The sequence below is a fragment of the Nuphar pumila genome, chromosome 12 (assembly GCF_984573655.1).
Source record: "Nuphar pumila chromosome 12, dmNupPumi1.hap1.1, whole genome shotgun sequence".
NCBI lineage: Eukaryota > Viridiplantae > Streptophyta > Magnoliopsida > Nymphaeales > Nymphaeaceae > Nuphar > Nuphar pumila.
This window is the reverse complement of record NC_143260.1, coordinates 14500744-14572832: the sequence shown is the minus strand read 5'-3', so window position 1 is coordinate 14572832 and position 72089 is coordinate 14500744. Positions and strand designations below refer to the sequence as shown.

Sequence of the window (72089 nt, the reverse complement as noted above, 5' to 3'; positions counted from 1 at the left end):
TAGATCTCTTATTTTCCTTATTTTGTATGGTTATCATCTTATTGTAGTCCTCATGAGAGTACTAGTTGTTGAACATCATACCTTGTGATTCAGATTTCCGCATGATCTTGTTGAACACGACACCATGTATACATCAACATATATATTTATTTCAAGCGTAGTTTTGTCTTCCTACCCCTCCACTTTGTAATCGTGGTATTTATATCTTTCTGCGGACCGTTTACTCATAAAACTTATTATAAAAGTACTTGTTGTAGTTGAAAGCCTCACGCAATTCGCACTACAAGATTAAAGTATGTTAAAAACCCACATGGGTTATGTTGTTAGAGTTTTTTTATTATAACTAACAGAACATTGTTTCACGTCACACACAATTTCACATTCCGTCAACAGAACATCGTGTCTTGTCACACAATTTCACATTCTGTCTTGTTGAAGATCATATCATCAATACCCTATCATTGTTTTCTGACAAAAAGGTTCCATATGTCTTTCTACACCGCATTCGTGTAGCCACCATATTTCTGTCATTTCGCCTGGTCAATCGATAACAAGAGTCATCACCAAAATACTTGTTCTCGAACTTCATCTCCAATCATTCACACTTTTACGCTTTATCTTGTTGAACATGGCATCATATAAACACCAACATCCATTTTGAAATTGGGTGTAGTTTTGTATTTTTACCCCACCAGTTTATAGACTTGCTATTTATCACTTTTTGCATACTAGCCATCAATAAAAGTACTCATTGGAAATGATCGCATCAAAATTAAAGTATCGTGAATACCCACATGCATTATATTGTTAAAGTGTCAAGTTATAGGTAATTGAACATCGTACCTTGTCAATGACAATTCCACATTCCATCGTGTACATCAAATCTTGTAATCCACATTTTCAAACTTGTTCTTGTTGGCAACAATGCCTTGTATACATCGAAATAGATATCCACTTGAGGGATAGTTTTGTCTTTTTACACTCACTATCGTGAAGTCCTTGTTGAAGACGATAGACACGCCTAGTTCGCTAATGATAATTAAAATTTGGTGAAAACCCACCAACATCGTTTAGTTAAAGTCACAAGGATAATAAGTAATTGATCATTGTATCTTGTCACACATTTTCATATTCCATCTGGTTGGAGATAGCACTACGAATGACTTGTTATTTTTTTATGTAACGATAGGTTTGTCTTTTTACACCACCACCATAAGGGTAGGTTTGACTTCCAACACCACCAACGTTCTTGTTGGTTAATATCATATTGTGTCATCAACATTTTCAAACTTGTTCTTGTAGATCACAACATCGTGTATACATCGACATAGAAATCAAATTCAGGGGTAGTTTTGTCTTTTTACCCCGACCATTGTATGGCCCTTGTTGGAGACGAGAGACCCGCTAGGTTCGCTAATGATAATTAATGTTTAGTGAAAACCCACAAACATTACATAGTTAAAGAAATAAGGACAATAACTAAATGAACATCGCATCTTGTCACTCACAGTTTCATATTCCATCTTGTTGAAGATGGCATTATGAGTGTCTTGTTGTTTTCTCACGTTAGGGTAGGTTTGTCTTTCTACGTCGTCATCGTGTTGCTCTCCTATTTTTCTTATTTCATATGGACAAGCTCTTATTTTAGCCATCACGAGAGTACTAATTGTTGAACATCTTATCTTTTAATTCACACTTCCACAACTCAATTCGGATTATCAAATTAAAATATGGTCAAAACCCACAAGTGTTATGTAGTTAGAGTCTCATTAATTACAACTAATAGAACAATATGTCTTGTCACACACAATCTCACATTTTGTCAACAGAACATCGTATCTTGTCACATACAATTTCACATTACGCCTTGTTCAAGATCACATCATGAATACCTTATCATTGTTTTCTCACAAAGCGGTACGTTTGGCTGTCTACCCCGCCTTCGTGCAACCACCTTATTTTTCTCATTTAACCTGGTCAATCACCAACTTCACCAAAATACTTGTTCACGAACATCATCACCTATCATTCACACTTTTACGCCTTATATTGTTGAACATGGCATCATGTAAACATCAACATCCTTTTAAAGTTCGGGGTTGGTTTTGTGTTTCTACCCCACCGATGTGTAGGCTTGTTATTTATTACTTTTCGCATGTTTTTCGCATATTAGCCATAAATAAAAGTACTCGTTGAAAACGATCGCAGCAAAATTAAAGTATGGAGAATACCCAAATGCATTATATTGTTCGAGTTTCAAGTAATAGTAACTGAACATCGTACCATGTCAATGACACGTTCACATTTCATCTTGTTGTACATGGGATTATGAATGCCCTTCTTATTGTTTTGTCATACAGGGATAGGTTTGTCTTTTTACCCTCCCATCGTGTACTTTTCTAATTTCTCTCATTTCATCTGATCAATCTCTAACAATATTCATCACCAACGTACGTGTTGCTCAACATATCGTGTCATGGAAATTTTCAAACTTTTTATTGTTAAAGTTTCAATGATTATAACTATCAGAACACTCTCGTGTCAAACACAATTTCATATTCCGTCAACAAAACATTGTCTTGGCACACATAATTTCATATTCCGTCTTCTTGAAAATGACATCATGAATGTCCAACCATTGTTTTCTAACACAACGCTACGGTTGCCTTTCTGCCCAGCCTTTCATATAAATACCTTATTTCTCTCGTTTCGCCTAGTCAATCACTAACAGCACCCATCACCAAAATACTTGTTCTCGAACATCAACTCCTATCATTTGCACTTTTACGCCTTATCTTGTTGAACATGGTGTCACCCAATAATTGATAACTAGTAATTGTCTTGTCATACCGGGATAGGTTAGACTTCTTACGCTGCCAACGTGTAGTTTTTCAATTTCTCTCGTTTCATCAGATCAATCTCTAACAATATCCATCAACCAACATATTTTTCCTTATCATTATATCATGTCATCCACATTCTTAAACTTGTTCTTATTGACCACAACACCATGTATACATCGAAATAGAAATCTACTTCAGGGGTAGTTTTGTTATTTTACCCTGACTATCGTTTAGTCCTTGTTTGAGATGAGAGACCCTCGAGGTTTCACTAATAATAATTAAAGTTTAGTGAAAACTCACAAACATTATATAGTTAAAGTGCTAAGGACAATAGCTAATTGAACATCCTATCTTGACACTCAGAGTTTCATATTCCATCTTGTTGAAGATTAGAATTAGGAATGTCTTGTTGTTTTCTCACATAAGGGTAGATTTGTCTTTCTACCTTGCCATCGTGTAGCTCTCTTATTTTTTTTATTTCATATGGTCAAGATCTTATTGTAGACAACACCAGAGAAATAGTCGTTGCACATCCTATCGAGTGATTCACACTTCCTCACAATCTTGTTCAATACGACAGCAAGTATACATCAACACATATGTATTTCACGGGTTGTTTTGTCTTCCCACCCCTCCACTGTGTAGTCGTGGTATTTATATCTTTTCGCAGACCCTTTTCTCGTGCAACTTATTATAAAAGTACTTTTGGAGTTGAAAGCCCCACTCAATTCGCACTACCAGAGTAAAGTATACTCAAAACCCACACGGGTAATGTTGTTAGAGTTTCATTGATTATAACTAACAGAACATTGTACCTTGTCATACATAATTTCAAATTTCGTCATCAGAACATCCTGACTTGTCACACACAATTTTACATTCCGCCTTGTTGAATATGACATCATGAATACCCTATCATTGTTTTCTCACAAAGGGGTATGTTTGTCTTTCTACTCCCCCTTAGTGTAGCCACCTTATTTCTCTCATTTCGGTCGGTCAACCACCAACAACAACCATCAAACATCATCTCTTATCATTGTTTCATTCACACTTGTACGTTTTATCGTGTTGAATATGACGTCAAATAAACATCAGCATCCTTTTTCAGTTCGGGGGTAGTTTTGTGTTTCTACCCCACCGATGTGTAGACTTGTTATTTATTACTTTTTGCATGTTTTTTCGCATACTAGCCATCAATAAAAGTACAGGTTGGAAACTATCACATCAAAATTAAAGTATGGTGAATACCCACATGGGTTGTGTTGTTAGAGTTTCATTTATTATAACTAACAGAACATTGTGTCTTGTTGAAGATGACATCATGAATAGCCTATCATTGCTTTCTCATATAAGGGCAGGTTTGCCTTTTTGCCCCACCTTCGTGTAGCCACCTTATTTCGCTCATTTCGCCGAATCAAGCACCAACAACAACCATCACCAAAATACATGTTCTCGTACATCATCCCCCATAACCACTTTATATTGTTAGAGTTTCAAGTTATAATGAACCTAATATCGTACCTTATCAATGATACTTCCATATTTCATCTTGTCATAAATGTCATTATGAATGCCTTTCTTATTTTTTGTCATACAAGGATAGGTTTGTCTTTTTACCCTGCCACCATGTACCTTTCCAATTTCTCTCATTTCATCGGGTCAATCTCTAACAATATTCATCACCAAACGTACGTCTTGCTTAACATCATGTCGTGTTATACACATTTTCAAACTTGTTCTTGTTGACCACAAACACCTTGTATACATCGACATAGATATCTACTTCAGGGGTGGTATTTTCTTTTAAACCCCACCATCATGAAGTCCATATTGGAGAAGATAGACCTGCTTGGTTCGCTAATAATAATTAGCGTTCGGTGAAAATACACAAACATTATATAGTTAGAGTAATAAGTAACTGAACACCGTATCTTGCCACTCACACTTTCATATTCCATCGGATTGAAGATGGCAATATGAATGGCTTCTTGTTGTTTTCTCATGTAAGGATAGGTTTGTCTTTTTACACCACCACCATAAGGGTAGTTTGTCAATGTTCTTGTTGCTTCATATCATATTGTGTTATCAATATTCTCACACTTGTTCTTGTTGACTACAACACCGTGTATACATCGACATAGATATCTACTTCAAAGGTATTTTGTTTTTTTACCCCCTAACATCTTGTAGTCTTTATTGGACACGAGAGACCAGATAAGTTTGCTAATGATGTGAAAACTCACAAACAACATATAGATAGAGTTTCAAGTATAATAAGTAACTTAACACCATATCTTATCATTCACACTTTTATATTGCATATTGTTGAAGATGGCATTATGAGAAGCTTGTTGTTTTCTTACGTAAGGGTAGGTTTGTCATTTGACCCCACCACCGTATAGTTCTATTTTTCTTATTTTATATGGTCACACAATTATCAAAGACATTTGCATTTCATCTTATCGTAAACTGCATTATTAATGCACGTTATTGTTTTTTCATACAGAGATAGGATTGTCATTTTACACGGATGCCGTGTAGCAGTCGCATTTCTCTCATTTCATTTATTTAATCTCTAACAAAATCCACGACCAATGTACTTCTTGCTCAACAATATATAGTATCATCCACATTTTCACACTTGTTCTTGTTGACCACAACAACATGCACATATCGACATAGATATCTCTTCCAGGGGTAGTTTTGCCATTTTACACCTACCATCATGTAGTGCTCGTTGGAGATGAGAGACAGACTAAATTCGTTAATGAAAATTAAAGCTTGGTGAAAATCCACAAACATATTATATAGTTAAAGTTTAAAAGATAATAAATAACTTATCGTATCTTGTCACTCACACTTTCATATTTCATCTTGTTGGTTCAAAGATGGCATTATGAATGTGTAGTTTTCAAACATAACGATTGGTTAGTCATTTTACCCCGCCATTTTGTAGCTCTCCTATTTTTCTTATTTTATATGATCAACCTCTTATTGTAGTTATCATGAGAGTACTAGTCGTTGAACATCATACCTTATGATTCACACTTCCACATGATCATGTTGAACACGACTCCAATGAATACAACAACATACATATCTAATTTCATGGGTAGTTTTGTCTTCCTATCCCACCACTCTGTACTCATGGTATTCATATCTTTCTGCAAACCCTTCTCTCAAGCAACATATTATAAAAGTACTTGTTCGAGTCAAAAGTCCCACACAATTGGCACCACCAAATTAAAGTATTTTAAAAACCCACATGTGTTATGTAATATGACTTTCACTAATTATAATTAACAAAACATTGTGTCCTGTCATACACAATTTCAAATTTCGTCAATAGAACATAGTGTCTTGTAACAGACAATTTCACATTCTGTCTTGCTGAAGATGATATCATGAATACCCTGTCATTGTTTTCTCGCAAAAGGTTAGGTTTATCTTTCTAGCCCGCATTAGTGTAGCCACCTTATTTGTCTCATTTCGCCCAGTCAATCACTAACACCAACCATCAAAAAATACTTGTTCTCGAACATCATCACCTCTCATTCACACTTTTACGCTTTATCTCGTTGAACATGGCGTCATGTAAACATCAGCATCGTTTTTCAGTTCGGAGGTAGTTTTGTATTTTCACCCCACCGGTGTATAGACTTGTTGTTTATCACTTTTTGTAGGTTTTTTCGCATACTAGTCATCAATAAGAGTACTCGTTGAAAACGATCGCATCAAAATTAAGGTATGGTGAATACCCACATGTGTTATATTGTTAAAGTTTCAGGGTATAAGTAACTTAACATGGTACCTTGTCAATGACACTTCCATATTTCATCTTGTGGTACATGGCATTATGAATGCCTTATTGTTTTGTCATACAAGGATAGGTTTGTATTTTTACCCTGCCACCGTGTACCTTTCTAATTTCCCTCAATTCATTCGGTCAATCTCTAACAATATCCATCACAAACGTAAGTGTTGGTTAACATCATATTGTGCCATCCACATTTTCAAACTTGTTCTTGTTGACCACAATGCCTTGTATACCTCAACATAGATATCTACCTCAAGGGTAGTTTTCTCCTTTTACCCCCACCATCGTGAAGTCCATGTTGGAAACGATAGACCTGCTTAGTTTGCTAATGATATTTAAAGTTTGGCAAAAACCCACAAACATCGTAAAGTTAGAGTTACAACAATAATAAGTAACTGAACATCGTATCTTGTCACTCCCACATTCATATTCCACCTGGTTGAAGATGGCACTATGAACGGCTTTATGTTGATCTCTCATATAAGGATAGATTCGTCTTTTTACACTACCACCATAAGGTTGGGTTTGTCAATGTCTAATTGCTTAAAATCATATTGTGTCATCAACATTTTCACAATTGTTCCTGTTGACGACAATTTTGGTCATGGTGAAATTGACATCATGAATACCTTATCAATGTTTTCTCACACAAGGGTAAGTTTGTCTTTCTACCCCGCCTCCGTGTAGCAAACTTATTTCTCTTATTTCACCTAGTCAATCACTAACAAGAGTGATCACCAAAAGATTTGTTCTCGAACATCATCCCCTATCATGTAGGTTTCCGATTTCTCGTACTGAACATTGTCACTCACAATTTCGTATTTCATCTTGTTAAAGATGGCATTATGAATGTCTTGTCGTTTTCTCACATAAGGGTAGGTTTGTCATTCTACCCTGCCATCGTTTAGCTCACCTATTCTTTTTATTTCATAAGGTCAAGCTCTTATTGTAGCCATGACCAGAGTACTAGCCGTTGAATATCTTATCTTGTGCTTCACACTTCTACACGATCTTGTTGAACACGAAAACATGTATGCATCAACAGACATATCTATTTCAAGGGTAGTTTTATCTTCATATACCTCCACTCTGTAGTCGTGGTATTTATATCTTTTCGCAGACCCTTTTCTCTTGTAACTTATTATAAAAGCACCTGTTGGAGTCGAAAGTCACACTCAATTCGCATTACCAAATTAAAGTATGCTCAAAACCCACATGGTTTATGTTGTTAGAGTTTCATTGATTAAAACTAACATAACATTGTGTCTTGTCACAAAATTTCAGATTTCGTCAACAGAATATCGTGTCTTGTCACATAATTTCACATTTTGGTCTTGTTGAAGATGACATCATGAATACCCTATTATTGTTTTCTCACACATGGATACCTTTGTTTTTCTATCACGCCTTCGAGTATCCACCTTATTTCTCTTGTTTCGCCTGATCAATCACTAACAGCAGCCATCACCATAATACTTGCCTTCGAACACCATCTCTTATCATTCACACTTTTACGCTTTATCTTGTTGAAAATGATGACACGCAATACTTGTTGCCTTGTTATTGTGTTGTCACATCTGGATATGTTTGTCTTCTTACCGAACCAACATGTAGCTTTCCAATTTCTCTAATTTCATCGGGTCAATCTCTAACAATATCCAACAACCACGTAATTGTTGTTTAACATTATATCGTGTCATCAACATTTTCAAACTGGTTCTTACTGACCACAACACCATGTATACATCGAAATAGAAATCTACTTTTGGTATAGTTTTATCTTTTTACGTAGACCATCGTGTAGTCCTTGTTGGAGACGAGAGACCCTAGAGGTTCGCTAATGATAATAAAAAATCGGTGAAAACCCACAAACATTATATAGTTAATGTGTTTCGCAATAATAACTAATTCAACATCCTATTTTGACACTCACAACTTCATATTCCATCATGTTGAAGATAGAATTATGAAAGCCTTATTGTTGTTTTCTCACGTAAGGGTAGGTTTGTCTTTATACCCCGCCAACGTGTCGATCTTTTGTTTTTCTTATTTCATATGGTCATCCGCTTATTGTAGTCATCATGAGAGTACTAGACGAACATCATACCTTGTGATTCATACTTCAATATGATCTTGTTGAATACGACACCATGTATACATCAGCAGAGATATCTATTTTAAGGGTAGCTTTGTCTTCCTACCCCTCCACTTTGTAGTCATGGTATTAATATCTTTTTGCAGACCCTTTTCTCATGAAACATATTACAAAAGTACTTGTTGAAGTCGAAAGTCCAACTCAATTCGCATTACCAGATTAAAGTATGCTCAAAACCCATATGGCTTACGTTGATAGAGTTGCATTGATTATAACAAACAGAACATTGTTTCTTGTTACACGCAATTTCACATTCCATTAACAGAACATCGTGTCTAGTCACACACAATTTAATATTTTGTCTTATTAAAGATAACATCATGAATACCCTAATATTGTTTTCTCACACAAGAGTAGGTTTGTCTTTCAACCCCGGCTTCGTGTAGCCACCTTATTTCTCTCATTTCACCCAATTAATCACTAACAACAGCCATCACCAAAATACGTGTTCTTGAACATCATCTCCTACCATTCACACTTTTACGCTTTATCTTGTTAACAATGGCGCCATATAAACATGAGCATCCTTTTTCAGTTCGGGGTGTAGTTTTATGTTTTTACCCCACCTGTGTATAGACTTGCTATTTACCACTTTTTGCATATTAGCCATCAATAAAAGTACTCGTAAAAAATGATCGCATCAAAATTAAAGTATAGTGAATACCCACATGGGTTATATTGCTAAAGTTTCAAGTAATAGGTAACTGAACATCGTACCTTGTCAATGACACTTCTATATTTCATCTTGTTTTACATGGGATTATGAATGTCTTTCTTATTGTTTTGTCATACAGGGATAGGTTTGTCTTTTTACCCGACCACCAGGTACTTTTCCAATTTCTCTCATTTCATCTGATAAATTTATAACAATATTCATCACCAACGTACGTGTTGCTGAACATCATATCGTGTCATCCAAATTCTAAAACTTGTTCTTGTAGACCACAATGTCTTGTATACATCAAAATAGATAGCTACTTGAGGGGTAGTTTTGTCTTTTTACCCTCACTATTGTGAAGTCTGTGTTGGAGACGATAGACCCGCTTAGTTCGCATATGATAATTAAAATTTGGTGAAAACCCACAAACAAGGTTTGGTTAGAGTTAGAAGGATAATAAGTAATTGAACATCGTATCTTATCACGCAATTTCATATTCCATCCGATTGAATATGTGACTAAGAATTACTTGTTATTTTTTCAAGTGATGGTAGGTTTGTCTTTTACACCACCACCATAAGGGTAGGATTGTCTTTCTACACCACCAATGTTCTTGTTCGTTAATATTATATTGTGTCATCAACATTTTCAAACTTGTTCTTGTCATCATGAAAGTACTTGTTCTCGAACATCATCTCCTATCATTCACACTTTTACGATTTATCTTGTTAAACATGGCGTCATATAAACATTAACATCCTTTTTGAGTTTGGGTGTAGTTTTGTGTTTTTACCCCACCGGTGTGTACACTTGCTATACATCACTTTTGCATACTAGCTATCAATAAAAGTACTCCGTGGAAACGATCACATCAAAATTAAAGTATGGTGAATACCCACATGCATTATATTGTTAAAGTTTCAAGTTATAGGTAACTGAACATCGTACCGTGTCAATGACACTTCCACATTTCATCTTGTCGTACATGGGATTATGAATGTCTTTCTTACTATTTTGTCATACATGGACAGGTTTGTCTTTTTACCCTGCCACCGTGTACTTTTCCAATTTATGTCATTTCATCTGATCAATTTACAACAATATTCATCACCAACGTACATGTTGCTTAACATCATATTGTGTCATCCACATTTTCAAACATCTTGTTGATCGCAATGCCTGGTATACATGAAAATAGATATCTACTTAAGGGGTAGTTTTGTCTTTTCACCCTCACTATTGTGAACTCCTTGTTGGAGACGATAGACTTGCTTAGTTCCCTAATGATAATTAAAATATGGAGAAAACCCACAAACATCGTTTAGTTAGATTTACAAGGATAATAAGTAATTGAACATCGTATCTTGTCACACATTTTCATATTCCATCTGGTTGAAGATGGCACTATGAATGACTTGTTTTTTCAAGTGATACTAGGTTTGTCTTTTACACCACCACCATAAGGGTAGGATTGTCTTTTTACACAACCAATGTTCTTGTTGGTTAATATTATATTATGTCAACATTTTCAAACTTGTTCTTGTTGACCACAACACCATGTATACATCGTCACAGAAATCATATTCAGGGGTAGTTTTGTCTTTTTACCCAGACCATCGTATAGTCATTGTCGAAGATGAGACTTCGACTAGGTTCGCTAATGATAATTAAAGTTTAGTTAAAACTTACAAACATTATATAGTTAAAGTTTCAAGGACAATAACTAAATGAACATCGTATCTTGTCACTCACAGTTTCATAATCCATCTTGTTGAAGATGACATTATGAATGTCTTGTTGTTTTCTCTCGTAAGGGTTACGCTTTTCTTTCTACCTTGCCATCGTGTAGCCACCTTATTTCTCTCATTTCGCCCGATCAATCACCATTAGCAGCCATCACCAAAATGCTTATTCTCGAACATCATCTCCTATCATTCACACTTTTAAGATTTACCTTGTTGAACATGGTGTCATGTAAACCAGCATCAATTTTCAGTTCTGGGGTAGTTTTCTGTTTTAATCGCACCTATGTGTGGACTTGCTATTTATTACTTTTCGCATGTTTTTCGCATACTAGACATCAATAAAAGTACTTGTTTGAAACAATCGCATCAAAATTAAAGTATGGTGAATACCCACATGGTTTATGTTGTTAGCATTTCATTGATTATAACTAAAAGAACATTGTGTCTCGTCACACAATTACACCACCACCATAAGGGTAGCTTTGTCTTCCTACACCACCAATGTTCTTGTTGGTTAATATCATATTGTGTCATCCACATTTTCAAACTTGTTCTTGTAGATCACAACTTCATGTATACATCGACACATAAATCAAATTCAGGGGTAGTGTTCTCTTTTAACCCCGACCATCGTATAGTCCTTGTTGGAGACGAGAGACCCACTAGGTTCGCTAATAATAATTAAAGTTTAGTGAAAACCCACAAATATTATATAGTTAAAGTTTTTAGGACAATAACTAAATGAACATCGTATCTTGTCACTCACAGTTTCAAATTCCATCTTGTTGAAGAAGGTATTATAGATGTCTTGTTGTTTTCTCACGTAAGGGTAGGTTCATCTTTCTACCCCGCCATCGTGTTGCTCTCCTATTTTACTTATTTCATATGGACAAACTCTTATTGTAGCCATCACGAGAGTACTACCTATTGAACATCTTATCTTCTGATTCACACTTCCACACCATCTTGTTGAACACGACACCATCTATGCATCAACATATATATTTATTTCAAAGGTAGTTTTGTCTTCCTACACCAAAACTCGGTAGTCGTGGTATTGTAAACTTTATTGGAGACGAGAGACCCACTAAGTTTGGTAATGATGTGAAAACTCACAAACATCATATAGATAGAGTTTCAAGGATAACAACTAACTTAACATCAAAACGTGTCATTCACACTTTTATATTTCATATTGTTGAAGATGACACTATGAGTGGCTTGTAGTTTTCTTACGTAAGGGTAGGTTTGTCATTTTACACCACCATTGTATAGCCCTCATATTTTTCTTATTTTATATGGTCACATAATTGACAATGACACTTGCATTTCATATTGTGTAAGGGTTGGTCAAAATCTTATTGAAGATAGCATTATGAATGTCTTGTTGTTTTATCATATAAGGGTAGGTTTGTCTTTCTACCCTGCCATCGTGTAACTTTCCTATTTTTTTTATTTCATATGATCAACCTCTTATTATAGCCATCACCAGAGTACTGGTCGTTGAACATCGTATCTTGTGATTCACACTTCCACACGATCTTGTTGAACACGACACCATGTACGCATCAACATATATATTTATTTTTGGGGTTGTTTTGTCTTCCTATACCTCAACTCAGTAGTCGTGTTATTTATACCTTTTCGCAGACAATTTCAAATTTCATCCACAGAACATCGTGTCTTGTCACACACAATTTCACATTCCGCCTTGTTGAAGATGACACCATGAATACCCTATTATTGTTTTCTCACACAGGGGTACGTTTGTCTTTCTAGCCTACCTTCGTGTGGCCACCTTATTTCTCTCGTTTCGCACAGTTAATCACTAACAGCAGCCATCACCAAAATACTTGTTGTCGAACATCATCTCCTATCATTCACACTTTTACGCTTTATCTTGTTGAACATGACGTCACCCAATACTTGTAGCCTTGTTATTACGTTGTCATACCAGGATACGTTTGTCTTCTTACCCTGCTAACATGTAGCTTTCCAATTTCTCTAATTTCATCGGGTCAATCTATAACAATATCCAACAACCACGTATTTGTTGTTTAACATTATATCGTGTCATCCATATTTTCAAACTGGTTCTTACTGACCACAACACCATGTATACATCAAAATAGAAATCTACTTTTGGGATAGTTTTGTCTTTTTGCCCAAACCATCGTGTAGTCCATGTTAGAGACGACACACCCTCGAGGTTCGCTAATGATAATTAAAGTTTGGTGAAAACCCACAAATACTATATAGTTAATGTTTTAAGGATAATAAATAATTGAACATCCTATCTTAGAGACTCACAACTTCATGTTCCATCTTGTTGAAGATAGAATTATGAATCTTTTATTGTTGTTTTCTCATGTAAGGGTGGGTTTGTTTTTATACCCCACCATCGTGTAGATCTCTTATTTTCCTTATTTTGTATGGTTATCATCTTATTGTAGTCCTCATGAGAGTACTAGTTGTTGAACATCATACCTTGTGATTCAGATTTCCGCATGATCTTGTTGAACACGACACCATGTATACATCAACATATATATTTATTTCAAGCGTAGTTTTGTCTTCCTACCCCTCCACTTTGCAATCGTGGTATTTATATCTTTCTGCGGACCGTTTACTCATAAAACTTATTATAAAAGTACTTGTTGTAGTTGAAAGCCTCACTCAATTCGCACTACCAGATTAAAGTATGTTCAAAACCCACATGGGTTATGTTGTTAGAGTTTTTTTATTATAACTAACAGAACATTGTTTCACGTCACACACAATTTCACATTCCGGCAACAGAACATCGTGTCTTGTCACACAATTTCACATTCCGTCAATAGAACATCGTGTCTTGTCACACACAATTTCACATTTTGTCTTGTTGAAGATCATAGCATCAATACCCTATTATTGTTTTCTCACATAAGGGTACGCTTGTCTTTTACATCGCATTCGTATAGCCACTTTATTTCTCTTATTTCGCATGGTCAATCGCTAAGAGCAGCCATCACCAAAATACTTGTTCTCGAACTTCATCTCCAATCATTCACACTTTTACGCTTTATCTTATTGAACATGGCATCATATAAACATCAACATCCTTTTTGAATTTGGGCGTAGTTTTGTGTCTTTACCCCACCAGTTTATAGACTTGCTATTTATCACTTTTTGCATACTAGCCATAAATAAAAGTACTCGTTGGAAATGATCGCATTAAAATTAAAGTATCGTGAATACCCACATGCATTATATTGTTAAAGTGTCAAGTTATAGGTAACTAAACATCGTACCTTGTCAATGACAATTCCAAATTTCATCTTGTTGTACATGAGATTATGAATGCCTTCCTTAATGTTTTGTCATACACGGATAGGTTTGTGTTTTTACCCTGCCATCGTGTACTTTTCCAATTTCTTTGATTTCATGTGATCAATCTCTAACAATATCCATCACCAACATACGTGTTGCTTAACATCAAATCTTGTAATCCACATTTTCAAACTTGTTCTTGTTGGCAACAATGCCTTGTATACATCGAAATAGATATCCACTTGAGGGATAGTTTTGTCTTCTTACACTCACTATCGTGAAGTCCTTGTTGAAGACAATAGACACGCCTAGTTCGCTAATGATAATTAAAATTTGGTGAAAACCCACAAACATCGTTTAGTTAAAGTCACAAGGATAATAAGTAATTGATCATCGTATCTTGTCACACATTTTCATATTCCATCTGGATGGAGATAGCACTACGAATGACTTGTTATTTTTTTATGTAATGATAGGTTTGTCTTTTTACACCACCACCATAAGGGTAGGTTTGTCTTCCTACACCACCAATGTTCTTGTTGGTTAATATCATAATGTGTCATCCACATTTTCAAACTTGTTCTTGTTGACCACAACATCGTGTATACATCGACATAGAAATCAAATTCAGGGGTAGTTTTGTCTTATTACCCTGACCATCGTATAGCCCTTGTTGGAAATGAGAGACCCGCTAGGATCGCTAATGATAATTAAAGTTTAGTGAAAACCCACAAACATTATATAGTTAAAGAATTAAGGACAATAAAAAAATGAACATTGCATCTTGTCACTCACAGTTTCATATTCCATCTTGTTGAAGATGGCATTATGAATGTCTTGTTGTTTTCTCACGTTAGGGTATGTTTGTCTTTCTACGCTGTCATCGTGTTGCTCTCCTATTTTTCTTATTTCATATAGACAAGCTCTTATTTTAGCCATCACGAGAGTACTAATTGTTGAACATCTTATCTTTTCATTCACACTTCCACACCATCGTGTTCAACACGACACCATCTATGCATCAAAACAAATATTTATTTCACGGGTAGTTTTGTCTTCCTACCCAAAAACATTGTAGTCGTGGTATTTATATCTTTTCGCAAACCCTTTCCTCATGTAACTTATAATAAAAGTACTTATATCTTTACCTCGTTGGACATGGCATCATGTAAATATCAGCAACGTTTTTCAGTTCGGGGGTAGTTTTGTATTTTTACCCCACCGGTGTATAGACTTGTTGTTTATCACTTTTTGCATGTTTTTTCGCATACTAGTCATCAATAAGAGTACTCGTTAGAAACGATCGCATCAAAATTAAGGTATGGTGAATACCCACATGCGTTATATTGTTAAAGTTTCAGGTTATAAGTAACTTAACATGGTACCTTGTCAATGACACTTCCATATTTCATCTTGTGGTACATGGCATTATGAATGCCTTATTGTTTTGTCATACAAGGATAGGTTTGTGTTTTTACCCTGCCATCGTTTACCTTTCTAATTTCCCTCAATTCATTCGGTCAATCTCTAACAATATCCATCACAAACGTAAGTGTTGGTTAACATCATATATCATGCAATCCACATTTTTAAACTTATTCTTGTTGACCAAAATGCCTTGTATACCTCGACATAGATATCTACTTCAAGGGTAGTTTTCTGTTTTTACCCTCACCCTCGTGAAGTCCTTGTTGGAGACAATAGACCTGCTTTGTTCGCAAATGATAATTAAAGTTTGAAGAAAACCCACAAACATCATACAGTTAGAGTTACAACGATAATAAGTAACTGAACATCGTATCTTGTCACTCACACTTTCATATTGCACCTGGTTGAACATGGCACTATGAATGGCTTTATGTTGATTTCTCATATAAGGATAGATTCGTGTTTTTACACTACCACCATAAAGTTGGGTTCGTCAATGTCTTGTTGCTTAAAATCATATTGTGTCATCAACATTTTCACAATTGTTCCTGTTGACGACAATTTCGTTCCTGGTGAAATTGACATCATGAATACCTTATCATTGTTTTCTCACACATGGGTAAGTTTGTCTTTCTACCCTGCCTCCGTGTAGCCAACTTATTTCTCTTATTTCACCTAGTCAATCACTAACTAGAGCGATCACCAAAAGATTTGTTTTTGAACATCATCCCCTATCATGTAGGTTTCCGATTTCTCGTACTAAACATTGTCACTCACAGTTTCATATTTCAACTTGTTGAAGATGGCATTATGAATGTCTTGTTGTTTTCTCACATAAGGGTAGGTTTGTCATTCTACCCTGCCATCGTTTAGCTCACCTATTTTTTTATTTCATAAGGTCAAGCACTTATTGTAGCCATGACCAGAGTACTAGCCGTTGAACATCTTATCTTGTGATTCACACTTCTACACGATCTTGCTGAACACAAAAACATGTATGCATCAACAAACATATCTATTTCAAGGGTAGTTTTATCTTCTTATACCTCCACTCTGTACTCGTGGTATTTATATCTTTTCGCAGACCCTTTTCTCTTGCAACTTATTATAAAAGTACTTGTTGGAGTCGAAAGTCACACTCAATTCGCATTACCAAATTAAAGTATGATCAAAACCCACATGGTTTATGTTGTTAGAGTTTCATTGATTAAAACTAACAGAACATTGTGTCTTGTCACAAAATTTCAGATTTCGTCAACAGAATATCGTGTCTTGTCACACAATTTCACATTCCGTCTTGTTGAAGATGACATCATGAATACCCTATTACTATTTTCTCACACAAGGGTACCTTTGTTTTTCTATCACGCCTTCGAGTAGCCACCTTATTTCTCTTGTTTCGCCCGATCAAACACTAACAACACCCAACACCATAATACTTGTTTTCGAACATCATCTCCTATCATTCACACTTTTACGCTTTATCTTGTTGAAAATGACGACACCCAATACCTGTTGCCTTGTTATTGTGTTGTCACATCGGGATATGTTTGTCTTCTTACCGAGCCAACATGTAGCTTTCCAATTTCTCTAATTTCATCGGGTCAATCTCTAACAATATCCAACAACCACGTAATTGTTGTTTAACATTATATCATGTCATCAACATTTTCAAACTGGTTCTTATCGACCACAACACCATGTATACATCGAAATATAAATCTACTTTTGGGATAGTTTTATCTTTTTACGCAGACCATCGTGTAAACCTTGTTGGAGACGAGAGACCCTAGAGGTTCGCTAATGATAATTAAAATTCGGTGAAAACCCACAAACATTATATAGTTAATGCGTTTAGCATTGACACTCACAACTTCATATTCCATCATGTTGAAGATAGAATTATGAAAGTCTTATTGTTGTTTTCTCACATAAGGGTAGGTTTGTCTTTATACCCTGCCATCGTGTCGATCTTTTATTTTTCTTATTCCATATGGTCATCCTCTTATTGTAGTCATCACGAGAGTACTAGACGTTGAACATCATACCTTGTGATTCATACTTCAATATGATCTTGTTGAATACGACACCATGTATACATAAGCATAGATATCTATTTTAAGGGTAGCTTTGTCTTCCTACCCCTCCACTTTGTAGTCGTGGTATTAATATCTTTCTGCAGACCCTTTTCTCATGAAACATATTACGAAAGTACTTGTTGAAGTCGAAAGTCCAACTCAATTCGCACAACCAGATTAAAGTATGCTCTAAACCCATATGGCTTATGTTGATAGAGTTGCATTGATTATAACAAGCAGAACATTGTTTCTTGTTACACGCAATTTCACATTCCATTAACAGAACATCGTGTCTAGTCACACACAATTTAATATTTTGTCTTGTTAAAGATAACATCATGAATACGCTATCATTGTTTTCTCACACAAGAGTAGGTTTGTCTTTCAACCCCGGCTTCGTGTAGCCACCTTATTTCTCTCATTTCGCTCGATTAATCACTAACAACAGCCATCACCAAAATACGTGTTCTTGAACATCATCTCCTACCATTCACACTTTTACGCTTTATCTTGTTAACAATGGGGCCATATAAACATGAGCATCCTTTTTCAGTTCGGGGTGTAGTTTTATGTTTTTACCCCACCGGTGTGTAGACTTGCTATTTATCACTTTTTGCATATTAGCCATCAATAAAAGTACTTGTAAAAAATGATCGCATCAAAATTAAAGTATAGTGAATACCCACATGGGTTATATTGCTAAAGTTTCAAGTAATAGGTAACTGAACATCGTACCTTGTCAATGACACTTCTATATTTCATCTTGTTTTACATGGGATTATGAATGCCTTTCTTATTGTTTTGTCATGCAGGGATAGGTTTGTCTTTTTACCCTACCACCGGGTACTTTTCCAATTTCTCTCATTTCATCTGATAAATTTATAACAATATTCATCACCAACGTACGTGTTGCTTAACATCATATCGTGTCATCCACATTTTAAAACTTGTTCTTGTTGACCACAATGCCTTGTATACATCGAAATAGATATCTACTTGAGGGGTAGTTTTGTCTTTTTACCCTCAGTATTGTGAAGTCCTTGTTAGAGACGATAGACCCGCTTAGTTCGCTAATGATAATTAAAATTTGGTGAAAACCCACAAAGAATGTATGGTTAGAGTTAGGACAATAAGTAATTGAACATCGTATCTTGTCACACATTTTCATATTCCATCTGGTTGAAGATGGAACTATGAATGACTTGTTATTTTTTCAAGTGATGACACGTTTGTCTTTTACACCACCACCATAAGGGTAGGATTGTCTTTCTACACCACAAATATTCTTGTTGGTTAATATTATATTGTATCATCAACATTTTCAAACTTGTTCTTGTCATCACGAAAATACTTGTTCTCGAAAATCATCTCCTATCATTCACAGTTTTACGCTTTATCTTGTTGAACATGACGTCATATAAACATCAGCATCCTTTTTTGAGTTTGAGTGTAGTTTTGTGTTTTTACCCCACCGAAGTGTACACTTGCAATTTATCGCTCTTGCATATTAATCATCAATAAAAGTACTTCGTGGAAACGAAAATATCAAAAATAAAGTATGGTGAATACCCACATGCGTTATATTGTTAAAGTTTCAAGTTATAGGTAACTGAACATGGTACCTTGTCAATGACACTTCCACATTTCATCTTGTTGTACATGGGATTATGAATGCCTTTCTTATTGTTTTGTCATACATGGATAGGTTTGTCTTTTTAGTTTTTACCCTGCCACCGTGTACTTTTCCGATTTCTCTCATTTCATCTGATCAATCTCTAACAATATTCATCACCAACGTACGTGTTGCTTCACACCATATCATGTCATCCACATTTTCAAACATCTTGTTGACCGCAATGCCTTGTATACATTGAAATAGATATCTACTTGAGGGGTAGTTTTGTCTTTTTACCCTCACTAACGTGAAGTCCTTGTTGGAGACGATAGACCCGCTTAGTTCCTTAATGATAATTAAAATTTGGAGAAAACTAACATACATCGTTTAGTTAGATTTACAAGGATAATAAGTAATTGAACATCGTATCTTGTCACACATTTTCATATTCCTTCTGGTTGAAGATGGCAATATGAATGACTTGTTATTTTTTCAAGTGATGATAGGTTTGTCTTTTACACCACCACCATAAGGGTAGGATTGTCTTTCTACACCAATTTTCTTGTTCGTTAATATTATATTGTGTCATCAACATTTTCAAACTTGTTCTTGTTGACCACAACACCATGTATACATCATCATAGAAATCATATTCAGGGTAGTTTTGTCTTTTTACCCAGACCACCGTATAGTCCTTGTCAGAGATGAGACATCGGGTAGGTTCGCTAATGATAATTAAAGTTTAGTTAAAACTTACAAACATTATATAGTTGAAGTTTCAAGGACAATAACTAAATGAACATCGTATCATGTAACTCACAATTTCATAATTCATGTTGTTGAAGATGGCATTATGAATGTCTTGTTGTTTTCTCACGTAAGGGTTAAGCTTATCTTTCTACCCCGCCATCATGTAGCCACCTTATTTCTCTTATTTCACCCGATCAATCACCATCAACTGCCATCACCAAAATACTTATTCTCGAACATCATCGCCTATCATTCACACTTTTACGCTTTACATTGTTGAAGATGGCGTCATGTAAACCAGCATCACTTTTCAGTTTTGGGGTAGTTTTCTATTTTAATCACACCGATGTGTAGACTTGCTATTTATTACTTTTCGCATACTAGACATCAATAAAAGTACCCGTTGGAAACGATCGCATCAAAATTAAAGTATGGTGAATACTCACATGGGTTATGTTAGCATTTCACTGATTATAACTAAAAGAACATTGTGTCTTGTCACACACAATTTCACATTCAGTCAACAGAACATCGTGTCTTATCACAGACTCTTTCACATTTCGTCTTGCTGAAGATGACATCAAGAACACCCTACAATTGTTTTCTCACTTGGGGGTATGTTTGTCATTACAACTGGTCAATCACCAATAGCAGCAATCACCAAAATACTTGTTCTCGAATATCATCTCCTATCATTCACACTTTTACGCTTTATAATGTTGAATATGGCGTAATGTAAACATCAATATCCTTTTTAAGTTCGGGGGTGGTTTTGTGTTTTTACCTCACCGATGTGTAGACTTATTATTTATTACTTTTCGCATGTTTTTTCGTATACTAGCCATCAATAAAAGCACTTGTTGGAAACGATTGCATAAAAATTAAAGTATGGTGAATACCCACATGCATTATATTGTTCGAGTTTCAAGTTATAGGTAACTGAACATCGTACCTTATCAATGACACTTCCATATTTTATCTTGTTGTACATGGAATTATGAATAACTTTCTTATTGTTATGTCATACAGGGATAGGTTTGTCCTTTTACCCTACCACTGTATACTTTTCCAATTTCTCTCATTTCATCTGATCAATCTCTAACAATATTCATCACCAACATACGTCTTGCTTAACATCACATCGTGTCATCCACATTTTCAAACGTGTTCTTGTTGACCATAATGTGTTGTATAGATCGAAATAGATATTCACTTGAGGGGTACTTTTGTCTTTTTACCTTCACTATCGTGAAGCCCTTGTTGGAGACAATAGATCCGCTTAGTTCGCTAATGATAATTAAAATTTGGTGAAAACCCACAAACATCGTTTAGTTGGAGTTACAAGGATAATAAGTAATTGAACATCGTATCTTGTCACACATTTTCATATTTCATCTCGTTGAAGACGGCACTAAGAAGGACTTGCTATTTTTTCATGTAACGATGGGTTAGTAGTCTTTTTACACCACAACCATAAGGGTAGGTTTGTCTTTCTACACCACCAATGTTCTTGTAGGTTTGTCTTCTTACCCTGCCAACGTGTAGCTTTCCAATTTCTCTCATTTCATCATGTCGATCTCTAACAATATCCATCAACCACGGAATTGTAGCTTAACATTATATCATGTCATCCACATTTCAATCTTGTTCTTATTGACCACAACACCATGTATACATCAACATATAAATCAAATTCAGGAGTAGTTTTGTCTTTTTACTGCAACCATCGTATAGTCCTTGTTGGAGACAAGAGACCCGCTAAGTTCGCTAATGATAGTTAAAGTTTAGTGAAAACCCACAAACATTATATAGATAAAGTGTTAAGGACAATAACTAATTGAGCATCAAATAAACATCAGCATCATTTTTCAGTTCGGGGGTAGTTTTGTGTTTGTACCCGATCGATGTGTAGACTTGCTATTTATTACCTTTCGCATTTTTTCGCATACTAGCCGTTAATAAAAGTACTCGTTGAAAATGATCGCATCAAAATTAAGGTATGGTTAATACCCACATGGGTTATTTTTCTCATTTTGTACGATAAATCTTTAAAAATGGCTATCACCAACATAGTTGTTGTTGAACATCATATTGTGTCATTCACACTTTCGCGCATGTTCTAATTGAACACAACACAGTGTACACACCGACATAGTTTTGTATCTCATGGGTAGTTTTCTTTTTTTACCCCATAATTGTATTGTACTACTTATAAAAGTACTTGTTGGATGAGGGGCAAAGAAAACACAATTACTATTCTTAGAAATACTAAACAATGACTAAACATCAGTCAAAATCAAATTGCAGCCCTTTTAGATTCAGTGTAATAAAGTGTATTGCTAACATTTCCAATAATCTTCTTTAGAAAACTAAGAATTGCAGTTTAACCATCCGCCTTGCCTCCATCACTTCTGACCCATAACAATCATTAACCGTAATGATATGATATTCTTCTACTCCAAATTATCTTTATATCGGGCTAGAAAATATTTGATCAATAGATACCTATCGTTAAAAACAACTACATAATATTCTTCTACTCCAAGTAGTCCTTATATGGGGCTTGAAAATATCCAATCTACACAAATCCCTGCCTCTGACAAACAAAAACTTCCTACATCATGCACATGCTTTACTAGAATTGGGATTGGGGTATTGTGCAGATAGTCAAGGGCAACTAAAGACGACCTGCACGACCCTGGAGCGTGAGTTGTAGCTGGCGTACGTGCATGGTATGTGGTGTTATGTATGTTTTGCTCTGTGCATAAGATCAACTTGCATTATATTTGAAATTTGATACTTTGGCAGCAACCCATCCTTGATAAAATGCACAGCATATAAATCAGGAAAAAGCACCTTCTTTTTAACAAAGAAGTAAACTTAACTGTCATGAGCTGCATATTTTACACGCTCATACAACTTCAATTTCTTGGAAATGCCCAAGCATGTGTATTCTCATAGCAGGCAGAAAAATATTCTCTGCACATAATGACTGGCATCTCAGACATAATCAACCAACTCAGCAACCACTAACCATGCAATCAAAATGATAACGTATAACCTGGTTTAGAGCAGGTCAAGCACAGAGCCAATTCAGACTGATCAAGCCTTAAGGCTACACACTCTTGCACGTAAAGCTACCAGATAAAAGGTACTTTGATTTGCTTTCTCAATCAGGCTTGCCAAATGGACATGCACCAGACACTATTATAACAGATAATACCATGAGAATGGTAAAGACTAACATGATTTATTTGTGATGTTGGGTGCAAATCACAAGTGTACCACTTTTTAATGGAAACCGTGCCCCTTTTTTTCTTTTGATGGCCAAGCTGGACCCTTCAGCTGATAGCAGTTTTACTGACCATGATATCACATTCAATCCAATAAATATCATTCTTAGTATAGATAAATAGAACATTTGATAAAGGCACTCATAATAGTGTAATAAAATGAAGTTAGACAATGATGTGTTAAACCCTAGGTAGAGAATTTGATCTCCAATGACCAAAATGTTCAGAAAAAAACCTGATAAGCTTTCCTGTTTAATAAAATCAAGCTTAAGAGGCAAGGGTAAACTATAAACAACCCAATAAAATCATGTTAAACATAGATTGAATCAAAAGATTCCAATAGCATGCATGTGAATAAGCAATTCTGCAGAACCCAGAAAATTCTAATTCAAAAAGGAAACTAATTTTGAGTTTCACTGACATACCAACTAGTGCTAAGAAGGAATAGTGTGAAACTTACGACCATTTCGGCATGCATTTCACAACCTGGTTGTCATATTGTATGACTGCATAAAGATCGCTTGTTCCTGGAAATTTTGTATCAGTAAGTGGCATTATTTTCAAAATGGAACATTACTGGAACTGCCAATGAGTGTAAAAAATGCATTTGTTAGAAACTATTTTCACATGATAGCATTTTCTTGAGAAAAACATTATATAGCCCAGAGCCACCCAGAACTTCCATATAAATTGGTCAAAAAGATTGTGACCAAAAAGCCTCACCCAAACAGTGTTAGTGGCTTATTTTTCTCTAATGATCAAGAGATGAACCAGAATTTACAAACCCATATTTCAATCTCAGATGGCTAAAATGCCTAGGGTTAGCTAACCACACCAAACAAGGATTCAGACAAAAATACAAAAAAGATAATAAAGATAATGGCACATACATACATACGTGGATACATACATGCATACATACACATATATACATATGTATACAAACTCCACATGAGGCCATGATAAAAAGAAACGAGCATCTCATCTTCATGACCATGCAAAGGTGTCTGAGTGCCTTACTGAAGTTACCCTAGATGGCAAAGATTCCTTTTCATCTTCTATCACTCCATCCAAAGTGATTTTCTATGTCCAAAGACCGAGTAGGTGTTAATGTGCATTGTGGTAGATAATTCTATTTGTTTAGGATATCAAAATGCAGATGTTGACCCAGGTTAACTAGAAGGGTTCACTGTCTAGTTTGTCAGGATCATCGGGTTTCACAACAGTTTTAACACTTCTCATCCAATATTCACTCAAATTACTAACGCAATCATATTGGTCAACTCAAAATCAGTTTCAACATAAAAGAAAGATGGAAAACGTTTTAGACCAGTCTACATTCTCCAAATCCATTAGGCAGCAAACTCAGATTCAACAAAATGAATCAATAAAGATAAAGGAGAAAAGGAACCGACCTAAGGATCCATGGCAGGCAAATCCACACCCTTCTTCAAATTGATAAATAGCTGCCCATCATAAACCTCACGAAGGAACTGCCTGGTCAGATAAATATTTTGAAGGGTTAGAATCGACAAACAAGAAAGCATCCAAGACTATCTTAACAACTAAATGAATTTACAAAAGCGTGTCAACTTCACAGACAACACATACATCACTTAACCCAGAACTTCTTTGAAGAGAACATGCAAAATCTAAAACACAAAGAACCCTACAATTCACCAATGGAAACAACCTCGCTTGAGTACAAATCATTCGAAAAGAAGATCGACACAATAGATCATGAATTTCCTACACGAATTTGACTACAATCAAGAAAAGCGTTTGGCGGTGCGTATGCTAAAAACAAATGGATGGGGAAAAAAGAAAATAGCAAACGATCAAACCGTCTTACTCGGAGAGATACACCGTCTGGCACTCCGCTGCACCAATCTCACGCGTCCCCGCGTTCTCCTGCCTCAACTTGGCACCAATCTCATGCGTCCCCGTGTCCTCCTGCCTCAACGAGAAAGAAACCACGCTGAGATCAAAACCATCGCACACTAGATCCACAAAAACCAAAACCGGAGTAAGAAAAAATGAAAATCGAAAGAAAAAGGCAGGCAAACGCAGCTAAACTCATAATCGGGCTCGTGTACGCTCAGAAGGCGAACCCAGAGAGAACGACGAAGATGTTGAGATCAAACGGGACGCGATCGTCCTCCCTCTCTGCACATTCCCCCCTCTCTGCACATTCCCAGGAATCCTCCGTCCGGTCGGGTTTCTTTCGCAAGAAGAAACACACCACGCAGCTCCGCAGCCTAGAATTCGCGTACAACGAAGGAGATCTCGAGACGAATCGCCTCGACTCGACGATCATCGCCGAGCTCTGAGCGTGGAGAGGGGAGCGGAAGGGAAGCAGAAGCCTCGCGGGAACGGCGACGAGAGTCGGCAGACGACGAAGGACGCAGACGGCGAGTTTAGGGCTTCGAATGGACCGAGAATCTCAGATCGTCTCTGGTTCTCGAGGGGAAAGGGGGAGGACGACGATGCGCTCAGCGGGAGCTTCCAGAGACGTCGATGTTCTGGTTCTGGTTCTGGTTCTTGTTCTTGGATTAGAGAGGGAACGTAACGATTTTTAAATCTGGCTTGCCGATGGCGGTTGGCACTTGGCGGGAGTAATTGCTTAATAAAGGCTTTTAATTGGGCGGAATTTATAATTTTGTCATTATCAAGAAAACCCGTAGGCGGTGCGTAATTGCGTATCGAGTACGCTTTAGGTGTTAACTCTGGTGCGGGTATGGATCGAATGAAATCGGTACTAATGTCGGTTGAAGAAAGCCTTTTTTAGGCCTGTCAGACGGATCCAATCAGATTTGGATCAGGTCAGAAAATAATGGTGCTGAGCATAGTGACTAAACGTTTTTTTGGGTAAATATCGGCAGCCACTTTCTCGTGATAAAAATCAACTTTTCTTCCTTACATTTTTTAAAAAAATGGTAATTTTTTTACTTAAAAATTAAAAGCGAGTTTCTTTCTATTGCAAAGAATACGATATATGACAATTTTAGTTTATGGAGTTTTGATCATAAAATATTAGTCAGCCTCACAATTTTTTTATTGCATAATTAGTAATTTAGTTTTTTCATATCATTTAGTATTATACAATTCTTTGGTTGTGCGATCATTTACCTGCGGCGCTGTCGAGAAGCACTAAAAAATATTATGTGTCAATCAGAAATGACACATGTTAAAGCTATTAAAATAATATTAAAAAATAAATTTAAGCATTCTTTTTATATTGATTAAAAATAGCCAATTCAGGCGATTTTATGCCGATAAGAATACGCACTAGTACTGAACTCTTAACCCGGCCTGACCAATTGTTATTGAGCAACTATAATAAAATATTTTAGCGTTGGAATAACAAAAAAAACGTAATGCTGAGTTCACTAGAGAGTACACCCACATGTGTTACACTAGCCATCAATAAAAGTACTCGTTGAAAATGATCACATCAAAATTAAAGTATGGTGAATACCCACATGCCTTATATTGTTAAAGTTACAAGTTGTAGGTATACCTTGTGAATGACACTTTCACATTTCATCTTGTTGTACATGGGATTATTAATGCCTTTCTTATTCCTTTGTCGTACATGGATAGGTTTGTCTTTTTACCCTGCCACTGTGTACTTTTTTAATTTCTCTCATTTCATCTAATCAATCTCAAACAATATTCATCACGTACATATTGTGTAACATCATATCGTGTCATCCACATTTTCAAACTTGTTCTTGTTCACCACAATGCCTTGTATACATCAAAATACATACCTACGTGAGGGGTAGTTTTGCCTTTTTACACTGACTTTCGTGAAGTCTTTGTTGGAGACGATAAACCCACTTAGTTTGCTAATGATAATTCAAATTTGGTGAAAACCCACAAACATCATTTAGTTAGAATTACAAGGATAATAAGTAATTGGACATTGTATCTTGTCACACATTTTCATATTTCATCTGGTTGAAGATGGCACTCTGAATGACTTGTTATTTTTTTAAGTAATGATAGGTTTGTCTTTTACACCACCACCATAAGGGTAGGATTGTCTTTCTACACCACCAATGTTCTTGTTGGTTAATGTTATATTGTGTCATCAACATTTTCAAACTTGTTCTTGTTGACCACAACACCGTTTCTACATCGACTTAGAAATCATATTCAGGGATCGTCTTGTCTTTTTACCCCGACCATCGTATGGTTCTTGTTGGAGATGAGAGACCCGCTAAGTTTTCTAATGATAATTAAAGCTTAGTTAAAACCCACAAACATTATATAGTTAAAGTTTTAAGGACAAAAACTAAATGAACATCGTAACTTGTCACTTACAATTTTATATTTCATCTTGTTAAAGATGACATTATGAATGTCTTGTTGTTTTTTCACGTAAGGGTAGGTTTGTGTCTTTCTACGCCAACATCGTGCAACCTCCAATTTTTCTTCTTTTATATAGGCAAGTTGTTATTGTAGTCATCGCGATAGTACTAGTTGTTGAACATCTTATCTTGTGATTCACACTTTCACACCATCTTGTTGAACACGACACCATCAATGCATCAACATACATATTTATGTCACGAGTAACTTTGTCTTCCTACCCTAAAAAATTGTAGTTGTGCTATTTATATCTTTTTACACAACCATTTATCATGCAACTTATAATAAAAGTACTTGTTGGAGTCGAACGTCACCCTCAATTCGCATTACCAAATTAAATGTGCTCAAATCCCACATGGGTTATATTGTTAGAGTTTCATTAATTATAACTAACAGAACATTGTGTCTTGTCACACACAATTTTACATTTCGTCAACAAAACATCATATCGTGTCACACACAATTTCAAATTTCGCCTCGTTCAAGATCACATCATGAATACCATATCATTGTTTTCTCACATAGGGTTATGTTAGTCTTTCTACCCCACCTTCGTGTAACCACATCATTTCTCTCATTTCGCCCGGTCAATCGCCAACCGCAGCCATTATCAAAATACATGTTCTCAAACATCAACTCCTATCATTCACACTTTTACAATTTCTATTGTTGAACATGGCGTCCTGTAAACCAACATTCTTTTTCAGTTTCGGGGTAGTTTTGTGTTTTTACCTCACCGATGTGTAGACTTGATATTTATTACTTTTCTTATGTTTTTCGCATATTAGACATCAATAAAACTACGCATTGGAAATGATCGCATCAAAATTAAAGTATGGTGAATACCCACGTGAGTTATATTGTTAGAATTTCCTTAATTATAACGAACGGAACATTCTGCCTTGTCACGCACAAATTCACATTCAGTCAACAGAACATCATGTCTTGTCACACACAATTTCACTTTTTGTCTTGCTAAAGATGACATCATCAATACCCTATCATTGTTGTCTCACATAGGGGTATGTTTGTCTTTCTACCCCGCCTTCGTGTAGCCACCTTATTTTTCTCATTTCACCTAGTCAATCACCAACAAGAGCCATCACCAAAATACTTGCTCTCGAACATCATCTCCTATCATTCACACTTTCACGCTTTATCTTGTTGAACATAGCGTCACGTAACATCAACATCCTTTTTCAGTTCGAAGGTGGTTTTGTGTTTTTACCCCACTGATGTGTACACTTGTTATTTATCACATTTTGCATGTATTTTCACATACTTGCCATCAATAAAAGTACTCATTGGAAATGATCACATCAAAATTAAAGTATGGTGAATACACACATGCGTTATATTGTTAGAGTTTTAAGTTTAACTGAACATCATACCTTGTCAATGACACTTCCATAATTCATCTTGTTGTACATGAGATTATGAATGTCTTTCCTAATGTTTTGTCATACAAGTATAGGTTTGCCTTTTTACACTGCCATCGTATACTTTTCCAATTTCTCTCATTTAATCTAAGCAATCTCTAACAATGTTTATCACCAATGTATGTGTTGCTTAACATCATATTGTGTCATCCATATTTTCAAACTTGTTCTTGTTGACCACAATGCCTTGTATACATTGAAATAGATATCTACTTGAGTGGTAGTTTTGTCTTTTTACCCTCACCATCGTGAAGTCCTTGTTGGAGACGATAGACCTGTTTAGTTCGCTAATGACAATTAAATTTTGGTGAAACCCCACAAACATCATTTAGTTAGAGTTACAAGGATAATAAGTAATTGAACATCGTATCTTCTTCCACATTTTCATATTCCATGTGGTTGAAGATGACACTATCAATGACTTGCTATTTTTTCATGTAATGATAGGTTTGTCTTCTTACACCACCACCCTAACGGTAGGTTTGTCTTTCTACACCACCAATTTTCTTGATGGTCAATATCATATTGTGTCTTCTACATTTTCAAACTTGTTCTTGTTGACCACAACACCATGTATACATTGACATAAAAATCAAATTCATGAGTAGTTTTGTCTTTTTACCCTGACTATCGTATAGTCCTTGTTGGAGACGAGAGACCAGCTAGGTTCGCTAATGATTCTTAAAGTTTAGTGAAAACCCACAAACATTATATAGTTAAAGTTTTAAAGACAATAACTAAATGAATATCGTATCTTGTCACCCAAAGTTTCATATTCCATCTTGTTGAAGATAACATTATAAATGTCTTGTTATTTTCTTAGGTAAGGGTTGGTTTGTCTGTATACCTCGCCTTCATATAGCTCTCCTATTTTTTTTATGTCTATTGGACAAGCTCTTATTGTAGCCATCACGAGAGTACTAGCTGTTGAACATCTTATCTTGTGATTCACACTTCCACACAATCTTCTTGAATATGACACCATTTATGCATCAACATACATATTTATTTCATGGGTAGTTTTGTCTTCCTATCTTAACACTCTGTAGTCGTAGTTTTGTATCTTTTCGCAAACTCTTTTCTCATGCAACATATAACAAAAGTACTTGTTGGAGTCGAAAATCTCACTCAATTTGCATTAACAAATTAAAATATGCTCAAAACCCACGTGTTTTGTTGTTAGAGTTTTAATGATTATAACTAATAGAACATTGTCTTGTCATACACAATTTCATATTCTCTGAACAAAACATTGTTGTATATGGGTTTTGAGCATACTTTAATTTGTTAGTGAGAATTAAATGGGACTTTGAACTCCAACAAGTACTTTTATAGTAAGTTGCATTAGAAAAGGATCTGCGAAAAGATATAAATACCACAACTATAAAGTGGCGGGGTTGGAAGACAAAACTACCGCTGAAATAGATATGTATGTTGATGCATACATTGTGTCGTGTTCAACAAGATCGTGCAGAAGTATGAATTATAACGCATGTGAGTGTTTCCTATACTTTAATTTTGATGTGATCTTCAACAATTGGGTATTCATGATGTCATCTTCAACAAGAAAAACAAATGTACCCTTATGTCAGAAAACAATGATAGGGTATTCATGATGTAAACTTCAACAAGATGGAATGTTAAATTGTGTGTGAAAATATTCGATGTTCTGTTGACAAAATATGAAATTGTGTGTTACAAGACACAATGTTTTGTCAATTATAATCAATGAAACTATAAGAACATAGCTCATGTGAACATACATTAATCTGGTGGTGCGAATTGAGTAGGGCTTTCGACTTCAACAAGTACTTTCATGATAAGTGGTGTGAGTTTTATGAAAATAATTTTTAAAGCAATATTTTTAATAAAAACAAGTGTGAAAGCCAGACACCAAATAATAAAAATCGTCTCACATGAGTGGTGGAGTCCGGGTCGATCTCAGAGAACGAAAAATACTTGTATTCAAACACACAAGCTAAACTATTCTTTATTTCCAAAATAAAAAGAATTTAAATAAATAAATACGAGAGTGCTGCCCTATGCAGAGGGCTTAAACAATAATTGAATGCCTTATTACAGACCCAATTAATAAAATAAAAGAATTAAAATCCTAATCTAAAACTAAAAGAAAAGGGATTTAGTGCTTCGAGTCTTCTTGTCCCTTCTTGAGGTAATGCATGTTTTCTTGAACTTTTGCTTTTCTGAGGGTACTTTTGAGAGTCTGAGGGTCCCTTGAGGGTTGCCTTTTTGGGACCTCAGAGGACTCTTCAGAGGCTCGAGAAAGGGTTTCCTTGCACGTGAAACAGTTCCCTGCAACACAAAAACACGAAGCAAATAGCAGCAACGAGAGATGTACAAGAAAATCAACAGGGAATCTGACATAAAAAATTCACAAAAATGCGAAGTAAAGACATGAACTAACATTGCATCACTCACACGAGATGACAAAACAACAACACTATCTAATGCAAGAATTCAAGAACTATTTTCTACAAACTACTCAAGGAACTAACTAATGACTTGACTACTTTAAGAAATCCAGAAGTCATAAATCACAAGAGAACTAAGAATCACAAACATATTCAGCTGAACTAAGAAGTTACTCTAATTAATTAAGCTACTACTCACAAATGAATCGCATGAGCAAGAACTATCAATATCGGCTAATAGTAACTAACAGAAATCGGCTAATCTGCATCAAGTAACTCTAATGCTAATTACGACTGACAAACAAAACTAAACTGATCTAAATTAATGATGGACTCTCGAACATAAACAACCAAAATGAAATATTTAATGAGATGAGCAACTAAGAACTACTGAAATACTCGTGAGACACATTGACATAGCGTCAACCCTAAACACTTGTTGAATCTTAAATGCCAACAGGTAATGTAATACTAAGATTAACACACCTAGAGAACCGAATACTGGAATAATGTATAAACTAAGCAGATTACACAACTACGATTAACAATCCCAAATGAAAGAAACTGCTATAAATGTAAATGCCAGAAAATAAAACATTGATCAAACGAATAATTCTAGAGCCGGCTAAGCAAAAAACGCACATTACAATTCTATTGCTGAAGCAGATCAACTACTGTATAAATAAAAATAAAAAAAACTAAAAGGAACATTAACCGACTGAATAAAGATTGACAACCTAAGCAATTAACAGATCTAATTAACTATTGTAAAACCCGACGCTATAGCTGAAATAAAATAACGTGAAATGAAAGGTGTTAATGTAAAACATCAAACAAGAAAACGCTAAGGAAGAATGCTAATCTATAAAAACGCTGATTGCATAAAAAAATGCTGATAAATAAAATATTTATTTCAACTGACAAACAAAATAGAATGGTGTATGCAAGAATAAAATCTACCGGACCTAATGAGCACGCTATTGCATAAAAAAAAACTAAAACTAAACACGTTGAAACACACCACTATTTATGTTTAACAATAACACTAACACTACAGGACAGATTCAAAGCATCAAAACTAAACCCTATCTAGCTACGACCCACACCCTAAAACCACTACTAATTTACTCTTCAAAACAAGTAAAATGCACAAACGAAGACATGTATTTAACTTGTTCTGTGCATTAGAAAAGGATGAAACTAGATATGAATATGCACTATTTCTAAAAACTATAGAAACACGAGAAGAAGAGGTTCACCATAGAGTTCACCTTCGAGGGCTGGGTTGAGAAAAGAGTGGCCTCTCCACGATGTGTACTCATCACGCTGCACCCTTTGATGAAAGAAGATGAAACCGCCGACGAGAAGAAAGGGAAAAGGAGAAGAAGAAATAGAAGAGAGGTGGAGAAGGAACCGACTGGCTGGTAGAGAGAGAGAGAGAGAGAGAGAGAGAGAGAGAGAGAGAGAGAGACGTGAAATTCAAGGTGGGAGGCCCTTTTTCTTTCTCAAACTTTCCTTTTTATAACATGTTAATTAGGTTTTGGAATTTCTTTTCAAAAAGTGTCTGTACATTTTTCAAATATTTCAAACAACTCCATTTTTTTGAAAGTATTTTTCAAAAACTTAATTAATTTCTAAAAAAGGCTCAGAAATGGCTCAAGTTGCTCAATTAAAAATTTGATCAAAATCTTTGAAAACCTTCACAAACAAGCATTTTTTAAGCAATTATTGCACATGATCATGCATAAAAAATATGTGAATTTATGTGTAGAAATTATGAATAATCAATAAGTAACATAAGAAAAAGGTCCACAGAAAGATATAAATACCACGACTACAAAGTGAAGGGGTTGGAAGATAAAACTATCCCTAAACGAGTGTGAAGTACATTTGTAATGGATTTTTTTAGAGATTAACCAAATCAAATAAAATTAATGTGAGAGTTATACGGCAAAAGGGTAAAATGATAAACTTATCCTTGTATGAAAAAGAAATTATATAAATTCAAAGCCATATATACATCAACATAAACATCTACTTTAGGGGCAGTTTTCTCTTTTTACCCACACCATCATGAAGTCCTTGTTGGAGACGATAAACCCGCTTAGTTTGCTAATGATAATTAAAGTATGGTGAAAATAAACAAATATCATATAGTTAAAGTTACAAGGATAATAAGTAACTGAACATTGTATCTTGTCACCCACTTTCATATTTCATCAGATTGAAGGTGGCACTATGAATGGCTTCTTATTGTTTTCTCATGTAAGGGTAGTTTTGTCCATTTACACCACCACCATAAGGGTAGGTTTGTCAATGTTCTTATTGCTTAATATCATATTGTGTTATCAACATTTTCACACTTGTTCTTGTTGACCACAACACCATGTATACATCGACATATATATCTACTTCAGGGGTAGTTTTATCCTTTTACCCCAAACATCTTGTAGCCCTTATTGGATACGAGAGACCTGCAAAGTTTGTTAATGATGTGAAAACTCACAAACATTATATAGACAGAGTTTCAAGGATAATAAATAAACATCATATCTTGTCATTCACACATTTATATTTCATGTTGTTGAAGATGGCATCATGAGTGGCTTGTTATTTTCTTATGTAAGGGTAGGTTTGATATTTTACAATTACCACCGTGTAGCTCTCCTATTTTTTTTATTTTATATGGTCACATAATTGTCAATGATATTTGCACTTAATCTTGTCGTAAACTGCACTATGAATGCATGTTATTATAAAAGTACTTGTTATACCTTTCCGCAAACCCTTATCTCATGCAACTTATTATAAAAGTACTTGTTCGAGTTGAAAGTCTCACTCTATTGCCACTACTAAATTAAAGTATGTTTAAAACCCACATGCATTATGTTGTTAGAGTTTCATTGATTATAACTAAGAGAACATTGCGTCTTGTCACACACAATTTCACATTCCGTCAATAGAACATCTTGTCTTGTCACACACAATTTTACATTCTGTCTTGTTGAATTTGATATCATGAATACCCTATCATTGTTTTCTCACATAGGGGTACATTTATCTTTCTACTCCGCATTCGTGCAACCACCTTATTTCTCTCATTTCGCTCGGTCAATCACTAACACCAAGCATCACCAAAACACTTATTTTCGAACATCATATCCTATCATTAACACTTTTACGCTTTATCTTGTTGAACATGGTGTCATGTAAACGTAAGCATCATTTTTCATTTCGGGAGTTGTGCTGTATTTTTACCCCACCGATGTATAGGCTTGTTGTTTATCACTTTTTGCATGTTTCTTCGCATGCTAGCCACCAATAAGAGTACTTGTTGGAAACGATCGCATCAAAATTAAAGTATGATGAATACCCACATGCGTTATATTGTTAAAGTTTTAAGTTATAAGTAACTTAACATCCTACCTTGTCAATGACACTTCTATATTTTATCGGGTCGTACATAGCATTAAAAACGTCTTTCTTATTGTTTTGTCATACAGGGATAGGTTTGTGTTTTTACCCTGCCACCGTGTACCTTTCCAATTTCTCTTAATTCATTCGGTCAATCTCTAACAATATCCATCACCAACGTACGTGTTGGATAACATCATATTGTGTTATCCATATTTTAGAACATGTTCTTATTGACCATGATGCTTTGTATACATTGACATAGATATCTACTTCAAGTGTAGTTTTTTCTATTTACTCCCACCATCATGAAGTTCTTGTTGGAGATGATAGACCTGCTTAGTTTGCTAATGATAATTAAAGTTTGGTGAAAACCCATAAACATCGTATAGTTAAAGTTATAATTATAATAAGTAACTCAATATCGTATCTTGTCACTCATACTTTCATATTCATCATATTTAAGATGGCACTATGAATATCTTTATGTTGATTTCTCATGTAAGGATAGGTTCATCTTTTTACACTAACACCATAAGGGTAGGTTTGTTAATGTCTTCTTGTTTAATAACATATTGTGTCATCAACATTTTCATACTTGTTCTTATTGACCATAATTTTGGTCTTGGTAAAGATGACATCATGACTGTCATTGTTTTCTCACATAAGGGTATGTTTGTCTTTCTACCCCACCTTCGGATAGCCAACTTATTTCTGTTGTTTCGCCTGGTCAATCATTAACTGTGGCCTGCACCAAAAGATTTATTCTTGAACATCATCTCCTATCAAGTAGGTTTCCGATTTGTTTTACTGAACATTGTCACTCACAGTTTCATATTTCATATTGTTGAAGATGGTGACAAGTATTGGGTAACGCTGTGTTCAACAAGATAAAGCATAAAAGTGTGAATGATAGGAGATGATGTTCGAAAAACAAATCTGTTGGTATTAACTGCAGTTAGTGATTGACCAAGCGAAATAAGTTGGTTACACGAAGGCGGGGTAGAATGACGAACGTACCCCAGTGTGAGAACATAATAATAGAGTATTGATGATATCATCTTTAACAATACGGAATGTGAAATTGTGTGTTACAAGACACAATGTTCTGTGTATAGAATGTGAAATTGTATGTGACAAAGACAAGTGTTCTGTAACTTATAATCCATGAAACTGTAACAACATAACTCATGTGGGTTTTGAGTATACTTCAATCTGATAGTGCAAATTGAGCGAGTCTTTTGACATCAAAAAGTACTTTTATAATAAGTTGCATGAGAAAAGGGTCTCCAGAAAAATATAAATCTCACGACTACAAAGTGGAGGGGTAGGAAGACAAAATTGCCCCTAAAATATATATGTATGGTATACATGGTGTTGTGTTCAACAAGATTATATGAAAGTATGAATCACAAGGTATGATGTTCAATGACTAGTACCTTGGTGATTACTACAATAAGAGGTTAACCATATGAAATAAGAAAAACAAGAGAGCTACACAATACTGGGGTAGAAAGGCAAACCTACCCTTACGTATGAAAACAACAATAAGATATTCATAATTGTATCTTCAATAAGTTGGAATATGAAACCGTGAATGTCAAGATAAGATGTTCAATTAGTTATTATCATTGACACTTTTTACTATGTAATGTTTACGAGTTTACACCAAACTTTAATTATCTTTAGCGAACCTCGAGGGTCACTCGTCTCCAACAAGGACTACACGATTGCCTTGGTAAAAAGACAAAACTACCTCTGAAGTTGATTTATAGTTCGATGTATACATGGCCTTGTGGTCGATAAGAACAAGTTTGAAAATGTGGATGACACGATATAATGTTAAGCAACAATTACGTGGTTGATGGATATTGTTAGAGATTGATTAGATGAAATGAGAGAAATTGAAAAGCTAGCCTTTGGCAGGGTAAGAAGACAGACCTATCGGGTATGACATGACTATAAAATGAATTTCATGACATCACGTTAAATGGAAAAAGGGACTTCAATTCACTTGCGAGGAGGACAATTTTGAGATCAAACTCTTTTATGAAGCAATTAAATCAATTGAATTCCACTTATCTTTGTTAAAAAAATGCATCACCACCAAAAAAACTATGGCTCTACTTAAAGTTTTTGATGGATCCCAAAATAATTTTTTTTATGATTTTCTGCCACCTAAATATAACGAGAAGGTCTATCCATAACTATAAGAAAAATCATATGGTGACAACGGGTCCATTGAATGCCCCTACTACTATAAAAAATATCTCCCATCTACACATTGACAAGTCTTAAGAAACTGATTGTTGTAACACGTCATAATTAGAACCTGTATGTCATGAAAGCCAAAAAAAAATGACAGCGACCCTTGTAAAAAATTCCAATCCACTGGATCATAGGCATTGGCTACGTTGGTCTTAAAAGAATAGATTTTTTTTGTAATTTAAAGAATCAATTGAATGTTTCGTCATTTTAAAAGATTAGGTTGATTGTGAAAAATAATTCTGTTAAGAATTGCTTGCATAGGATTTACTATAATTTTGGTAATGAACTTGTAAACAAAATTACAGACTAATGGGCCTAAAGTTCTTAAAATTAAAAGCACTCAACTTTTTTTAAATCGAAACCATGTGAGTAGGATTCATCTCGAATGAAAGAAGTTCGTCACTACTTTAGACGTCTGGACCTGGTGCACTTTCAGCCTTTGTATATTAAATGCTCCTACTTGTCATAGCTTGTCAAGTGACGTTTAGACATGAAATCTGAATGGTGTGTTCATGGCTTCTTCTTAGCAAGCTGGTGTTAGGCAGACCCATCAGTTATACAACCATACCATTGGGATTTGAACTTGCAACGTCCCAACACAAGGTGACGTGCACTCACTGCTTCTACCAGACAACTGGAGCCTCTGTTGGTAATCCAGTCACATAGCTTCTACCAAAGGCTTCGGACAACTAATTTTCCTTTTTCTTTATTTATTTCTGTCATAAGTAAAATATATTTAAACCAAGTATGAAGAATGTAGTTGACTAGTATTAAAAAGCAAATGATAAGTTGTTAGCACATTGGTATTCAAATGAGACTGCTATAAGGAAGGGATCCAACCTTGACAAAGATTAGATGACAGATTGGATGTGGTGGTACTTACAAACAAGGTTGATATACACTTATAGGTTGATAACAGTGGAGATGCCAGATTTAATGGGGGGAAAACGTAAGATTGGCTTTGATATTTGCTCCAACAATCAAGGTCGACCTACTCTGAAACCAAATGATAGCAGCTTAGGTAAGGGAGGAGAGAGAGAGACGTGAAGCGGTGGAGAGGGTAAGAAAGAGGCATGAGAGGGATAGTGGGTGAGAGTGAGAAATAGTGGGGCATGAGAGAGAGATTAGGCAAGGCGTGAGAGAAAGTGAAAGGGGGAAAGAGTAATGGATTTAAGATGGGGAGATTCACAATTTTGGAAAGTAGAGAGGTGAAGGTATCTCCTTTGAAATATTTTCAAATGAGTCAAATTAATTTCTTTCAAGAAAGAGCCAATTCCTATTAAAATCTAATAGGCCCAAATTGAGAAAGATTCATTTGCATTCAAATCATAAATTTCATGCTTACAATATTTTTTTACTAGTATTTATAGGATTTCCAAACCTACAGATGGTTTCATCCTTGAATTTAATACTGGAGAATCCTCCATTCAGCCAAGGTATGAGATCACCCCTAGGAGCGTTGAGCTTGACAAAATAAGCAAACTGCCCTTGAGGGTATTAAGCTATATAAAATAACTTTTAGCCCCCCAATGGAGCATTGAGTCAAGAAAAAGGATGTTCTTGCCTTTTTATAATTCAAATGCCTCTCATGCTACTCTTGTTAACCCTAATAGACTTTTGTACCTCTCTCAATATCCCTTAATACCCTATACACTTGGATCATTAGAACCATAATATCCAAATGAGAGAGATATCCAAACTCACCCCAAACAGAAAATACAATAAAATTTACAGGAAATCTTGGGGGTGGTGCCAGGTTGCTATCAAGTTGTTAAATGGGAAAAATGCGTCTGCTTTTATTTTTCTCAATTAAAGATCATCACAAAGAAGCTTTTGAGAAGTTCATTGTGATATGTGGGGGCCCTACTCCTATCGTCTCCCATAAAAGATTTAAATTTTGTGTTGTGTTTGTTGATGAATATTTCTGGTATACACGGGTTTTCTCAATTATACACAAATCCAATTTATTCTTTAAAATTGTTGAACTTAATAAACTTGTCCATACTCAATTCATGAAAAAAAATAAAAAAATTCAAACTGATAAGGGAGGAGAGTTATGCCACAATGAACCAAGAGAATACCTAAAAGATAATGGTATTCTTCACTACAAGAGCTTCTCTAAAACTCCATAGCAGAACAATATGGCCAAACAATGTCATAGATCCATTGTCGAAGTAGGCCTCAGTATGATGTTTCTTGCCCAAACTCTAGTTTGGTTTTGGGTAGTTGGCTTTTTTTACTGTTGCATGGCTCATAAATAGGCCGCCCACACCCAACTTATCAATGAAATGTCCTTTTGAGGTGTTGTTTTGCAAAAAACCAGATTACTCTTGCTTTGGAGTGTTCAGATATCAGTGTTTTCTGTATCTTAGAGATTATGCAAGCAATAAATTCGATCCAAAAACTCTACCATGTATTTTTTTTGGGCTATAGTGCTCAACATAAAGGATATAGGTGGTATCTTTCCTCCCATCGAGCGTGTGTACATGTCAAGGCATGTGGTGTTTGATGAAAATATCTTTCCATATTTTAAGCCAAATTTTTCTCCTCAAGTGAGTAGTCCAAAGAGATGGTTAGTTTTAAGGAATGTGACAAACAATCTTCTAGTGAGTTTATGTGACAAACATGTTAGGTCTCATGCTATTATTGATCAAGACAACAAAAATCATGGGTGTGCATGTATGTTTAATAACAAAGAACCACCTATTTTCAAAAATCAAGATTTTGCAAATTGTGATGGGTTAGATCATGTCACGATATGGCTGAACCAAATCATGAAGCAACCTTGGTGGATGCTCAAAATAAGAGAGCTAGAATCGCCTCCAACTTTGTTTTGACAACTTCAGGAACTCATCATATGGTTACTCGCTTGAAAGATGAGATTGTCAAATTGAATCCCAAGTATTTTATATTATTAGCTATTTCTCTTGAACCAAGAACCCTTAAAGCTGCCTTAGCCCACAAGGGATGGCAATGCTATGAGAGAGGAAATGAGGGCTTTACATGTCAATGATACTTGTGAACTTGTTAAAAAGATATAGAAATTTGGAAAGGCTTAAAGCCAGACTTGTGAAAAAAGGATTTGATCAAATTTTGGGAAGTGATTTTATGGAGATATTTTCTCTAGTTATAAAACTAGCCAGTAGCCACCATATGCATTGTGCTCACCTTGGCACTTAGGTATAATTGGGATATTTGTTAGTTGGACGTAAAAAATGCCTTCCTACAGGGGCATTTAAATGAAGTAGTTTTTCTTGAGCAACCTCTAGGATTTCAAAACTCCCCAAAACCTAATTTTGTGTGCAAGTTAAAGCAGACTTTGTATAAGTTGAAGCAAGCACCTCATGCTTGGTATGATCGGTTTGAGACCTTTCTGTTGTCCCTCAACTTCTTCTCTAGTGTTGTGGATCTGACGTTACTCATTTGTCGTAATGGTTATAAGACTACCATGTTGCTACTCTAGGTTGATAATATCCTTTGCACAAGTAATAGCTCTAAATTTTAAGCTAAATTTATTGAACAAGTGAGTCTGGAATTTGCAATGAAGGATCTTAGTTTCCTAGACTTTTTCCTTGGGATTGAGTTTCAACGGTTTCCTGGAGGTCTATTCTTGAATAAGAAAAGATATGCCTATGAGCTGCTCGACAAGGCTCAAATGGTTAGTGTCAAACCTGTTGCTACTTCTATGGTGAGGGACCTAGTTTGGTTCAAACCCAGATGGAATCAGACTTGGACCAGATTTTTGAGTATGGTATTAGGTATGGACCCAAGTCTAAACGGGTCCACAATAAGAAAGACCATACCCAAATTTGATAAGAGCTATATAAACCAAAACCAGACCACCTCCTAGCAGTGGACAAAGTGAAAGCAGTTGTAGTTTGTGAAATTTATCATTTTTGCATTGAAAATTTGTGGGTCTTAATCAGAATTGAGTCGGGTCTGAGTCTGGTATAAAATTTCACAAACTATACCCGGGTCCATGCATTAATCAGACCTTCAGGCCCAGAATTGGATTTTGATCGGGTCTTCTTATTTATCACCATACCCAGACCCTATAGGGTTTGGTTCGGGTAAACCAGGCCCATTGACACCCCTAATGGTGGCCAATGTGAAAATCACAAAAGGACATCTACCATTTCATGACTTTACCTTTTACAAAAGTCTTGGGGATCAACATTATCTCACTATGACTAGCCCTGATATTTTCTACAGTGTCAATTATATGATCCAATTCATGCAAAATCTAACCAATTATCATTTCTAAATGGTCAAGCAAATTCTTTGTTATGTTCATGACACTAGTGATAATGGGATTAGGTTATTATCCAAGTCCTTGATCGATTTGTATGCCTTCCCTGATGCAAACGGGTTTGGGTGCCCTCTTACCAAACGATCCACATCTGGCTTTTGTTCTTTCGGACTTGCATACTACTATTAAACCTGCTTTTTACTCTTGAATGAATCATGTGAAAATTGATTATCACTTTGTCAGAGAGAAGGTGACATTAGGCACTTAGGTTGCTGATATTTTTGTTAAGGCTCTACTACATTCACAGTTTGCTAATCTGAAAATGAAACTGGCCTCTTTGTTCCTCCCGCGTCCAGTTTGAAGGGCATGATAGCGAGCAGATCCAAATCAAGATCCGTGGTCCAGATCCAGTCAATTGTGGTGCCAAGATAAGTCTCAATCCTAAGTTAGAAACCCACTATGATAAGACAATCCACTATGAAAAGGAAATCCATGGTGATAAGGAAAATTGGGTTTCCTTTCTAACTCACGTTGGTGCTTGTCACACCGAACCACGTTAAATCTAGTTTTTTGTGTGTCCTTGATTTATCTTTAGTTCTCAGCATGGTGTTTTTTTGTGGAAGGAGAGGAATTCCAGATTCTTTCAAATTTCAGTATACAGGATTTTGTGTTTACCTTTTGGATGTCAATGGCTGCTCCAATTTTCACAAGCTGCCTATCGCTTTTTGTAATCCTGCTCAAGTCATAGAGCAGGTCAAATGCTCTATGACTTGAGCATTTATTTATATGTTTCTCTCTCAAAAAATTCTGTCATTGAAGCTAGAAGTTCTTTTGTATAAAGCAAAAACCTATAAATAAATGCATATTATGCATGCATGTGTAAAGGATCATAGTTTGCAAACTCTGTTTAAAACACATATTTTTTGATAAAAACTATTAAAGCCAAAAAACAAAACAATAGAAACTCCATTTTTTTCAAAACATCAAAAAAAAAAACTTGTTCTTTGAAGAGAAACAGTTAGAAAGTGAACATTTATATTTAAAAAAATACTTTTCAAAAAAACTCAATTATGAATCTAGTAGTATCAGATTTTGGGTTCAGATTGTTGGAATTTAAATCCACCAAAAAACTAAAAGGATCTTCAAACATGTTCACGCTAAATCGTTGAAACCAAAATATAAATTAAATCACAATACGGAAGCGTACATGAATTCATTAGCGCTCCAGTAGATCGTTGACGGGTATGATCTTCTAAAACTTGTATATGTGACCCTTTTCTTTTCTCTAAACCTCATGAGAGAGACTAATTTCTCTTGTTGTAGATGAGGAGTCTAAAGAAAGAAGGCCACTATATATGGTTTGGGGACCATAACCTAATTTGTAATCAACTGATAGTCTTTTTCTAATTCAACCCATCATAGAATCCAAAAATGACAGATAAGAGCATAAGAGGTCTCTTCACATAATAAGACCATACCATATGAGATATCATATGGCCCAATTGAATTTAATCACATAAAGAGGGCCTAAACCATAGACAACATATAACGTATGACATATCATATATAGGCCCACACGATTTTTCTCAACAATCTCAAACTTGGGCCACATATGTAACCTTATAATCACACATTATAACCTTATGAGCTCAAAAACACTGTCTTGTCAATTGATATATCTACCAATCTGGTTAATTGATCATGTCAACATAGAACCAAAATGATCTTCATTATAAATAACGTAATTGGACCCATCAATAATCACGTATATTGACATAACTAAATGACATTGATCAAGTATGCATGTGAAGCATGAAAATTACATGTAATGTGATCCAAACATGCCAATTTCCAACTGGACTTTTCTTAATCTTTAGTGAGATCAAAACATATGAAGATAGAATAAAACCAAAACTTTAACTTTATACTAAAGTGGTAAAAAAAACTTTATTATATCATAGAATGTCCAAATACAAACTCCCACTACACCAACATATCATAAAATGATAAAACACCCATTCAAGCAATATGCTCATAAAAGACCTTGGGTGGCAAACCTTTGGTAAGCGGATTCGTAATCATGGAGTTTGTGCTAATATGTTCTATAGATATCTGACCATTTTGCACTTTTTTCTTTAATAAGAAGGAACTTAATGTCAATATGTTTTGACTTCAATGAGCTTCTATTGTTATTGGAATATAACACTATCGAATTATTGTCATAAAATAACTTTAGCGGTCTCTTAACATTATCCAAAATTTGTAGCCCTATGACAAAATTACGTAACCATATTCCATAATTGGATGTCTCATAACAGGCTACGAATTCTACTGTCATAGTGGAAGAAGCAATGAGTGTCTGCTTGGCACTCCTCCAGAAAACAACTCCCACAGCCAACAAAAAAACATAACCTAACATGGATTTCCGATTGTCTTGGCATCCCATAAAGTCAGAATCAGAATACCCAATGATCTCCAATTGATTTGACTTTCTATATGTGAGCATGTAACCTTTTGTTCTCTATAAATACTGCATAACCTGTTTGACTGCTTTCCAATGATCCACCCCTGGGTTACTAAGATATCTGCCTAACATCCCAACGATGTATGCTAAATTCGGACGCATACACACTTGAGCATAAATAAGACTCCTCACAATCGATGCATAGGAAATCTGTTTTATATCTTTAATTTTATACTGGTGTTTGGCTCACTGAGCGAGACTAAACTTGTCTCCCTTAGCAACAGAAGTATCACCTGGTTTGCAATCCTTTATGCCAAACCTATCCAAAATCCTTTCAATATAGTTTTTTTACGATAATTCAATAATACTTAGAGAACGATCTCGATGTATCTGGATCCCTAATACAAAAGCGGCATCACTAAGATCTTTAATTTCAAATTTCTTTGCCAGAAATCTCTTAGTTTTGTGCAGTATGCCTATATCATTACTAGCAAGTAATATGTCATCTACATATAAAATCGGAAAAATATATTTACTCCCATTGAACATATAATATATGCATTCATCAACCAGATTCATCTCAAAATCAAATGAGAGGAAAACTTGATGAAATTTATGATACCACTGACGGGAAGCCAACTTAAGTTCATAGATGGATTTCTTTAATTTGTAAACTATTTTCTTTGCATCACCTGCAACAAAATACTTTGGTTGAACCATATATATTGTCTCATCAATGTCACCATTAAGGAATGCAATCTTAACATCCATCTGATGGAGCTCCAAATCATAATGAGCCACAAGTGCCATCATAATCCTAAAAGAGTATTTCGTAGAAACCGAAGAGAAAGTCTATGTGTAATTAATGCCTTCCCTTTGAGTAAACTCTTTTGTAACAAGACAGGCCTTATATATTTTCACATTATCCTTTGAATCCCTTTTAGTTTTAAATATCCATTTACAATCAATGAGTTTCATACCTTCAGGTAATGGGACAAGATCTCACACGTCATTGTCCATCATGGATTTAATCTCCTCATGCATTTGATCAATCCACTTTTGAGAGTTAGAACTTTATGTGGCTTGATGGAAGTTGATTGGATCATCTTCCCTTAAGCCAGTATCACCCTCATGTTCTTTTAGAAAGATAATATAATAATCTGAAATTACCTTTCTTCTCTCTCTAGTGGATTTCTTTAATTGCACTTGTTCTTGAAGTATTTTTTGAAGTTGTTGAGTTTGTATTCTAGGAGTAAAAACTTGATTTTGGAAAGGGAGACCTAAAGCATTGCCTTGATCTAGATTTATGGGAATGATGTCAGGAATAAAAATCTGATCATTGTCAACAATAATTGTAGAAAGAGAAAGAAACTCTTCTTCAAAAGCAATATCTTTTACTTTATCACCCCCCAAAACTCAGCACCCTTAAAGAAATAAGCGTTTACGATTTTAAAAAATGACTTATTCACAGGGTCATAAAACTTATAGCCCCTAGACCTTTCAAAATACCCAACAAAATAGTAGATATCCGTTCTAAAATATAGTTTCTTTTCATGTGGCCTGTAGGCCTTAGCCTCAGTTGGATATCCCTAAATATGAAAATACTTCATGCTAGGTTTTTTGCATGTCCATAATTCATATGAGGTCTTGGTTACTGCTTTAGATGGTACCCTATTCAATACATAAGCTGCAATATTTAATGCTTCTCCTTAGAGGGACTCTGGTAAGGTAGAATGATAAATCATACTCCTTACCACATTCTTAAGGATCATGTTTTGTATCTTAGCAACACCATTCATACTAGAAGTGCCTAGCATGGTATACTGAGAGACGATACTATATTCTTCTAGGAATTTAGCAAAAAGCCCTGAACGTTGTTTACCTGATCCATCATATCTACCATAGTACTCACCACCATGGTCAGATCTGATGGCCTTAATTCTTTTGCCAAGTTGGTTTTTAACTTCAGCCTTAAAAGATTTGAACGCATCCAGTGACTGAGACTTTTTATGAATTAAATATAAGTACCCATAATGAGAATAGTCGTCTATGAATATAATAAAATATTGTTGATCATTCTAAGAAGTCGTAAGGAATGACCCACAAATATCTGTATGAATTAGTTCTAAGATTTTTGTTCTACTTTCGACACCTAATTTTCTTATGTTTGTTCATTTTTTTATACACTCAACACAAACTTGAAAGTTGGTGAAATCAAGGGAATCAAGCATCTCACTCGACACAAGCATTTCAATTCTTTATTTAGAGATATGACCTAAGCACTTGTGTCATAATAAAGCAAAATTCTCATTTATTAATTTTTGTTTTATACCACGAGAACTTAAGTGCAAGGTTTCATTATACGAGGCAACAATATTAAGCAAATAAAGATTATCAACCTGTAAACACCCCAAATTTTCCTCATTCACTTCCAAGACACCCTTCTGCCATAGATGCCAAACATGTAGGTCAGTGTAGGAGTCTAACCCTAGGTCTGTCCCCTTTTAGGTGTCATTCTACCTCCATTTTGTTAGTAAAATTCTCATTTTACCCCTAGGTTACCTTAGATCTTTGTCAGTCAGAGTCGACCAAGCTCATTTTTAAGCTCAGAACAATTAGTATGTCAATCATTTTTAGCTCACGATGAGCAGATCATGTTCATTTCTGACCATTCCTGTGAAAATGAGTTCATTTCCTAAGAAATAAGCTCATTTCTAACCTGAATCCCATTCAATTATTCCTGGGACAGTCAAATCCAGTTGACCCTATTTCCTTGAGTCTAACCTGAGCTCACCAGGAGTTCAAGTAGCACGGTTCCAGTTCAAATCCATTTCACGCAGTCTAGGAGTCCATTTTTAGCCCATTTTAGCCAATTTCAGCTGAAATTGAGCTAAGTCCAGCCAGTTGAGCTAGTGTTTGAACTTCAGTTTTAGTTTATCTCAGTATTACTGATCTTTGTTCCAGCTCAAACTCAGATCTTGTTCGTAACTCACTTCACTCCGGTAATCATTTCTCTAAGAAATGATATCATTTCTCGATCGTTCAGTGTAAGAGTTTAGTTGAGTTAGTGTCTTGTCAGTTCATTTGAGTCCTAAAACCCTTTAACTTAGCTTATTTTAGTTCAAAGCAATTAAAACCTCAATTTTCAGTGTCACTCTTGGCCTTGCAGGGACAAAAACCATTTCTTTAATCATTTTGTTCATTTTTACCAATCTTATCACTTTTTTAAACTAGTACAACTGTTGATCGAGGTCCAATACCTGAAATCCTTTATCCAGGGTTTGCATTTCACATGACATTCCATGTCATATCTCATCATTTCTTATCATTTCATATCATTTCATTGCATTTCATCTCATTTTCAAGATCCGGCACTCTGGTTTTTCTAAAACATCTAATTCAGATTCAATTTTAAAACGTTTCTTTCGAAAGCAATTTCAAAAGTTTGGGTTTTTAAATTGACATTTGCCATTTGGCTAACCCTCAAAGCTTCATTTCAAAATCATTTCTTTAGAAAAATAATTTGGATTCATTCCAAACCAATTTTCAATCTATTTTAAACCTTAGATGAGACCTATCCAGGTGGTGTCACTTCTGAATCAATGATTTCTTTCAAAATTTGCACAATTCCAATTATTTCAAAAATCTAGTTGAACTAGGACTCTGTCATTTTACATTTTTAAGCCCTTTCAATCTTCCATTTATTGATTCTGAGTTAGAAGTGGGTCCATACCTTATTTACTCTCCTTAATTGGTCTTTTTTTCAGAGTTCCAGTTGAATTAGGACTCTGCCTCAAAGTCCTAATCGAATCAAGACTCTATCCTGATTTCATTTTCTTATTTCATTTTTACTTGTTTTAAAAAGTCATTTTTAAAATCTCATCATTTGCTTCTTAGAAAACTAAAAATTCTCAGAGTTTTAGTCGAATTAGGACTCTTCCCCAGAGTCCTAGTTGGATCAAGACTCTGAACCTGGCTTTAATTTTTATCTTATTTTCACCTGCTTTCTAAAACTCTCTCATTTGTTTTCTAGAAAACCCTAAACTTTAAGAGTTTTAGTCAAATTAGGACTCTGTCCCACAGTCCTAGTTGGATCAGGACTCTAATTTTGATTTCAGTTTTCACCTTGTTTTCATCTATTTTTGTGAAAAACAACTCTCAAAATCTTCTTGTCTGTTTTCAGAAAAATCAAAATTTTTAGAGTTTTAGTCGAATTAGAACTCTGTCTCAGAGTCCTGATCGGATCAGAACTCTGTTCTGATTTCTGTTTTAACTCCCATTTTCACTTGTTTTTAAAACCTCTTCACCTATTTTTTGAAAAAAAATCCAATTTTGTAGAGCTTTAGTCAACTTAGGACTCTATTTCAAGAGTTTCTGTTGAACTAGGACTATGACCCTAACTTCGTTTTTTAGCTCATTTTATCAAATTTTGAGAAAACCTTTTTAAAATTCCTTTATTTATCTTTCAAAAATGCTAGATTTTCAGAGTTTTGCTTGAATCAGGACTCTGTCTTGGAGTCCTAGTCGGATTAAAACTCTAAATTTTCATGATTTTAATATTTTATTTTCCTTGTTATTCATTTTAAAAACCCTTTGTTTCTTAACCTTTGTTTTAATCTTTTCAAAATCCAATTTTATCCGCTTTCTTCAGGTGGGGCCCATAATGCATGGAGTGTCCAAACCCTAAATTCTCTATTTTCATTCAAATTTCTTTTATTTCATATTTTATCCATATAAAAATACAAAAAATATTAAGAAATCTAGGTGCTTTTTGAAGTTTTTGAAAAAAAAAAATCATTTTTTACCCCTTTTATCTCCAGGCTTTTTAAAATAGTTTTCTGGAAGACCAAGTGGGGCCCACTCTGAGTGGCGTCACATTTGAGAGTGTTAGGGTTAGCTTAGTATCCTAGCTAGGTTAGAAGAGTCAAAATTGATTTTAAAATCTCATTTTTACTTTTCATTTTAACTTTGGTTTTAAAGTTTTTAAGTTAGAGTTTTAAAAACCAAGGGTGGCACGACATTTGGACTCATTTTAATAGAATTAGGATTCTTAGGTTAGTTAGGGCCTAATTAGGAATGTTGAATAGTCAAACCTAATCTAGAAAAACTTCCCCCTCTAATTAAGTTAATTAAGAAAATTTCATAACAATTAGGATTCTCCCTAATTAATGTTTGAAAACCTATAAATAGGGACTCTAGGGGGAGGGTCAAGGGGGCTTTTTTTCTTCTTTTTCTCTCCAGATTTTCATGGTCCTCTCCTTTTCCAGCCTTCCACCATTATTACAGCTTCCCCTAAGATAGATTTTCTTTTTCTTTTATTTTATTTTAGCTACTTTTTTTATCTTTTTTATGCTTTTCACCATTATCGTCCATTGCAAGCATGCTTTTCTTATCTTTTTTGTAGAAACCACATGATCCACAACCCAAGAAGATGATCTAATGATCATCTATGGAGTTTTTCCTGTTTTTAATCCATTAGAATAATTTATAATACGTTTATTTTTCTAAACGCCCGAAAAAGATTGCGATTCGCCAGTTCGATGGGTCGAATCCCTCTTTTCAAAGGCTAAATCGAATTCTAACCATGTATTCCTTGATTTTTTTTTAAATTTTTTATCATGTTCATGCTTATTTTGATCATTCAAATGTCAAATCTAAATTCGTGGTGTTATTTTTAAGTTTTTTTATTTCTTTTCATATTTAGATTAGGTTTTTCATGTTTTATCGATAATCCATGAATTTTGATCCTGGGCACGCGAAAACCATGTTATTTTATGTTCAAGTTTCTGTCAAAAAAATATAATTTTTTTAAGGTTGGTTCATATGTTTGTCACTGATCTCTCATAAAAAAATCAGATTATTTTGGGTTTTGTAACCCTATCAAAAAAATAGAAAACCGAACCCTACTTTTTGAACTGTGAAAATGCTATATAGATTCGGGAACAACTTTCCAAGGTGATATCTCCCTCATCGGAAATTCGATCGATGATCAGTAAGTTGGAGTGTTTTTATTATTTTGTCTAGTGTTTCTTATAAAATTTTCAGATTTTTATGCATCTGTTTGCTATTTTTACTCTAATAGAAAGTAGAATCGGTTTTACAAAGCCGTTATATATTATCTAAATCCTAGATGGACTTGTGTCAATCGTATCTCTTTCACCGGAGATTCGATCGATGATCTGTAAAAGGAAAACCTTTTTATGTGTGTCTACTTTCATCTGCTAAAATTTTATAATTTTTGAACATGGTTTGCTATATTTCCCTATATTCAGAACTGGATGTATTTATTTCAACTCGTTATATATAAGCCAGAATCAATCGTATATTGCCGGAGCAATTCTCCTTAACCGGAGATGATTTTTCTAATCTGTAAAAAGAAAAATCTCTATTTTTCTGTCTAGTATCTTTTTGTAAATTTTTATAAATTTCCATGGTGATTTGATACCTGATTCGGGTCTGACATCGTGACAGGTATGTACCCGCAGGCAAAATTGCGTATTTTAGAGTTTTATTCAGTTTTCATATTAAAATAATATCAAAAACATATTTTTTTGAATGCTGTTTAATTTTAAAGTTATCAAAACTATCCATGTCAATTTTTACAAATTTTGAATTCATTTGATATATTACTTGATTAAATCATGAAAACAGGATGCCTGCGAAGTCCCGGTTTGAGTAAAACACTGACAAAAATCACTATTTTTGTAATATTTCAATTTTTTTATAAAAAGGTTTATGCTTTTAATTTTTTATTATGTTTATAATCTTTCTAGGGAGCTTCACACCCGATTTGGTGTTTATTTGAATCCATTTGAGCCGTAAATCCAAAGTTTTACTAAATTTTTTTCTGAAAACCCTGATTTTCAAGGCCATAATCTTGTTTTCAGGGGTATTTTTGTCATTTTCTCCAAATTCTAAATTCTAAATTCTAAATTTCAAAGTTGTTTATATTTATTATTTCTTTAATTTTATATCATATTTTATTATGTTTATCTTAGGAAAACATGAAAAAAGGCTTATATCTGAATAAATCCCTCAATTTCTAGATATTGTTGGATAAATTCAGAAAAGCTGACATAGCTTTACTAACAAGTTAGGTAGTTTTGCAGGGATATTCAAGATTGTATTTACTTTTATTTTTTTTAATTCAATTAGTGATGTAAATTAATTGTAAATTTGGAATAAGAATTTACTTTTCCTGCTTAGAATAGGGCTGCATTGCATATAGTTTATTTTTACAATAATGTTAATGTGTGATGAATGATGATTCATGCATATTCAAATTCACCATGGTCTACACGAATGACACATGCACTAGCTTCTACGGAGCTGATAAACTCTGTGGGTTTCGTATCTGTGGCCATAGTCAGAATACGAACAAAACTCAGATTTATCATCTTTTTCTAAGCCACAAATGACCTACACTTTTAGGCATTTACAGAAATCATTATATATTTTCAAAGTTTTTTAAATATTTTCTCATTTTAGAATCAAATGAGTTATATTCAATCCATATCTGTGACCATAGTTAGGGATATGAGGCAAATTTGTTCCATTGAAATTCTATAAGGCACATAAACTTTCTTTTCCAGAGGATTTTCTCAAAATTTCTTCAGAAAATATTTTTGCAAATTGCATTCATTCATTCATCTAGGTTTAGATTACATCATAAAAGGATTTCACAGGGCCACACACCCATCCCTTTGACCTATTTCATAAATTCAATCCAGAAAAATTGATTTTCTCAAAGTCATTCTGGTTTTTCCTCAAAATCGATTTTCTCAAAATTTACTCAGGATTTCTTCAAAAAACACTTTCTCTTTTCTTCAGAAATGTTTTTCCAATTCAATTCATGATTTTCAAGGTGTCTCCTTTTTCAAATATTTTAAAGTATTCAAAGCAAACATCATGTTTTCAAATCTGTGTTTTCTGAAATTCATAGCACATGCCTGATTCTTTGTGTATTTAGGAATAGAACATCGATTTAGACAAGTTGAGGAAAGCAAAACACATGGTTGATCCTTGGTTTAATTACCTTTGGTTATGGTGTCAAGAATGGTTGAACCTCGTACAGACAGGTGAATCTCATTCTTTGGAATTATCCTTTATTTTAAAACGGAGGCGAGTTATTTTCAAAATCTTTTTCAAAGGTCAGTTTGACTTGCAAAAGTAAAATTTTGTGATGATAACACAACCGTAGAAAAAGAACTGGCCCCAATAAGATTTGAATTAAGAAATAATTTAAATTCGTTATTTCTAAATAAACAAGAATATCCATATTTGTCTAAAGTGAAAATAGAAATCAAATTTTGCCTAAAAGACGACACAATAAATGTTTCTTTCAAATCTAAATAATTTTCAGTCTTTAAAAGTAACCTAAATGTCCCTATTGCTTCAACTTAAATTGATTTTCCATGTCCCACATAGATGAATCTTTCGGTATCAGTTGGTGGTCGGCTACTTAGGTAACCTTGAATAGACACACTTATATGAGTGGTAGCACCAGAATCCATCTACCAAGTGTGTTCAGGCACAAAAGTTAAATTAACCTTAGAACAAACCAAAGTAAGGATCATACCTTTCTTCTCACGTCAAGCATGATACTTGGTACAATTCTTCTTCATGTGACTCTCCCCTTTGTATAAGAATCAACTAGACTTTGGGTCCTGATATCTTTTATTTTTCTTCTGCAATTGAGGGTCTACTGCAACTTCTATAGTCCTTTTCTTTTTCTTAAACTTATCCTTAGAGGCTACTGCCAAATGCGCAGTTTTTGTCTTCTCTTACTTCATCATATCCTCTTCTTAAACACAATGTGAAATGAGCTCATTAAGAATCCATTTATCCTTTTAACAGTCATAACTGACCTTAAATTGACTGTATTGTTCAGGAAGGGATATCAAAACTAAGTGCATGAACAAGTCCTAAGACAACTCTAACTTTAGTGCCTTTAGTTTCGAAGCAAGATGTGACATCTTTATAATGTACTCCTTAATATTTTTTTTACCTTTATACTTCATAGAAACAAAACTCGAAAGGAGAGTGCTTGTCCTGACCTTTTCATTTTTAGCAAAACGTTTTTCAATTTCTTCAAGGAAACCTTTGGCATTAACCTCTTCAGACATAGTGCCCCCGAAGGATTCGGGAATTGCATGTTTCATGATCATGAGACTCATGCGATTAGATCTATCTCACTGTTCGGAGTTCCTTTTATCCTCAGTGAAACTCCTATCCCTAATAGCAGGTGGTTGATCCTCTCATAGTGCAAGATCAAAATCCATTCATTCGAGAACAATCATAACGTTTTTTTTCCAGTTTTTAAAATTGAAATCACTCAAAATAGTGATTGAATTAATGTTTGCAGATATCGAAGAAGCAAAAGTATTAACTGAATCAAGAACAAACAAACACACGATTAACATACATTTTCACATACATTAACATAAAATAATATATTTAAATAGTTGTGAACCCCATAACAAGATACCCAACACAACATTAACATTTAGTCTTTGAACAAAAATGTCAGCTTATAAGTGGTACTCTCATTACAGTAATCAAACATAAATAATTAATTATGTCAAATAATGAGCCTTTCTTTGGACCAACTCGTTATTCACATAGAAAACCATATAATTGCCCCATATTTATTACTGAAAGTATGTATTTGGGTTCAACCAAATAGTAATCTTCCTTTGGGCCGATCAATATTCTCATGAACCCCAAATACATAAACATCATAATATTCCAAAATGATCTAATTTACACAATAGATGTTACTTTGGCAACATATTGATTCAATCAATTCAATTTAAAATATCGAACCCTTAATTTTGAAAAAAATACCATGATTTAAATACGTCAATACATGCATATGAATAAAAAGAAAAGCACAATCATAATCTGTATAGGGCCAAAAAATAACCGAAGATGGCCCTTAGAAGGGACCCTTAATGCACACCAAATAGCCTTAATAAAATCCTTATAATTTTTTTTTATGGTTAGTGCATTGGTCTGGATCATCGGACCTGGCTGAACCCACCTTTGGATCTATAACTGGTCTGACCTGGATCGGGTCAAACTCAGTAATCTGTAGCCGGGTGCAAGCCTGTGTAGTGGATCGGGTCTTGACCAGGCCCAATCCGCACAAAGTCGCACCTAACTCGGTTCAACCCCTCAACCGAATGGGGTTGAACTGGGTCATCAGGCCTTTCACCCCTTAATGCAACCTCAATCGGTTCGGCCAGCTGAACGCTGAACCAACTCTGGTTCGATCAGCTGATGGCCGAACTGACCTACAACAGATGGCCAAAATGGCTTCTTCTTGTTGAGCAAACTGAAAGGGGCGCCAGATCGTCCCATATTTGATTGTCGAATAGCCCTAGCCCGACAGAGCTGGCTGAAGGGGTATCAAATCAACCCTGGATCATTGGTCAAACCGCTCAAGCACAGATGGACGAATCAGTCCATCTGATGACCGAACCGCCCAGCCCGACTGAGTCGACTAATGGGTGCCAGATTGGTCTGAATCTCAGTATCAGCTCAGACCCGAGTCACCCATATGCAACGTTGAATCGGTGAAGACCGCAATGGCTTGGGTTGTCAGATCTGTCTAAAAATCAAACCGGTCCGACTATACGAGGTCAAAATAGAGGCTATCATAGGGTTGTCGCCAGCCTCGAGGCACCCAGCGACGGTGACAGACATGAGTCGGATGCCCCGCACACCATCGTCGGTCATGATCGACCCTATAAAGTCACCGACGATGGCTTGAGGCGAGCCATATGCCCAGGTCACTGTCGGTCATCGACTGGTCAGCCGAGACCCAGTCGATCCGATAAACAAAGTGCGAGCAGCATCGTCGACCGACGATCCAAATGGCGAGACATATCCGTGTGTCTGGCGATTCAAAAGGAATGGGAAACCCCTTTCATCCGACTATCAGAAATGTGCTCGCCCACCGTTCGACAAGGCCAAAAGAAATCGGGGAAGGGCCGAACAACCCTTCTGTTCGATCATCAACAAAAAAGAAGGGCCCGACGACCCTTCCCGTCTAGCCAACAACAAAAAAGAAGGGCCCAACGGCCCTTCCCGTCCGACGGTCTGAATAGGGGGAGCCCCTTTGTGTCGGCTATGGCGATCCCGTGTTGAGATAAGTGGAGGGCCGAATGACCCTGTCGCTCGTCAGAAAACCCCTAAGGGGAGGGCCGATTGGCCCTCCCAATGTTTGAGCACATCCGAACGGCACAAGAAGGGCCGATCAGCCCTCCTCCGTCCGTGCCCCAACCGCGATCAAGATGGATTGATGCCACAAACGAAAAGACATGAAATGTATTGAATAAAATCAAATCTTTTAACGATTCAACAGGAAACACATCGGTATGATACCAATTGTTGGAATTTAAATCTACTAAAAAACTAAAATGATCGTAAAACATGTTCGCACTAAATCGTTGAAACTAAAATATAAACCGAATCATAATATGAAAGCGTACCTAAATCCATTAGCACTCCATTATATTATTGATGAGAATGATCTTCTGACCTTTTTTCTTTCTCTAAACCTTATGAAAGAGACTAATTTATCTTATTGTAGATGGAAAGTCTAAAGAGAGGAAGCCACTATATATAGTTTGAGGACCATAACCTAATTTGTAACCAATTGAGTTTTGTAATTCAACTCATCATAGAATAAAAAAATGATAGATAAGGGCATAAGAGGTCTCTTGGTATAATAAGATGATATCATATGACCCAACCAAATTAGAACACATAAAGAGGGCCTAAACCATAGAAAGCATATAACCTGTGACATATCATACGTAGGCTCACATGATTGATTCTTGAATTTAAATGTCATGGTTCTTATGCGGTAACTTGTTTTGAAGAAAATATCTACTATATATGTCCATTTTTTTAACCCGTTTTATAAAGGTAAAACTGAATCAAATCCGTATCCATCATTTGCCATTCTTGTGCAACTCGTCTTATTGTGCCATTTTTCTCACTCATCATTTTTAATGCGAAACCTTTGAAATAATGTATTCAGTATTTAACTATTTTTTGTGGTTCCCGTATTGCTACGGTAGGGATACAAAGTCTAACAATGTTTGTAGTGTATTTATATACAAAGAAATACCAATTTCATATATTCATTTGTTCTTATCAATCACAGGAATAAACTAAGACACTGACACTGACATAGCCTGCCTACATACGGACACGGTAGACGTTCAGATGCATTTTTTAAAGTGCTAAAAATCAATGGCTCACAATACTTTGTATCGTAAAGTTTAAATGCATTGTGAGTTGTTGATTTTTTGCATTTCAAAGAACACATATATATGTCTTAAGGTCTTAGTGTAAAGCATATTTCATAAAATTATAAAGAACAAATATATGAGGTTGTAGATTTTGGACCTTTCTTTGGTTCGATGGTGTCCATGTTCCCATGTATGTGTTGTGTTAGAAATGAAGAAATCTATTAAACTTTATAGATAAATCCACCATGATTTATTTAATAAATCATGCCTTGGATCATGTTGTTTGGATGAAAAAAATAAGATTTTTGGAGTCATAAAATTTTAGCGTTGTAGGGCGTTGTAGGCCATTGATTTTTGAAGTATGCAATCATGTTGCACCTGATCTGCCCTCCATTTTTTCATGGGGCTCACCATTTTGTATGAAAGAGCTTTCCCACTAAGAAAGGTGGGAAAGCCATTCTTGTATGAAAGAGTGCCCCTTTTTTATATAAAAAGCAGCTTTGCCCCTCCCTCCCGGTCCACTTGTTTGTTGCAGTTTTCATAAGAAACTGCTGAGCAGACACTCGTTTTTCTTCCTTTTCCACTATGGATTAAATAAACAGCCAACCATCATGATATAAAAGTGTCAGGAACCATGTTTTCTCATGAAAGGCTCTTCCTTTCCATGGGAATGAAAAAAATGCTCCATAAGTAAAATTGTACCATTTCTGACATCACATTCAAACCATTCATTAAGAATGCTCGTTTTCATTGTTATTTTCTTGTTTTAAAGTTTTGTTCCTATGCCTACAATGAGAGTGGTGGTCCTGCCCAATGTAGTCAGTATCGGTGCAAATCGATACGACATCATCCATGAATCGACTATTTTTTAATAAATGAAAAAATATTAAAAGTTATTTCTTTGATATTTTTTAATATTATTTTAATAGTTTTAACGCATGTCACGTTCTGATTAACACATAATAATTATTTAATATTTTTTGGCCGATCCAGAACAATTCACTTTGAGTATCGGTATCGGCCAATACAGCTCAATCGTTGGCCAAACGGTTCAGGGCCGATACCGCTACTGACAACATTGGTCCTGCCTCAATGTCTCTTTCTATTCGTGGGCACGTGAAGCTCATCATGCCACGTATATAACGATGGATGACAATCAAGTTGGACAGGTGGCACACTTATCTCCCTATGTTGCACATTGACCTGATCCTCCCTCTCGTATTATGAAGTGTGCCTTCTTCTAGGAAAGTGGCTCTTTTCAGATATGTCCCACTTAGGGGTGTTTGGTTAGGACTCAGGTGGAACCAGCCTTGAAACAAAATTTTGGGTATGGTATTGGGTTCGGATCTGAGTCTAATCGGATCTATTATAAAAGAAACCATACCAGGAGACGATAACAACTACATGAACCAGGCCCAGACCATACCTGGTAAAATAATATTTTTTATCATTTTTACATTGTGGGTCTTAATCAAAACTCGGGTCAGGCTCAAGTCTGGTATACAATTTAAAAATCTATACCTGGGTCCATGTATTAATCGATTTTTTGTGTTCAGACCCGAGTCTTAATCGGGTCTTATTATTTGTCACTGGCCCGATCTGTTGACACCCTTAATCCCATGCACAGTGACAAATATAACGAGATTTATGAAAATCTTGCGACAATATTGTAAGAAATTGCCACAAAATTAAAAATGATAATTTCTTGCAAAATTTTCAAAATATCATGAGATTTATGAAAAGAACATAAATACCATGCTCCTTCAGCATGAATACATGAATATTTTGTGATTTGATTTAGGTTAGAATATTATGGTTTTTTTTATTAATTAGCATACATGCATTTATGTCATTCTAAGAAAACCAAATCAAAAACCTTGATGACTACAAACATCATAAATTATACATTTATGTTTATTGATAGAAAAACACTAATATTCTAACCAAAATCAAATCACAATATTCATGGTTCATGTCTAATGATAATTAAAAAAAATACCAAAAAATCCTTAAAATCATAACTAAATATTATGTCATTCTAAAAAAACAAATCAAAACCCATATTCCAACAAACATAAAAAAAACTATGTATTTATGTTAATTAATAAAAAACCTTAATATTCTAACCAAAATCAAATCACATAATGATTCATGCTTAATGGTAATTAAAAAACACAAAAAAAAACTCAGAACCATAAACTAAGCATTTATGTCATTCTAAAGACACAAAATCAAAATCCTAAATCCTAACAACATTAATTCATAAATATGCTAATTTAAAAAAACAATGCAAAATTTCAAATTAAAATAAAAACCTTAAAACCCTAACAAAAATCCAAAATCAAAATAAAAACTTAAATCTTAACAAAAATCAAAGATTTAAGAGTTTGATAACCAAAATTAGCCATTCATTAATGGAATCAAGCTTAATAATAATTGAAAAGAAAATAGCACAAAGAGACCCTATAACCCTAATTACATAAATAGTCACATCATTTGGAAAAACCAAAATCAATACCCAAAGTCAAGAAAAAATCATATATTTAAGCTAATTGAAAAAAAATCCCTAATATTCTAAAAAAAACCAAACATTCATTTATCATGCCTCATGCTAATTGAAGAAAAAAAACACAGAATGTAGAATCCACAAAAAAAAGAGAGACTCGGGTTGGATCCAGATTCAGACTCGACCCGGATCCAAAGGGGGCAGGAGGGTCGGGTCACCGCCCACCGCTTGCACCCCCTTTTTTATTAAAACGGGTTTATCAGGGGGAAGGGCAGGAGTCGACCTCTCTCCCTCATTTGTCACCCCCTTCCCCACGCATTGGCCACCGCCTCCACCTGGCGACCACCACCCTCATCCCCTTCTCTTTATTTTTTGGCAGCCTCACCGGCTGCTGAAAATGCACAATCCCTCACCATCCCCGAGTTCTCTCTCTCTCGTGCTCCCTCTGTTGCCGACGATCACCGTCGACCTCCTCTTCTCTCCACCCCCCGTTGTCTTCTTCCTCTTCTTGCGTGTACCGACGACGCTCGACAACCTCCTATTGCTCCCCTTTCTGGCAGCTGCCCCGACCCTCTCAGGTATCTCTCTCGCTCACCCTCATTGTCTCATTCTTCTCCTTTTTCGTCTTCTTCATCCTCTGTCTCTCTCTAGTTTGGCATCCGACAGGGGGCAAAACCCCTTGCCTTTGCGATTGTTGGCAGACGGGGGGGGGGGGCTCTGTCCCCTGTCTCTCTCTTTTCAGCATCCGATAGATGAACACAAGATCACAACCCCTCAAGGTAGGGGCAAGTTGCGCAAAAAGGCTAGGAATGAACAAAATGCTAAAATATGTAAATATATAAAAATGAAAAGATTATTTACTTTACGTATTTCCCTCTGCATTTACGTTTCTGTACTTCTTCTGCGATGGTATTTGATGAATTCTTTGTGCTCTTACACTTCTGCTTTTACTTTCATTAATTGTTGCTATTGTATGCTATTGATTCTTTCTGAGCTACCACACCTGGAGCGAGGCCTTGCCTCATGTGACCTTGCTATTGCAGACCTTGTAAGGCGTGTAGGTGCGTGTACTGATTCTCACTCTTTATGAAAGATGCAAAATCAAGTACCGACATTTTAGTTTCGAAAAAAGGGGATTTCCTCTATACAAAATCTCTCTTTTTTGAGTTGGCTATGCTAGCCTTTCTCTGTGCACTGCTAGATGCAGTTAGCTTTATCCCGAGTCGAGACACTTGGGAGGTACATGGGGATCCACGGAGATCCTAAGCCTTGTATGAATTTTTTGTACACTCTGAGGACATAATAAATTACTTTGTCAGATGATGTGTTGGGTTATCCTTTGAGATACACATGCCTACCATCGTAACCATGCCTTTAAAGAAGGATAAAATATTGCACTACGATGGGTAGTATGAGAGGTTGATGAAACCTCAAAACGTGTAATGAGCACATTTGCTGAAACCACATAAATTGTGATTATACGTCTTCACAGGTTAGATACTCTTGTGGGTCTAACTGACCAGAACATGTAGAATGGGGCGATGGTTAAGTAACCCCAGTCGTGCCCATTCGCCTCCCATGGTTTATTAAGAGAGAGGATGAATGATACAAAACTTCGATGGACAGGTCGTTAACGACCACCCTACGGGCAAAAGACCTGTCTTCTCCAGTCATCGGAGTTAGAGAAAATAGGCTATAAAAGGTAGCTTACAAGCATTGCAGAAGTTGGATGCATCCATGGGCCACACACGCCTTTGAGGACTTATTATCTCGAACATTGGCCGTCTCCTTAGGAGCGGACTCTAACTACACATTCATTGTTTTTCCAAAAAAAAAAACTACATCAAAAACCTAAACCCTTAAAATACATTATGGGGAATGAAAAAAAAAAACCCTATCAAGCCTTTTTTGAGAAAAACAAGTTTGGAAAGAAAGAGACTTAGTGTCTCAAACACAACAAACAACAAGCAACAATGGTCGTAAACCAAAAAGTCATGGTCGGACTGTTGAACGCAATCCAGCAAAGAGAGAGAAAGTTGATCCCAACGCACCCTAAAATTCCACCAATTTGTCTGCAAAGGAATTGAAATCAAGAAATTATTCGAGATAGGTGCGAAGCCAAGACGGAGAAGCGGTGGGCCTCATAAAGGAGACGAGATTGCCCACCGAAAAAAACCCATTCGGCATGGTTGCAAAAGGAGGAGGAGACAAAGTTGAGAGAGAAAATTTTATCCCAATGCACCCTAAAATTCTGCCAATTTGTCTGAAAAGGAAGAGAAATAAAAAAATTACTCAAGATAGGCAGTTCTTGCCTTGTCGGTCTTAGCGGTCAGGTGAGAGATTTCAGCTTTTCATTGAGAGATTTCGGTCAGGTGAAGCCAAGACGGAGAAGCGATCGGCCTCGTAACGGAGACGTGATCGGCCACCGAAAAAACTCATTTGGGATGGCCGCAAAAGGAGGAAGAGGCTGGCAGAGGTGGTGGTGGTGGTGTGCGGCGGAAGAAAGCAAGGGCTTGGAGGCATCGCAGGGAGGGGGGAGGGAATGGGGACGGATTTGGAGAAGGGGTGGGCCAAGCGACCTTTGGGTCAGGCACGGGTCACCAGTGCTCATCCTGACCTGGTTAGATGGGAGTAACAGTGGATGACACAAGTCGTCCATTGTTACTAGATGCTCACACAATCTGTGGTGGGTGCAAGTTTTACGTTTTTGACCTTTTAGTGGCAGTTCTCGACTGTCGTTAAAAGAGCTTGTTTCCCCTAGCACTTTTGTGGTGGTCCAGCACCGGCGCTAAAGGTCTAAAAAGCAAAAAAGAAACACATTAAACGTGCACTGCATCTCTGATGTTATGTTCGACGATTGGGTGTTCATCAATATTTCCACAGACACACACACACACATACATATATATATATATATATATATATATATATATAGAGAGAGAGAGAGAGAGAGAGAGAGAGAGAGAGAGAGAGCTGAACATACTAGGTCTCATTTCTCGTTCTGCCCGTAGTTTTGAAGTATTTTATGATAGATCTGAACCGTTAGATGTGTTTAACATGCTCGATTGAGTGAAATAGACTCTTGAAGCATGTTTTTTCATGAAAAAATATGTTTTATGAGCAAAAAAAACCTGGTACCTTCATAGCCATTGGTTTTGGATCACCAAAAAAAAACTGGATACCAAAAGTCAGTTCCCACTAAACTAAACCTATAAATACATCTATGGTGTTAGATGTGAGGAAAAAAATACCAAAATGATGATTTTTAAGTGGTTAGAATGAGGAGGGCAGAAAGAGCACATTATATATATATATATATATATATATATATATATATATATATATATATATATATATATATATATATATATATATATATATATATATATATATATAATGGGTCCGTACTAAACTGTGTACTAAATGGATTTTTTGGGCTTTTTTCGTTTTATTTTTAAATTCTGACCATAAGGATGTATGTACTTGATTTTAGAGGGATCAGCTCTTGAAGTGTGTGATTCCAACACATTGGTGGGTTTCTATAAAGTTCGAAAATCAACTGTCCAAAATCTTTGTAAATTTTCAATGCTCCAAAATTCATTTTTTTCATGGAAAACACGTGATCCAAATATGGATTCTTAGTAAATCGACTATGCCCAAGACATTTATGGGGCCGGAACCACATAAAAAGCACCAGATAAGCCCGAAAAATCCATTTAGCACCCAATTGGTTTAGTACAGACCCGTTTTCCTATATATATATATAAAGGGAGAAGTGTGGTGGGGCCTGAGAGAGATTGACGCTCTGCTGTAACACCCAATCTCAAGTGAAGTGGTTGAAACCCTTCGATCGTTTTCCTTTCTCACATTCCCTTGAGACATATGTCAATCTTAGGATATTGATTAGAAAGTTATCATTGGAAATGAGATGAATCCTCCAAATCTCCAAATCTCCAAATCCTACCAAAGCATTTAGTTATTTTCCTCCTATCAAGTTTTTTTTTTTTAAAGGCAAGCTGGAGTTAGGCGACCCCTACCATAACAACAGCTGCTCCATGTGGCACAGGGATTCAATCCAGTTAGTGCCAAAGAGTTATGCATAGACTAGGGAGGAGTCAAGTGCAGATTCTAAACATCTTGATCTGTGATTTATGTTTGGAAATTGAGTGGGTATGAAAACTAAGCTTGTTATGAGGCATGCATTTGACTTGATTTTCTTAATGTAATTGGTTACGTGTAACCTTGCTCCCACACTAAGTGAGACCAAGCTAACACAACATAGACCAATTTTGAATAGCTTCTTGACTCGAACTGATCTAGGTTTAAACTCAGTCTTAACGAGAGAGAGAGAGAGAGAGAGAGAGAGAGAGAGAGAGAGAGAGAGAGAGAGAGAGAGAGAGAGTTCATTGGATCAAATGGGAAGGTGGGTTTAGATTTATACAGGTCCAAACCAAATGATCAACTGGGACTTATAACTGCAAAATAACTAGCAATAAGTGGCCCTAAATGACTCAAACGGCCAACCAACCAAGAGTTACAGCCAAGAGTCAAATAATCTTATTGTGTTCAAAATTGTCTAATAAATAGAGAGCTAGTCAAAGGTCAAAGCGTTCATCTCTGAAACATTTGACCATAAATGGGCGTATATAGGGATGTTGGATAGGTTCAAGCATGGTCAATGATGGTTCAAAAGGATAGGTTGACTTGGACTAGGTCAAACAGCCGTCAATCAATCCCAATAAACTGGACATGAGATATAATCATCCCAAGTATACAAAAAGATAAGTCAAAGGTCTAGGATTACCCGTATAAAATCAAGACTAAATATAATCTTAAACCCAAAGTCAAGTATACATACAAAGTCAAAGTTCAAATTCCAATTGATATGCCTAAAATAAGCCTTGCCCATAAAAACAACTCAATTCCTTATAAACTCGTGTAAAAGTCTTTTTTCTTTCATCTACTACTAAACAAGTTTAAAAGTAGTTTAGTTTCTGTTCAAAAATAAGCTTTAAAAAATGATAGGTAATAGGTGGTGCTAAACCCACAAAAATAAGTAGTTTAGATTAAGATGCCTTGGCATCCAGTTCCTTGTGTTGTTTATGGGCTAATTGATAGCATACAAATATGTGTTTTTATGAAAGTTACTGGAAATTTCCCAAGAAGCTCGCTTCATAAGCAAAAAAAACTCCTCACTTTCACTAAAGGTGGGGAAGCTTTGAGAAATCCACTTTCAAAATATGAAACACTTGATTCTCTTCAATGGTAAGCCTAATTCCTCTTCGTTTTTTAAATCGATTTTTTTCACTTCCTTAAAGTTTTTCTATCGCTTCTTTCACTTCAAACTAATTTTTTTATGTTTTTCATATTAAAAATTATAAATTTTTATAACAAGCTTATATGATATTTTTTTATTTTCTTCTTCTCGATCATCATATTGCTCTTTATGTTTTCCTTTTCATTTTTTATGTACTTGTACAATCACTTCATCTAAAAAAAAACTTCAATTTGTATTGACCCCAAAAAGTATGTGCAAATGAAAATCATGTGAAGTAAAATAGTGCACATCTTTTTGCTTTGCATTTATAAGTTTGTGATTAAAGTGTACGGTAGTTGAATTGAAAGTTACTAAATGATTTACATCTCGAAGTGTCATTCTCACGCAAAAGTAATAATCTTTTAATGTCTTTGATTGTTTTTTAAAGTGAAAGTGAAACACTGTCGTCGGCAACGCGTTCACTCACTTTTACAATCACTCACTACCTCCTGACCTTTAACATTTGTCCATTGTTGCAACCACTGTTGACCTTTAATGGTTTAACACATGTCACGTTCTGATTGACATGTAATGTTTTTTCATGCAACGGTAAATCTTTTTTTTTTCGGAGTGGAATTCCACAGGTAAAGTCGTTTTCAGAACAGCAAGTTTTGGACCAACAGCAGATCATGAAATTAAGAAAAAAAGAATTATCTGTCTTCCAGAGAAGATTGAAATTGAAGATTTTCACTACAAATTCTCTGAATCAGCCTGAATCATCCGATTCAGCCCCCCTTATAGAATTGGACAATTCAACACCGAAAAAACAAACACCGAATTCACCTCGGAACCGGTTTGAATCGGCCTTTTTTAATAACTTAATATTAGTTTGATTTTTTAAATTAAAAATTAAAAATGACTGATTCAGCTGGAGTTTGAATCGGCTGATTTTCTGAATCGATTCAGGTTTTGACAACAATGGTTTTTAAGATGATGCAGTAAAACTGTCTTAGCACGCAAATCACTTTCAGATGGCAATAAAGAAGCACATAACCGTGTATGAACATATTAATGTGTTCGAAAACCCGACTTGTTGACTAATGCTCATGTTAGGAAAGTCGGTAATATTTTGGAGGAGCTGCCTTATACTTTACTTTTTGTTATTTCCTCTTGGGTTTAGCCGTATTCTTGAAAAGATATCCTTTCACATTTGTTGGGATATCGATCTTATATATTTTAACTCATCTTGTAATATTGGTGCATTGTAACAATAATGAAAGAGGCTCCTCCTCTCTTTCGTGGATGTAGGCACATTGCTGAACCACGTAATTGCTTGTGTGCTTTGCTTGATTTGCAGTGAGTTTTTCTTTCTTTCATGGTATCAAAGCCAGGTTATTTGATCCACTACGAGCATATGATTGACAGGTGCAATATCAGATGCTCATAGTAGCTGATCTCTCTGCAACCATCTTGTCGTTATTTTTGCAACACGAAGTCACGATTTGCATGAGCCATCTCCTTGTTACGATTTGCATGAGACACTTCGTAGCGATTTTCACGGTGTTGGACAATATCGTATAACGATTTATATGGTATTGGACAATATCGTATAGCCATTTTCAAGCAAAATTGTATAGCGATTTATATGGTATTGGACAATATCATATAGTATTTTTTAAGCAATATCGTGTAGCAATTTACACAGTGTTGTTGCTTGCATTATTACGATTTGCCTTGGCTTGCTCTCGACATTCTCTCATGGTGGACGGATTTCAAGTACAAGGAGGCGGCTCAGTTGATTCCAATCAGCAGCACACCAACATGGTGGAGAGCGTGAATCCAGCCCTGAAAATACTGCAAAGCCTTTGAATGGCTACAACTATCTTACGTGGGCTAAGTCTACAAAATTGTTCTTGAGCGGAAAGACCAAGCTCGGTCACGTGACCGACAGCAAGATCAGACCTCCTTATGGAGACCCAAAACTTGAAGAATGGGAGTCTAATGATCACACCGTGATGTCATGGTTACTAAACTCCATGGACAAGAAAATCGCTCGAACGTTCTACTCTCTAAAAACTGCAAAAGAAGTTTGGGATGCGGCAAAAGAGATATTCGGCCATCAATATAATGTGGCGAGACATTATCAAGTTATGCAGGAGATTAACAATCTCAAACAAGGTGAAAAACCGTTCACTGAATATATTGAGAAGTTGCATGCTTTATGGAACGATTGGGAGTCTTACACTCCGATGGCCATGGATGCTGTGACACACCAAAAGAACCGTGAGCATGACAAAATCTTTCAACTGTTGGCTGGGCTGAGACCTGAGTATGAGAACCTTCGCAGCCAAATTATCATGTCTTCAGATCTACCCAAGATAAATGAGGTCTGTGCTATCATTATGCATGAAGAATGCAGAAGACAAGTCATGAATCCTATATTAAAAATTAATGATTCAAATGAGTCTCAAGTTGCACTCTTCTCCAAGCACAAAGAAGTTGTAACTTCGACTGATCCCCGTGAAAAACAGAAACTGTTTTGCAATTATTGCAAGGAGAATCATACAAGAGATAGATGCTAGAAATTGAATAAAAGACCTAATAACGGTGGTGACAACAGACTTAAGGATGCTCAAGCGTGTCAAGAAGGTCAAAAAGAGACTTTGGTTACCATGGAAAAGCTGACTCAGATGTTCAAAAATTTCACTAAACAACATCTTGCTCATGTGGCATCGCGCGATAAGGACGATAACATAGGTAACTTTAGTTTTTTTTCTCAATTTGATGATAAATGCTGAATAGTCGACTCAGGAGCGTCGGACAACATGACTAGTGATAAATGCATTATATCTAACATTGAAACTAGTCCTGAAATCAGACTGGTCACTATTGCTAATGGTGGAAAAATCCATGTTGAAGGGAAAGGAAAAACTCATTTACTTGAGAACTTAAAGCCTCTTGATGTCTTATACATGCTCGATCTGACGTCTAATCTCATGTCTGTTAGTCGTGTGACTAGAGATTATAATTGCGATGTTATATTTTCGTCATCTAAGGTTGTTTTTCAGGATCGGATCATGGGGGCAACGATTGGTGAAGGATCGGAGTTTAGGGGTCTTTATTACTTGAATAACAAGAATAAGGTGTTAGTCACCAACTTGAATAAGGATGAAGACGACTTGTGGCACTCAAGACTTGGTTGTCCATCGAGTTATGTTTTGAGAACTTTGAAACCTGGAATGAACTTTGAATGTAATTCTTGTAAGATTTGTCGCTATGCGAAATTTACTAGACCTTCATTCCCTTTATCTGAAAATATCTCTAAAAAATCGTTTGACGTGATTTATTCTGATGTCTGGGGACCAACACCTATTGATGCCTATAATGGATTTAAATATTCTGTGACATTTATTGATGATTGTTCTAAAGTCGGATGGATATATTTTCTGTGTAGCAAGGATGAAGTGTTTTCAAAGTTTGAAATTTTTCATAACATGGTCGTTACTCAATTTGAAAAATATGTGAAGGTGCTTCGTACTGATAATGGTATTGAATATTTAAATCAACAGTTTGCCAATTTCATGAACAAGTTGAGAATTGATCACCAGACTACTTGCAGAGAAACACCTCAACAAAATGGTGTCTCTGAATGAAGGAATCAATATTTGCTGGAAGTTTCTAGAGCCCTACTTTTTCAAAATCAAGTTCCTAGTCGGTTCTGGAATGAGGCTGTCTCTACTGCTAATTACATTACTAATCGTTTTCCAAAAAGAGTGTTTGATGGAAGGTCTCCAATAGAAGTCCTCAAAAGCAAGAAACACTCAATCAATCATCTCAAAAAATTTGGGTGTGTTGCCTATGTGTGGAAGTCTTCTAGGCATCGAAATAAGCTTGAGACACGTGCAGTTAAAAGTTTATTTTTGGGTTATTCTCCTACCAAGAAAGGCTATCAGTGTTTTGACCTAGTTTCTAGGCAAATGTTTGTTTCTCATGATGTGCGATTTGATGAGTCACATGCATATTATAAAAATCAACTTCAGGGGGAGTATCCTAGAGAGGATTTAGGTGCTTTTCCTTTTCCAAACATTTCTCCCAGTGATGATGTAATGACTCAAAAGGAAAATATAGAGATCAAAGACGCCAATAGAGCTGCTACTGGTGCTCATAACAATGTTGAAGATGCTTCTTTGAGACGATCAGAAAGAACTCGACAATACCCAGTAAGATACATGGACTATGTTATGATGAGCAATGTTAAATATCTCATTGAATCCTTTGTTACATATGATAGTTTCTCTCATGATCATGCAACCTTTCTTATGAGACTTTTGGATTACTCTGAGCCAGAGATGTTTGAAGAAGCCTACAAGGATCCTCATTGGCAAAAGTTATTGATGAATAGTTAAACACCTTAGTGAGAAATAATACTTGGGAACTCACTCAACTTCCTGCTGATAAAAATCTCGTTTCTTGCAAATGGGTGTTTAAACTGAAATCCAAAGGTGATGGTACCTTAGACAGATATAAAGCCCGGCTTGTTGCCCGGGGATTCTCTCAGACATAAGGAGTTGACTACACGAAGACCTTCGCTCCTGTAGCCAAGATGACAACTCTCAGACATAAGGAATTGACTACACGAAGACCTTCGCTCCTGTAGCCAAGATGACAACTCTCAGAGTGGTTTTATCCATAGCCTGCAATTTTAATTAGGAACTATGTCAACTTGATGTAAAGAATGCCTTGCTTCAAGGAGATCTACATTAAGAAGTGCACATGAAGATTCCTCAAGGTCTCACTCATATCAATCAGGAAAACATGGTGTGTCATCTAAAGAAGGCTATATATGGCCTTAAGCAGTCTCCTCGAGCATGGTACTCAAAACTGAGCAGTACCCTAATGAAGTTCGGATATAAGAGATGTATCTCTGATAACTCTCTATTCGTTCACCAATCGAAAATGGGAACATGTCTATCGTTGGTGTATGCTGATGACATTGTTGTGACAAGAGATATTAAAACTATGATTGAGAAAACGAAACAATATTTAAATGAGAAGTTTGACATTAAAGATCTAAGCAAACTAAAATATTTTTTGGAGATTGAAATTAGCCACTCAGGGAAAGGCCTATACTTATCACAGAGAAAGTATGTTCTTGATCTTTCAAAGAGTACAGGAAAAATTGGAGCCAAACCGGTGGCTAATCCTATTAAGACCAATATCAAGTTGGACACCGCTCAAGGAGACAAAATACAAGATATTCAACAATATCAAAGACTTGTTGGGAAGTTGATATATCTTACTGTCACTCGGCCATATATAACCTATGTTGTTAGTGAGGTTAGTAAGTACATGCATGCTCCTGAACAAGAACATCTTAATGCAGTTAATCGAATTTTGAAGTACTTAAAAGGAACTCCAGGGTGTGGATTATTAATGAAAAGGAATCACCACACGAGTATAGAAGGATTTGCCAATGCAGATTGGGCAGGCAGTTATTCTGACAAAATGTCGACCACTGGATTTTGCGTTACTGTTGGAGAAAATCTTGTTTCTTGGAAGAGTAAGAAACAAAAGGTTATATCGAGGTGTAGCGCTAAGACTGAATAAAGGGCGATGACTAATGCAGATGTCAAATTGACTTGGGTAAAAGCATTATTGAAGGAGATCGGGTTTGATCAGACTAATCCCATGAAGCTTCACTGTGATAATCAAGCTGCTATCCATATAGCAGCAAATTCAGTCTTTCATGAACGTACTAAACACATAGAAATAGACTGTCACTTTGTTCGTGACAAGGTTCAAAATAAAGAAATCGAGACTCCTTATGTGAAGAGTGAAGACCAATGTGCCGATATGTTCACCAAAGCAGTTACTGGCGAAACATTATCTAAATTTATAAACAAGTTGGGAGTAGTGAACTTTCACTCCTCTCAACTTGAGGGGAGTGTTAGGAAAGTCGGTAATATTTAGGAGGTGCTACCTTATCTTTATACTTTCCTTTTTGTTATTTCCTCGTGGGTTTTAGCCGTATTCTTGAAAAGATATCCTTCCACATTTGTTGGGATATCGATCTTATATATTTTAACCCATCTTGTATCATTGGTGCATTGTAACATTAATGAAAGACGCTCCTCCTCTCTCTCTCTCTCGTGGATGTAGGCACATTGCCGAACCACGTAATTGCTTGTGTGCTTTGCTTGATTTGCAGTGAGTTTTTCTTTCTTTCAGCTCACAAGTGGGTGCTAAAAAATGGATCTCTCTCAGCTTGTTAGGTAGGAGCAGTTAGTGCCCGTCACCTTGTGTTGTGAGTTGCAAGATTGAATCCCGAAATCTCTTTTTCTCTCTCTCTCATACAACTTTTTCTTGGAATGTAATCCCCTGCTGGTTGAGAAGAAAGTAAGTTTGATTTGGCTTGTGAACCCAATCAATGAATTTTTGATCTGGGAATCCACTACTACATTATAATTATCACGGCCATACCATAAACAAAAGCTGTACAAAGCACATCGGACCGTCGACCCCGTAAGGGCGAACCATCTTGATGATGAATTCCGCGGTAACCAGAAATGAAACTTTGTCAATTTAGATGTACTTTCTCGCTCTCTTTTTCACTCTCTCGGAGACAACTCTTACCTCCTGTTCCTTTCTGTGTCACATTCATGACAACTATCAGCACTCTTTTGGATTGATCATATCCAAAAGTTGTTTCGATTTTTCTTTCTTTCTTTAGGAAAAGGAAAAATCCACTCATTGGTGGCGATTGAGATGCCTTCACTAATAGTACTCTCAGCTTTGCCTTACAGAACAAGAAACACTTCTTCTGAGTTTTTTTTTTCTTTATATGCGAAAACCAAAATGCAAAAGCTCTCAATTCAGTTCCCCTCATCCACTATCTTCATATCCTACCTTCGTAATGCAAAGTTGTTTTGATCAAATCTGACTTCATAAAGGTGATCTAAATATTCATTTAGTAAATATCAATATTTTTATTTTTATTTTTACTCGGAGTAACCACCCCAGGATTAAAGACCTAGTATTAATGTTTGAATTGCTAAATCTAAACTTTGTATAAGATTCTACAACGATTCAAAGATAAACGGCCATAAACATGCAAATTTTTGTTGATTTAAAAATTGTGTTTTTTTTTAATAAAAAAACGCAATCCAAAGGTTGATTTTCCTACAAAATTTACCATATCAAATCCATCTATGTTGTCAGATTTGATAAAAAAAAACAACTTGCATCAATGAGATAAATGAAGATATCAAGTGGTTGCCATTATCATAAATGCGAGCGACCAGCAACGTGACACGCCATACACTTTCCCAAGAAGTATGGCATTAATAGTGCAACAGATGCCTTATTGTAGAGATGATCCTGTACCAAACAAAACATGGGATTGATGGATATGGACCACAATTTGATGCCACGAAAACTCATCTTTTCTACACCAACACCGTGGCCATGTGATCCTCATGCCCTTCAAATTGAATAGCGTTGACCACTTGAACGGCCACATCATTCTGGGTATTTGTTGCCAGTGGGATCATTCTGGGTAGATATCGGACCTTAAGTTAACGGATGGATCGGTGTAGCATTCATGTGCCGAACTGGGCGGGAAAGATACCAGACGGCAATTAAAAAAAATGTGGGTACTCGAACACAGTTATATATATTAAATATCACATAAATACAATATAAATTCAAAACAAATAGAATATAATCTGAA

The 72089-nt window shown here is 35.6% G+C and overlaps 1 protein-coding gene and 1 long non-coding RNA gene across 2 annotated transcripts; one reads left to right on the top strand and one right to left on the bottom strand.

The window, feature by feature from the left end:
- Positions 1-23721: 23721 nt before the first annotated feature.
- LOC149820080 (uncharacterized) lies at positions 23722-25657 on the bottom strand. Its single transcript, XR_016426763.1, has 3 exons — positions 25544-25657; positions 25107-25188; positions 23722-24218 (listed from the first exon to the last, which is right to left on the bottom strand). It is a non-coding gene; the product is annotated as an uncharacterized LOC149820080 (long non-coding RNA).
- A 463-nt stretch (positions 25658-26120) lies between these two features.
- LOC149820079 (uncharacterized) lies at positions 26121-66942 on the top strand. The gene is made up of 2 exons (XM_089981739.1): positions 26121-26256; positions 66173-66942. Exons 1-2 carry the CDS (start codon positions 26121-26123, stop codon positions 66940-66942), a joined length of 906 nt encoding a protein of 301 aa, XP_089837865.1.
- The last annotated feature ends 5147 nt before the right edge of the window (positions 66943-72089 follow it).

Excerpts from the sequence above, each read along its gene's own strand:
- LOC149820079 (XM_089981739.1), top strand. The coding sequence starts at position 26,121 with ATGGACCGAGAATCTCAGATCGTCTCTGGTTCTCGAGGGGAAAGGGGG. Across the intron at positions 26,257-66,172 it reads TCTTGGATTAGAGAGGGAAC|CACACCAACATGGTGGAGAG; the intron begins GTAACGATTTTT and ends TCCAATCAGCAG.